Source organism: Pollachius pollachius, assembly GCF_949987615.1.
Source record: "Pollachius pollachius genome assembly, chromosome: 2".
NCBI classification, from domain to species: domain Eukaryota; kingdom Metazoa; phylum Chordata; class Actinopteri; order Gadiformes; family Gadidae; genus Pollachius; species Pollachius pollachius.
Window position 1 is genome coordinate 44,202,578 of NC_136935.1, and position 72,089 is coordinate 44,274,666.

Here is a 72,089-nt window from a genome sequence, read left to right on the forward strand (position 1 = left end):
AGCAGCATTCAGCAGAGAGTCTCCAGCTCTACAGAAATCCAGCTCCACAGAAGCATGTCTATGAATCCTATGATAGAGGACCCAGTTCTCTGGGGGTGGACAAAAATAGACACCCTGCCCCTGCTTGCTGATCTCTCTCACTGATACCTTAGTCTTCAAGCATCTTCCACCCTGTTACAGGGTGACCAAGATACATTTATCAGCAGATTTGGACAACCCAACATAAAGACCCTGACGACAGGGTTTGCGGGGAAGAGCAATGTTTTAACTGGTTTAAACAGTGATCTTACGGTTTCACGCAAGTGAAACAGGTTACAGCAAAAACCCTGTCAGCAGAAAAAGCCAAGGTGGTTACCAATTGACATTAAAGGAAAAATTGAAAGGAAAAACCTCACGCTTACTGGCTGGGTGGTTTAATACGGCTTACCTTACTCCAGTGCCCGATGCACAAGGAGCGGACAAATTAAACAGTGAGACTTCCGGGAAGTCCTGAGATGACCCAGACTGAAGAGCAATGTAAGGCAATATCATCCCACTGCAGACACAAATTGGCGTTCTCAGGTGGTGGGGGTTCTCGTTTACGCAGACTGGAACACCCCCTTCTTCTTCTTCATCGCCTTTCTTGCTGAACTGTATTAAAATGACAAAGTATAGTACTTAAACTCCTTAATCCGTACTCCGACTCCGTAACTACGGAGACCCCTCGAGCATTCAAAGTTCTCCATTGGGATGTCGGGTACGCAAGGCAATTCGCCGCCCGATCAATCTTATATGTTGACTACAACTTATATGTTTCATTGGTCTTTAAAAAGTAAACAATGTACAAAGTAAATAAGGTGCAAAGTCAAACCGGAGAAGTGATTCCGGAAAGGATTTTGTTAGAGGACCAATCAAAGCGTTTGCCGTCTCCGTTGTTTCGATGGATAGTTAAAAAATATTGGACGCGCAGATAAGCTAACGAGAGGGTCTCCGTCAGGCTTTCTGTCAAGGTAATAACTTGTAATAACATGCTTTGTAATTATGGTTATTAAGTACATAACACTCAACTATTCCTTTTTAATAATGTTGAAAACTAGTTGGACCACTGTGTTGTAATGGCACTAGTTTATGTGCAGCGCGGAGCGCGCAGGAATACATTTATGTTATATGTATGTGTGTGGGGAATGGGGGGGTAGTGCAGAAAGTAACGGCGAGTGGAATGTGCACTCGCTTGATGCTCTCACATGTTAATAATAACAAGTTAATAAACCTTTGGAATTAACATCTGATTCAAGCTCGGTCATTTTACATGGTGTCAGAAGTCAAACTGGAAGATGGCGAAGTTTCCACCTCCCGAAAACTTTGAATTCTCTCGACCTCAACAGTGGCCGGAATGGCGGCAACGTTTCCAACGCTACAGGATTGCAACGAAACTTCATAAAGAAGCGGGAGAGGTGCAGGTCTGTACACTGCTCTATTCGTTGGGAAAGGAAGCTGAACAAGTTTTCAAGACATTCCAATTTGATCAGAGGGACGACGAGAACAAATATGAGACGGTGCTGGACAAGCTGGACACTTATTTTGTGCCTAGAGTGAATGTCATTCACCAGCGAGCCCGCTTTCATCAGCGAGTATAGAAACATGGCGAGAGCGCGGAGGAGTACATTAGAAGCCTGCATGAGATGGCAGACACATGCTCCTTTGCCGATGTTAAGAATGAAAATGTCCGCGACAGGTTAGTGGTGGGCATTCTTGATAAAGCACTTTCTGAAAAGTTACAGTTAACACCTGACTTAACTCTTGACAAAGCGGTCGAGTTAGTAAGAGAGTCGGAGCAAGTGAAAGGACACGTTAGTGAGCAAGGCGCGTGTGCTAGCGGAAGCACGCAGCTCAGTGAAGTTGCAAAAAGAGGGCAACGTAGCACTACAGCTAAACCGGAGCGCCGCCATGTTCAGCGCAAGGGGAACAATGCGAAACCAGCGCCGGATAGGCGCGGAAATGGATGTTACAGATGCGGGAAACATCATGCTAAAGGCGACAGCAGCCCAGCAAGGAACGCGGAATGCCACACCTGCAAGAAGATGGGACACTATGCTTCCGTGTGCCGTTCGTTCATTGTCAACGAGGTCAGTGCACGTGCATACAGCAACGGTCAGAGCCATACACCATTCCTTGGCGCAATCTCGCAGGTAACTGACACGAATGATGCATGGATTGTAAAGTTGCCAATTCACGGAATACTGGTGAATTTTAAGATTGATACTGGGGCAGATACAAGTGTTATATCTGAAAAGACTTTTAGCTTAATGAAAAACAAGCCAAAGCTCAAGAAAATTGATACTGCACTTGATAGCCCAGGGGGCAGACTGAACTGTCTAGGCTATTTCATAGCCAACACGATGAGAAAGCAGAAACCGTTCAGGTTCAAGGTGCATGTGATAAGAGGGGATGGCAGTCACCTTCTAGGGAGAAATGTAGCGGTGGCGATGGGCCTAGTTAAACGCATTGCTGAATTGAAAGAGCAAAATACCCCTTATCCGTCTTCTGATGTAGGACTTCTGAAGGTAAAGCCGGTAAAGATAACATTGAAAGAAGATGCAGTGCCTTACAGTGTTTCAACGGCAAGACGTGTGTCTGTGCCTATGCTCTCTAAAGTTAAGGAGGAACTAGATCGCATGGTAGCCAGTGGTGTCATCACCGAAATTAAAGAACCAACAGAGTGGTGTGCACCTATAGTGGCCGTGCCAAAGAAAAACAAAGAACAGATCCGGATATGCGTGGATTTAAAGAACTTGAACAGAGCAGTGAAGAGGGAGAAATATATACTGCCCACAATTGATGACATTTTGCCTAAGCTGGCTCATGCTAAAGTCTTCTTACTGTTGGATGCTGCTAGTGGTTTCTGGCAGATACCACTGGATCCCGAGAGTGCAGAGTTAACTACGTTTATTACCCCATTTGGAAGGTTTTTCTTTAATAGACTTCCTTTCGGAATAACAAGCGCACCCGAGATCTATCAGCGAGAAATGGCTGAGATTTTGAAGGACCTAGAGGGTGTGGCTACATACATAGATGACATCCTAATCTATGCAGAGACCACCGAGCTTCATGAGGAGAGGCTCCAGAACACCCTCGACACGTTGAAAAGAGCCGGATTAAAGCTGAACAACGACAAGTGCCTGCTCCGTCAGCGACGGCTCAACTACCTGGGCCACTGCATCGATGAAGATGGAATCCGACCGGACGAGACCAAAGTCCGAGCCATCACCCAGCTGCAACCACCCAACAACGTGCCCGAGCTCCGGAGAATCTTGGGCATGATTCACTACCTTGGCAGGTACCTCCCAAACCTGTCAGAAGTGACCAAGCCACTAACAGACTTGTTAAAGAAGGAGGTAATGTGGGGTTGGGGTGCTGCACAACAGGAAGCCTTTAAAAGGGTGAAACAGTTAGTCACTGAGGCTCCTGTTTTAGCATTCTTTGATTTAAAGAAAGACACAGTAGTCAGTGCTGATGCAAGCAGTTATGGGCTGGGTGGGGTCTTACTACAGTTACATGATGAACAACTGAAGCCAGTAGCTTACTGCTCAAGGACAATGACTGATGCTGAAAAGCGCTATGCGCAGATTGAAAAAGAATGTCTTGCTGCAGTCTGGTCATGTGAAAAATTCTCTAGGTACTTGTATGGCCTGGACACATTCACATTACAGAGTGACCACAAACCACTCATTCCACTCATTAACAGCAAAGATCTAGACTCAGTCACAATGAGATGTCAGAGACTGCTGCTGCGCATGATGCGCTATAACCCGAAAGCTGAGTTTGTTCCAGGGAAGCAGTTGGTCATTGCAGACACCCTGTCTAGACATCCTCAGCCGGAACTGACGCAGGACATTGCAGAGTTGACCAGTGACCTGGAGGCGTACGAGGAGGCTGTTCGTGAGGCATGGCCTATCTCTCCCAGCAAGCTTGACATGGTCAAACAGCACACGCTACAGGATGATGAGCTACAGTTGGTGCAACGCTACGTACTGGGTGGGTGGCCACAGTATTCAGCCAACGTGCCACTGAAGGTAAAAGCTTACTATACACATCGTGACCATCTGACTCTGTCACAAGGGCTAGTGTTGTACAACAACAGAATTGTGATACCCCAGAACATGAGAACTGAAATACTGGAACGCATACACGATGGCCACCAAGGGATTGTTAAGTGCCGTGAGCGAGCTAAATGTAGTGTGTGGTGGCCTGGTATAAGCAAACATGTACAAGAGACTGTCAGCACTTGCAGCATATGCCAAGACATCAAGCCTACTCAGAGGAAGGAACCTCTGATCTGTACACCACTCCCAGGCCGCCCATGGGAGAAAGTGGCAGCAGACATTTGCCAGTGGAAAAAGGACAACTTTCTAGTAGTGGTTGATTATTTTTCAAGGTACATTGAAATTGCCCACCTAACTAACATGTCAACCACTACAACCATAGCCAGCCTGAAGAACATCTTTGCCAGGTGGGGCTGTCCAAAGGAACTCATAACTGATAATGGGCCCCAATTCTCAGGGACTGTTTTTGCCCAGTTTGCCAAAATGTTTGATTTTAGACACACAACTACAAGCCCTCACTATGCACAGGCGAACGGGGAGGCAGAAAGAGCTGTGCGGACAGCCAAACAGCTCCTCAGGCAAGCTGACCCTGCTTTAGCTTTGTTATCCTACAGAGCGACGCCAATGCAAGCAACAGGAGCTAGCCCTGCACAGCTTATGCTGGGCAGACAGATCCGCTCCACACTGCCTACCTTGGAGGGGAACCTGCAACCTGCATGGCCGGACCTGCAGAAAGTGCGGCAGACTGACAGCCGCGCCAAGCTGTGCTACAGTCAAACCTATAATGCCAGGTACAAGACCAGACCATTACCTGAACTTCAGCCCGGAACCCGTGTTTCAGTAAAGCTGGACAATGAGAGGGGATGGACTAAATGTGCTACAGTGGTGAGGAAGTGTCACACTCCACGGTCGTACATTGTACAGACCGAGCAGGGAGAGCTGCGGAGAAACAGACACCACCTCAGACCCATCTGTGGGGACCCACAGACTACTCAACGAGAACAGGTTCCGTTGGGTCACAATACACACACAAACAAGGACTGCAACACATTGGTGACTTACCTAAGACCTGACATACTTACCCGAGGTGATCAAGGTCCAGTCACTCCCATTCCCACTGTGCTTGTGTTTCCAGAGACTCAGAGAAGCAGTGGAAGAGCAGTGAAACCACCAGACAGATATAGGGAATATGTTTAGATTAACTTCCAATTGTTCACGTTGAATGTACCTGTTGAAGTACTAGAAGGTGAAAGAAAAAAAAAAAAGATAAATGAAAAGAATGTTCTTTTGAAATGAATGCAGAATGTGTTATTGAATAAGTAATGTTAAATTGTAATGTTTACTTTAACTGTTTAAGAATCGTTAATGTTCTGCATGTCTTAACAGACTCAAAGAAAGGGAGATGTGTTGTAATGGCACTAGTTTATGTGCAGCGCGGAGCGCGCAGGAATACATTTATGTTATATGTATGTGTGTGGGGAATGGGGGGGTAGTGCAGAAAGTAACGGCGAGTGGAATGTGCTCTCGCTTGATGCTCTCACATGTTAATAATAACGAGTTAATAAACCTTTGGAATTAACATCTGATTCAAGCTCGGTAATTTTACAGACCACCTAATTCCCCTAACTCAATGTAGTGTGTGGCTTGAACATAAATCCCAAGAAGATTGATACAAACAGTTATAATTGTATTTGTTGGGCGAAAGTTTGTTTTAAGTGTGTACTCTGTAGCCCCCTTATGTGTGTTCACACACACACACAGACACACACACAGACACAGACACACACACACAGTTCCCGGCAAGTTATGTAATTATTGGTTCTGGTGAAAAAGAAATACCCTCTGGATCGAAAGGTGAAAGGCAGTGTAATGTTTGTCATTGAGCAATGGAAACCGTGAAAGAAAGTCTAAAAGAGCATTGACATGTCATTTGTTACATTTTCTCTAAAAGTTTAACCGTAGCCAAGATGATCAACTTCAGTCGCAAGGGTTCTGGTTTGTTGAGTGTTTTTCTTTTTTTTTTTTACATTTTGCATCACAGTTGCATCACAGTCGACGTTGTTCGACTTAATAAGACCAAAGTCAGAAGAAGAAGGAATAGGCGGGTAACCCAAATCAAAACCTAGCCTGGTCCTACCAGACTCTCGCACTTCATTTCATTTGCAGAGAGTCTGGACCCACTCAATTGACTAACGTTAAATCATTTGAAGGCGCGTGTCTGTTTGGATGTTCTAACTATTGGATCTGCCCAGTGCCACTCTGGATCTGCCACAACCAATCGCTAACGTTTGATTAGCGATTGGTTATGGCAGATCCAGAGTGGCACAGGCTGTAAACAAACCAAACAACATGCGTGAAGATGTCCGTCAACGAGAGCTGACTTTGACATCATTAATCTCAACCACTCCCTCTGTTCGCTGATTGGACGAACAAAATGTGGACAAGGAAAACCCGCTAATATACCGCAAACCCAGACGTAGTAGTGAAGGGAAATGAAAATTGAGCGGAAGTTTTGAGGCAGGCGGAGCAAGGCTAACCCAAACCCCTAACCCTAAGTCCGGCGAAAATTGAACCCAGGGTCTTTTTCTGCATTCGTTGACCAACCAGTATTGCTGCCCGGAGCAACGCTAGCAGTGCATTGGCGGTGCAGGGGCGGTGCGCCGAACGCTTCCAAATCTGTATTTTTTAGCCACGAACCCGGAGCTTATTAAAAAACTGTTTCTAAAGACTTTCCAGCTGTCCCCCTACCAGCTCCTCTCATAGGAAAGTCTGTACAAGTCGATAATCGAATGTAATGCAAAAGGAAGGCAAAAAACACGTATACTTTCTTGCCTGTGGCAATTTTGTAAAATATCAGTTAATAATAGTTTGGAAAAAGGTTGGAAAAATTCCCAGACAGCATCACTGAAATGTCACGTGAGATCTCACACAGAGCATGATGTCTATTGCCGGAAGGGACTACAGGTAGTGTCTTCACTCACATGTGCAGTGCTTCTCACGACAACGTGTCACAAGAGATAGCCACATTTCCAAGATTTTCTTTTCTTCTCTGTTTATTACATATGCATCTCCTTTCATTACACTCGCTTGATATTGTTTATAAATATAAATTAGTGAGAATGTAGGGAGAATTATCATAGCCTATATATTGGACTCGCATCCCATCGTATCCTACAATGCATCTTGAAAGGAGAGTACAACTGACGGAAGATATCCAAGCATGTTTCATCATGCATTGCACTGACAGAAGAAGGGCAGACTTAAGAGAAGAGAGAGCACATCATTAAAATTCTGAAATGACTGATGCCCGAAGGAAGTTCAGCAGTTTGTGGTTCATCGCTGTTATATATATGACGATATATATACAGTGGGGCAAAAAAGTATTTAGCCAGCCACCAATTGTGCAAGTTCTCCCACTTAAAAAGATGAGAGAGGCCTGTAATTTAAATCATAGGTATACCTCAGCTATGAGAGACAAAATGAAAAAAAAAAATCTAGAAAATCACATTGTCTGATTTTTAAAGAATTTATTTGCAAATTATGGTGGAAAATAAGTATTTGGTCAATAACAAAAGGTCATCTCAATACTTTGTTACATGCCCTTTGTTGGCAATGACAGAGGTCAAATGTTTTCTGTAAGTCTTTACAAGGTTTTCACACACTGCTGCTGGTATTTTGGCCCATTCCTCCATGCAGATCTCCTCTAGAGCAGTGATGTTTTTGGGCCTTCGCTGGGCAACACGGACTTTCAACTCCCTCCAAAGATTTTCTACGGGGTTAAGATCTGGAGACTGGCTAGGCCACTCCAGGACCTTGAAATGCTTCTTACGAAGCCACTCCTTCGTTGCCCGGGCGGTGTGTTTGGGGTCATTGTCATGCTGAAAGACCCAGCCACGTTTCATCTTCAGTGCCCTTGCTGATGGAAGGAGGTTTTTACTCAAAATCTCACGATACATGGCCCCATTCATTCTTTCCGTCACACGGATCAGACGTCCTGGTCCTTTGGCAGAAAAACAGCCCCAAAGCATGATGTTTCAACCCCCATGCTTCACTGTAGGTATGGTGTTCTTTGGATGCAGCTCAGCATTCTTTCTCCTCCAAACACGACGAGTTGAGTTTTTACCAAAAAGTTCTATTTTGGTTTCATCTGACCATATGACATTCTCCCAATCCTGTTCTGGATCATCCAAATGCTCTCTAGCAAACTTCAAACGGGCCCGGACATGCACTGGCTTTAGCAGGGGGACACGTCTGGCACTGCAGGATTTGAGTCCCTGGCGGCGTAGTGTGTTAGTGATGGTAGCCTTTGTTACTTTGGTCCCAGCTTTCTGGAGGTCATTCACTAGGTCCCCCCGTGTGGTTCTGGGATTTTTGTTCACCGTTCTTGTGATCATTTTGACCCCACAGGGTGAGATCTTGCGTGGAGCCCCAGATCGAGGAAGATTATCAGTGGTCTTGTATGTATTCCATTTCCTAATAATTGCTCCCACAGTTGATTTCTTCACACCAAGCTGCTTACCTATTGCAGATTCAGACTTCCCAGCCTGGTGCAGGTCTACAATTGTGTTTCTGGTGTACTTTGACAGCTCTTTGGTCTTGGCCATAGTGGAGTTTGGAGTGTGACTGTTTGAGGTTGTGGACAGGTGTCTTTTATACTGATAAGGAGTTCAAACATGTGCCATTAATACAGGTAAACAGCCTCTTAAAGAAGAAGAAGTTACAGGTCTGTTACAGCCAGAAATCTTGCTGGTTTGTAGGTGACCAAATACTTATTTTCCACCATAATTTGCAAATAAATTCTTAAAAAATCAGACAATGTGATTTTCTGGATTTCTTTTTTTCATTTTGTCTCTCATAGCTGAGGTTTACCTATGATGAAAATTGCAGGCCTCTCTTGTCTTTTTAAGTGGGAGAACTTGCACAATTGGTGGCTGACTAAATACTTTTTTGCCCCACTGTGTATATATATATATATATATATATATATATATATATATATATATATATAAATGAAATTCATATTGACGGTATGGCACTCAACCACGCGTGACACCTCCGCCCAGGCCAGAGCCTTTTTGTTGCGATCTCTGAAATGAAAAAGGCTCGGGTCGTACAACACCGGGTGCCCAGTTACAGCTACGATTATTTTTTCAGTCGACATTTTGCACAGTCAGTAGGAACCAAAAAAGTAGGTAGGAACCAGAGTGCCGGTGATCGGTGTTCCCTGGGATCCACGCAAGCGAAGAGCATCTACATTCCGATTGGCTGTCAGTGTTTTGCCGCTGAAACGCGTCATAGTAATTTGCATAAGGTTCAGCCGTCTTCAACTTTTTTTGGTCGCTCTGGTCGCTTACCTTTTGCCGCTGGTAGCGTTTTGACGCTTGTGTCGCTTTGGTCGCTCTTGCCCATAGAAAGTGAATGACTTCCGGTGATATGGCAGCTCAATTCGCTTCTGATGTGAACGCACAGTAAGAAGAGAGACCCGCAGTGAATTCAACCCAGTCCACTTGACATCGGGTAGGTGCGTGACAGTGGTAGGCCCAGTGCTTGAATTGGGCCGGTACTCACCAGTACGCAGTACCGGGACTTCTGATTTTTACCCATCTGCCTACCGTTACTTCTTACTGCGTACCGCCACCTCATGACGCATCTAGGTACGCATATTGTAGTTATTTTATCATGTTGTCGATACCTATAAAGAGAGCTAGTGCAATTCAAGCTAATTATATTATATCATAATGTAGCGACCCTGGGACATTTAAAGAGTTTGTGTATTATGTGTTGCATTGTATTTTGTTATGCCAGTTGTTCTATGTGCATGCATGGAATGTTCTTTTTGTCAATCAGTGTGGGGGACGAATCATCAGGTCAGCTGGGGGAGGGCCTTGGGAGAACAGGAGGGTGGGGGCTTGCACGTTGAAGGGACCGGGTTGGGGGTCACCCGGGTAACCGGTTTGTAACATTAAAGTTCCTTAAAGTACTCATGACTGGACATCGTTATCTCACCGGCGAGGTCATTACAATATAAAGACTTCTCTACCCAGAATGCAACATATTACCGCATGAATTGACGTGCATAGAGCGCTCCAAATGTGCTTTTGTCACTGAAAACAGAAAGGTAGCTAGCTAGCTACCATAACGTTACCATTTCGAAAATGTTAGTGTGGATTAATAGTGCGAAAAGAAAGCGTTTGTCGCCGGACAAGGAGCCGAAAGAAACTCCAGTTAATACTGATGCAACTGCAAATACAGAAAATGCTGTGTTAGAAATTTTATCTGATGGGGAGCCTTCTCTGGTCGATCCTCCTGTTCTAAGTTCAGTAGCTCCCACAGAGCCTTCTCTCCCGCCAACGTTAGCTGCTGCTGGCGCAACTGTCACCACCAACACCGGGCAAAGCGATGCACCTGACTGCTGGACAAGGGACCAGGTGGAATATTTTTGCAAGACCAATGAATGGCTCGTTGTTAAAGACAAAAAGCTGGGATGTCGGATATGTAAAGAGGTAAAATCTTTTGGAATACACACTGGACAAGGACTGAAACTCTCGATTGAATGGGGTGAGTGTGCAGTGTCTCATTTCGGTAGTGACAAGTGCAAACAACAAACTAGCCTGAGAAAAAAAATCAAAGAACACAAAGTGTATCTACCCTGGTTAAAAATGATGTATGCCTCTTACTGATGTCCACAACCACTTTATTCTCTCTCCAAAGTTCAAATATTTTTTGATAAACTCTAAAAACTGCAGCAAAATAAAACACATTTCACATACATTATTTTCACAGATTGGTTTCTAATACATGGGTACATAAGTCTCAATATTGAGAATAATTACCGTATACGCCTGCTTAGCCAGTAGTAAACAGTCCTCTCTCGTCTCCCTCTCTCTCTCCCTCTCCCTCTTTCACTGACTATTTCCAGTTCATGTCTAACTTTGATTTGAATTACAGCAACTGTACTGTAATTTGTAACTTACAGCAACTGAACGGGCTGAACGTGGGAAGGGTTTTGCACTCTAATAAAACCTGCGGCGAAATAGTCAACCACATAGCAGATGAGCTGAAGAAAAAAATGGCAAAAGACATTATAGAAAACAAAAGAAAACTGCGTTTTGGTTGATGAATCTACCAATATTAGTGGTAAATCTGTGCTTGTTGTGTGTCTACGCTCAGCATTAGCTGATGCTGAGCCTGAAACGTTTTTTGGAGCTGATCGAGTTGGATGGAACAACTGCTGATGACATCACAAAGGCTTTAATCGAGTGTCTTGGAAGACATTTTAACAAGGACTTTTTAGGTCAGTGTTTAGTTTCTTTTGCATGTGATGGGGCTTCAGTAATGCTAGGGAAGAGAACAGGCGTTGCTACCCAATTGTGTAGTAAATTCCCAGGCCTGTTTGTGTGGCACTGCTCGAATCATCGACTAGAGCTGGCAGTTGGGGATGTGGTCAAGGAGGTCTCAGGGCTCAATCACTTTCAAATATTTTTTGATAAACTCTATTCATTGTTTCATGCCTCCCCCAAAAATCAGAGGCAGTTAGCGCAGTGTGCACGAGAAGTCGGACAGTGTCTCCTGGTGATCGGGCGTGTTTTGTCCACCCGCTGGGTAGCTTCAAGTGAAAGGAGCGTCAGAGCAGTCAGGGAAAACTACTGAGTGCTTCATGATCACTTTTCAAATGCTGCAAACGACCCGAGCAGGGATTCCAGAGACAGAGCAAAGTACAAGGGCCTTGATGATGTGCTCACATCTGCACCGTTTGTCAGCAATCTGGGACTGATGTATGATGCACTCACAGAGCTCAGCGACCTCTCTCGGCAACTCCAAAAAAGAGAGATGACACTGCCTGAAGCAGATAGGCTGCTAACTCGAGAAATACGAGTTTTTGAATCCATGGTCTCCATGCCTGGCCCACAAATGACTACAGTTCATAGAGCTCTAGCTGAGAAATCTTTCAAGGGTGTTGCCCTGCGTGAGAATGGTAGGCTTGTACCGATTCATGCAGGTCGGTTTTTCCGCAGTATGGTAGAGAATATGAGACACAGAATGACTTCCACAACCTCCTCTCATGTCAGCACAAGAGAAAGCTCATTACATGACCAGGACAATCAGCTAATACATGACATGAAAGTTCTCCATCCTGGTAGTTGGCCTGAAGAGGAGTTAGGCATACAGCATGGGGACGCAGAGGTTTTACACTTGTGCGAAGTGCTGAAAGTGGACAGAAGAGAGACTGTTCAGGGCTTTCGTGAATACAAGGAAATCAGGGCATCCTGTAGAGGCACACCTGCTGCCATGGAGCCTCTACTAAAAGCAGTCTGAACCATCGCTGTCTCCACTAGTGAGGGTGAGCGGGCATTCAGCAGCATGAATGACATCCTTACTGCAAAAAGGAATGCTCTCTCTGTCAGCCGACTGTCCAGTCTGGTTTTTATCAAATGTAATGGACCACCACTAGGACAGTTCAATCCAGAAAATTATGTGAGGTCGTGGCTGGCAAAGGGAAGGAGAAGTGGAGATTATAGAGCCTGTCCAGCTCCAGCCCCTGATACTGCTGTTCCCAAGGCCTTCTGGAGCCTCTTTTAACAATGTGAGTGTAAGGTTGTTAATTAGACAGGCCACCATGTGGCACTGTTTACCGCGATTTTAATATTGTGTCCCTTGTGCGCCACCGTAGTTCACGTGTGTGCGCCAACGTAGTTCGTGTGGGTGCCATCTTGTTTCGTGTTTGACCCTAATGGATACAAGGTGAGCAAGTTATCTTGCACAATCTATATTTTTAATTTAAGTTTAAACCACCTATCCGTTCAGTTTGTTTGGTCAATATGTTGCATATATTACAATATGTTCGTTTACCTGTTGAGTGTTATATGTGATGTGTGTGTTTGCGTCTTATATGATCTCGTACGATGTGATTTTGTCTACTGTTTAATTTAATGTTTTTGTCTTTTATTTGAAAGAGAATGTTTCTTAAATTATATAGTTTATAGTTATATGTATTTATTTTTACATTTTGTTGGGTCAAAGAGTTTTTTCAAATTCTTGTTTCGTGTTTGACCCTCATGGATACAAGATACAAGGCCATATTGAAGACTTTCCACTGTTGGGGAATAAATTGCCAAGCGTCTCCCACAATCCCGAACAACTGTGTCCCGTGGTCCTTCTCTACCCATCACACCAAACAATCAAACACAACGCAGAGTCCAGGGTCATAGAGAGACAGCGGGACATTTGGGTTACATGAGTACAAAACAATACATCATAATATTGAAAAAGTAGATACATACACATTGTGATGGGGCGCATAGCTACCGTCACGGTAGCAATACGCTACACACAACAGACTGAGTGCGAATATTGCCTGTGTGTTTGTCTTGGTTGTTTATGTATTCCGTTATCTTCATACTGTTTTAAAATCATTCATCTACCATGTCATATATCATACGCACTACGACAGTTTAATACAATCTTGCAAGTACCATCATTACAACTTTCTGTTTGATTCCATTTACCATTAACGTCACCTGTTTTGTCGCAATAACCACTCAAACAAGTTTGTCGTAGTCAAATTCCAGGTCTGTTTATTTAGTTCATAAGTTACATGTTAACGCAGCGCAAATGTCCGCCTTAAAGTGTAATTCCAGTGCAAATATAACCCAGGGTCTTTGTTTTGGCATGAAAACCCATCAAATAAGCCCTCCAGATACCTTTTTAATTGAAAATCGAGTATTATAGTTTGCCGGGCGCAATGTTTGGCGTCCATGTTGTTGGTTTGGGGCATTGAGTTTCGCTTCTAAATCGGCATTTTTGAAACAACTAACATTGTTAAAAATAGCACCAAACCTCTGCGGTAGCATGACTAGGGTCCCTACACATAAAACGAAGCACAAACAACTTAGTTTGCAAACCCAGAGTTTATTTAAAAAGACAGTTTAACAAGCATTACCGGTAGGTCCATGTTTACAGGAAGTCCACACAAGTCGATTGCCGAATGCGGCGGAGTTCAGTTCAAGGAGGAAAGTTTTGGAATTTATAATTTATATAATTTATATTTATAAATGGTATTTAGCAAGTGTTGACACGTAAATTAAAGGACTTGCATATGTAAGTTACAAAATATTTGTTCTCTACAATCAAGCATGGCACGTTGTTGACGCAAGTGACTACAGGGAAGCGTTGGCGGCATGGACATATAAAGGTTGGGGGCCAAGCATAGCAGACGGCGTATTCAACAGATAGGAACCGAAATGGCAGAGTCTAACGCGGATTTCAATCAAACCGACATTTTATTTTATTTCGATGGGAGCCCATACCTATGAGCCAGAATACACGGAGGAAGAGCTGCAGGAACAGGATGAAAGGAGTCGGAGAATGGGAGAACAGCCAGTGGAGGAGGCCGAAGAAGACCACTCTCGGTGTGCGGGGATTCTTTGGTGTGCCTGTGTGTACTGTGAGCCCATGGGCACCGAAGCAGAATGTTTATGCTGCCAGGAGTGTGACCTTTTTCGTCGTGCCCTGGACGCAATGAATACAGAAACACGCTGTGTGACTGCTATGGAGGATTTCCCATCCCTCGTCAACCGCGCCGTACTGGAAACTTTTTTCCGTGCCCCGAAAATAAATTGGAAGAGGCGACCGATTCCGGAGGGACCTGACGGACAGCTATCGAACAAGTAAGTTGTTTGAAACTGTTATATGCATGGGTGATCTAGTTTTTCATCCTAGCTCATTTTGTACTGGTAGAGTGGTACTACTGCTAGTGCTCACTTTTTGCATTTTTATCCAAGGATGTTATGATTGCAGACGCATTCTTATGTAAATACAGTGCCATGAACGGTAACGCGTGTTTGTATGCTACGTAGACCAAGCCAATGTGTTAGAGTTGCCTACATGACCACAGTGGCCTATTTCTGACCGTTGCTTTTGTCTCCCTTCCCCTTTCCAACCCACCCCCAGTCAATGCAGACTGGTTGCCTATCGCGTAGTCTTGGAGTGGGCACTTAGGGGAGAGCGCCTTGGCCGCAGGGAAAGGAGAGTGCTGCCCAGCTGTGTGTTGAAAGCCATTAGGAAGAAGTACCCCTCCCTCACTGGAGAGTACCATGGTTTCAAGGAGGCAGAAGACCTTCACAGAATATTCTGACCATTTTGATCTGACAATTATGTAAGTTTCATGTGAATAATGGACATTTTTATCACAGTCTAATGCTCATGCAGATATTTGTATAATACCTATCAATAAAAGTAATTTGTATTTCAAGAACTTGTTTATTGTGTAAATAAGGAATATAAATCACAATCTCAGTGGTGCTGGAAAGGTAAATTAACGATTAGACTTCATCACCGCACACTCAATCTCTTTGGTCTCGTTTAACGCCAATATTTCGGCCTTATCAAACAAACAAGACCACAGAGATTGAGTGTGCGGCAACCAAGTTTTTTAAATAACTAGTTTGTTAACATACTAAATACAAAACGTTGCCGTTATCAAATAAGCAAGACCAGAGATTGAGTGTGCGGCAACTATGTTCCTTTTTTTTTTTTTAAATAATTGTATTATATACAAAAAGAATCTGTACATGCAGTGGCGCAAAAAGTGGTTATGCACTATATGCGCCGCATAGGGGCGCCGCACCAGAGGGGGCGCCAAAGCGATGGAGGTAAAATGATTTTGAGTCTGCATTTTCTGTATTTAACAGCGTTTGTGTAAATTATATGATGATCAATAACAGAGGCACGTCACTGATTAGACCCCCCCCCCCCCCCCCCCGGAGAATGTGCTGGAGGCGGGCGCCAGAGTGTTTTCATTTGAATGGTATTGTCATCTGATGACCAGTACCTAAATATGGAGAGGCAGAGAAGAAAGCTCTCAGGGTCACAAAATAGAAAAAGAAAGATTGGGAAGGAGAAAGAGTGCGCAGGGATGAAAGAAAGCTTTTCAAAGTGGTTGAAAGACAGTAAGTAAGTTATGACAGTGTATTAAGAGGTTAGCTAAATCTACTACTAGTAAAACGACAGGTTACTGTTGTCTTGCAACTGTGTACTGATCAGAATTGAGCCTACAATATAACAGATCATGACAAGAAAAATAAAGGAACTTGTTTGTGGTTATTTTGTTTTGCTTTTGTTCTTTTATGTAAATAGACCCAGTAAAAACGGAGTTATAAAGTTGATACAAAAATATTATTTTCCCGCGATAATAAAAGTATGATGAATCGAATGTGGCGGCCATTAGCCTACATAGGTAAGGGATAAATTAAGGGGGTCACAGCCATAACTGGGGTCACAGTTAAGGGGGTCGTCGACCCTCCGCTCCGCGTCGGGCCGAACAACGCCCCTTAACAGTGGTATTATGAGCATATACCACAGCCTGTCCTGAGTTATTGCTGAAATATAATTTTTAAACTCCGTTTTTACTTTTTTTTTTGGTTTTGGGTCCAACATGTTCTTATAGTATGTATCCACAATAATTACATCAACTAAAATTAAAAAATCATTTTTTTTTATGTGGTTTGGACTGCTGTATTTTTGAAACCTCCTAAACACAAAGTTCATATCATTCAGGTGTGAGGACGGAGAGAAAGCAGAGAAGAAGAGAGAGAAAGAATCAGGACAGACCGGGGAAGGCGACAGGTTGGTCTAATATTAGGTGGAAGTGTAGGAACAGCCACTTGATACCAAGTGATTCATTTCTAAATATTGAAAAATTGCATTAGCAAGATGTATAATTTATTCAAAGCTATTAAATAATGCTTGTTTGACAATATGACTTAGTGGAGAAGAACACAGGCAAGGGGTGAGGGAGACAGACAAGAGGTCGGTGATGGCATCTGCTATAGAGGAGACCAGTGATGACATCAGGTAGGAACAATTAAGCTAGTGAGGCCACAAAAACCTAAATGCCCATGGTTTTAATTTCTGCTGACCAACCTTTTCGCTGTGTCCTTTTCGGAAAATTAGTGCAGGCAGACATGGCGAGTCAATCACCACTGAGGAGAATGTTGAACAGAGAGTTGAAGATGCGGGAGAGGAACAGAGAGGTGAAGATGAGGGAGAGGAACAGAGAGGTCCAGATGATGATGAAGAGGAACAGGAACAGAGAGGTGCAGAGGATAAGGCTGGGGCAAGGGGCAACTCAGAAGATCCATCTGAATGGCCTTCACCACATGAAATGGGGGACTCATTGAGGCAGTACATGGTTAAGAATGGCCCACAGAAATGTCCTGATGGGCCATATCCAAGATCAGATAAAAGTAAAAGGTGTTTTACCAAAGCATACTGTTTTCGTGTACTGTCAAATGGAGAGAAAGTGGAGCGGGATTGGTCACTGTACTCCAAAAGTTCAAACAGAGTCTATTGTTTTGCATGTAAGATTTTTGGTGAAGCTAAAGTTGCTGACACGCGCCTTGTGGTGGGGTATAATAACTGGCAGTGTCTTTCCAAAACACTGAAGCACCATGAAACAAGTGGTTATCACATAAAGGCTTATCTGATGTGGAAAGAATTGGCATCCCGCTTACGCCTAGGTAGAACGATTGATAGTGAATTGCAGAGAGCCATGGCCGCTGAAAACGCACACTGGAGAAGTGTGTTGAATCGAGTGATCGACTGCATACTCTTCCTTGCAAAAAGAAACCTGCCACTGAGGGGGAAAAATTCACAGTTAGGAAATCCTAGAAATGGAAATTTTCTGGGTATCCTTGAGCTCATAGCACGGTATGATGCTACACTGGCAGAGCATCTTAGAAAGGCTGCCTCTAAAAAAAACACTGGATATCTGACCTGGTGCACTCAAAACAAATTTTTAGATTCAATATCAGAGTGTGTTTTAGGTAAAATTTGTGCCCAGATCAAAGCCTCCAAGTACTTTGCAGTGGAATTGGACTGCACACCCGATATTTCAAAGCAAGAGCAGGCCTCAGTTATCATACGGTATGTTCATACAGATGAGAAGAAGCAGGTCTACATTACTCAATCTTTCGTGGGGTTCACTGCTGTGAAGGACACAACTGGGAAAGGCATCACGGATACACTGACAGGGGTGCTGGATAGTCTGGGGTTGGAGTTGGCTAATTGTAGGGGGCAAAGTTACGACAATGGTGCTAATATGAGGGGAATACACAAGGGTGTCCAAGTTTTAATACAACAGAGATGTCCAGAGGCTCTGTTCATCCCCTGCTGTAGCCACAGCCTGAACCTTTTGTTGTGCGATGCAGCCTCATCCAACAGAGAGTGTCTAACCTTCCTTGGCACTCTTCAAAGATTGTACACCATCTTTTCGTCTTCTGTGAAGAGGTGGGATATTCTCACAGAATTTGTTGTCATCACACTGAAGCCTCTGAGTGACACCAGGTGGGAAGCAAAGCTAGACTCTGTCAATTCGTACGTTTCCAGTTGGGGGGGATTCTAGATGCGCTAGAAAAGCTTGAAGAAGTGGCAGGAGACAGCAAAATAGTCTCAAAGGCAAAGTCACTGTCTGCCGAGATTGTAACTATGGAGTTCCTTGTGTGCCTCTTGGTTTGGAATAACTTATTGTCAGAAATCAACTTTGCAAGCAAGGCACTACAAGCAGAAGATGTCTCAATGGACACAGCCTTTAGATTGATCGATTCACTGTAAGAGTTTTTGCTCAAGTATAGAGAGGAAGGCTTTCAGAAGTCACTTGACATTGCACGCAGGATAGCCATTGAAATGGATGCTTCTCCAGAATTTAAAGAGAGACGTTTTAGGAAGCAAAAGAGGTTCCAGGATGACAATTCCAGCACTGGTCATCATGAAAATGAACCCGAGAGGCACTTTAAGTGCATGATTTTCAATGTCATTGTCGACACAGTCCTGCAAGAGTTGTCTGAGAGGTTTTCCAACTTTCATCTTGTGTCTGAGAAATTTGAATTCATCACTAAAATGGAGCACATGACAAAAGCTGAGCTGGAGGAATCAGTTACCAGATATGCCCTGACTACCTATGATGTTTCTAGAGATATCATTCAAGAGATATACCCAGCAAGCCGTCTACTGAAGGGTTACAAGGCTCTTGAGAAGTTAAATTTCCTCATACAGGAGAATCTTGATTTGGTGTTCCCAAATTTGACAGTAGCTCTTAGAGTTTTCCTGACCATGCCTCTGACTGTTGCATCTGCAGAGAGATCCTTCAGTAAGCTGAAGCTTATAAAAACATATCTTCGTTCGAGTATGAGCAATGATCGCTTGTCCCAGTTAGCAGTGATCTCTATTGAAAACAGTGTGGCACGGTCTATTTCATTTGATGCCATTCTTGACAAATGGGCGAGTGCAAAGGCACGACATGTAACAATTTAGTGGTAACATTGTTACATAAAGCACAAACTGTTGTGCAGATGTCCAGTACAGAGAATGTATTGCTGCTGATACATTATTTTTTGTTTTGCTTTTGATTGACCTGATCACCTGCTGTAATATGAATCTTAAAATGGAAGTCATTAATAAAAGTATTGTGTTTTATAAGTCCATGAATCAATTATTTATAATTTATTTTTAAATGTAAAAAATAAATAAAATAATGGTGGTGGGGGGGGGGCGCCTGCTATGTGTCTGCATACCCCCCAGAAAGTAGGCAGTTGCGCCCCTGTGTACATGTAAAACATGTAAATGTAAACAAATAATTGTCAAGCTTCAAGGATCCTTGAACCGGGAAGTAGACTTTGCAATGAGCTCAGACTTATCAGGCCTTGGCAACGGGGCAATGTTTACAAGCAGTCTTTTTTTGCGAGGTGGAGGTCGGGGCCATTGTCCAACATTGTGCTCATCCCTCTTCTGCAAAGCTCTCTCCATCAGGTCTTGCCGGAAATGCTGGGTGGTTGGCTCATAAATGGTCCTGGCAACCCACCGACTGCTTGCCTTCGAATAGGCAAATGAGTACCTGGGTTGTCCTAACACACGCACAAGCTTAATATCATACTTCGTTGGGTATTTCTACACAGTACAATTATGGACTATATGGTGCTAGGATGTTGATGATAATCCACAAAGCTGATAACAACGTTATATTTCAAGTATTAGAAAATGTATTTATGACAGATTTAAAGAAGCAGACTTCTCTTTACCTTCGCTGTTTTAGCCTGTGGCCTGCCCACATTTGCGTTGTGATCCATGACTGCCAGTTGTGTGCGGGCCAGCATGGTGTCATAGCTGAAGTGGAGCCTTTTCGGTGCATACTTCAGCATCCCTGAGTAATATACCTCAAGGGACCCTGTGTAGGTTCAATTTAACCCATCAAAATATATTATGTAAAATTACATAATAACATGTGCTCAGAAATAGTTTAAAAAGTTAGATTTAAAACAACTACTTCTAGAACTACAGTGTCTGGTTATTCGAGAGGCACAGTAGAGTATTGCTACATATAATCATGCATATTTGTAAACTTACTTTAGTTATAGGAATAAAACATTCTCCAAATCTCAAGTTAATTATTTTGAAGGCATACCAGTGTGCTTGAAAAGTGCCATCTGCTGCAAGTCACGCAGAAGATTCTTTCCCAGGATTACGTCTTTCACAGCCCGGAACGCTAGAGAATCAGACTTCATCCACCTCTTTTTTCGTTGTTCCTCCTCCGTCAATGGTGCATGATGACATGTATGTTCAACGCCACCCTCCTCCCATCTATGCACACCACAGATGTGGTGCAGCAGTGACGTCCACCGACGCACACATTCCTTGAAGACGTAATGTAGTAATGAAGGTTTTGGGTTACACAATTTGCACATTTCACTTATTGCTTTAGTGCAGTCTTTGGCACTATGGTGCCCCTGCCCAATGACAATACATAAGTTCCTTCTTACCTTTCCATCACGATGACTTGAGCTACAGGACCAGTACAGGTGATTGCAGATCGATTTTAGCCATGGCAGTAGATCTCTTTTTTCTTTTGTGTTGCCTAGGGTGAGAAGTTTTTTCTTTATGCCTAGAAAAAACAAAAAGGGTAGACTTTACCAACTGCAAAAATAACAAAAGATATGATGTGAAAATATGGGTTGTTGTAGATGTCACTTACCCTTACTGACATGCCATGTGTCAAACTCATGATGGATGTGGCCATAGCTCTCCCTCATAATTTTCCGTATAGAGGGAGCTCGATCAGTGGTTATGACACCAACATCCACAGCCGTTGAAAGAAGATGGTCCAGGCCTCTTTGAAATCCAATTGCCTCCATGGCAACGGAGCTGGGGGCCTCTGTGACCTATGGAATAACATTCTTATTTGTCAGGCAACCAACTGGATACATCTTGTCTTGGTAATTTATTTTTGTTCACAAACTTTTCATGCTGATTTACCTGGACTAACTCAAAATGGAGAATTTTTTTTGTTGCATCATCCTGGAAGGAGTATGTTGAGAATTTGGCGCTAAAACCTGTAAAATAAATACATACACATAATTATTGCTGTACCTTATGGTGTTTAAAATTACACTCAAATTGAATTAATAATTATGCATACCTAGGCTATCACACCTGGCATCTCCTCCCAAGTCTACTTTCTGTCCGGAAGCACTTAGTTCTCTGACATGCTCTATGTTCTTATCTTGATGAGCCTTGTATGCGTCGTTCACAGCTGGAATGAGGTATTTGGATTGGATGGCATAGTATTGTGATTTACTGGGGAGTTTTAGGTTGACAAGTTGTGCCCACTCTTTTATATTGGTGAAGGTTGCTCCTGTAAACAAGATGGCAGCACAGGTCAGTATGTTGTTACGTCCCATCTGCCTCTGGTCCGGGCACGATTTCCATTCTCCGCTGTGTCCTTGCAGGCAAGTCCAATTCATTTTTATTTGGCTTCCATGTTGTGTTGTGGTCTTCTCTTCGATGGCCATTCCGCATTGGTGGCACGTTTTAAAAAGTTCCATCAGTTTAGCCTCATCCACCAACCACCTCCTGTCTGCCGAGCTATTCCCAGAGCCTTTACTGGATGTAGAACCTGAACCCGATCCTGGACTAGATGGGGAGGTGTCACTCAGTGGCTTAAAGCTATCGTCAGCTGGGTCGTCTAGTCCATATTCACCAAAGCTTGTGCTCATTTCATGTAGAGGATCATCTACATCTTCCTGTGGAATTTACAGGGATACATTTTGGATTTTATGAAACAAAGCATGTTTTTAAATCAGAGTTCAACAATGACATCAAAGCATACAGTTAGATAGCAAGCCATGCACTCACGGGTGAAACGTCTTTTGGGGCAGAATGAGGCAGAATCCATGATGCCGATGTAGCACCCAATACCTTGCAATTAAAAATAAATAAATATACAATGCCACAATGTCAAGTCAGTTGGCTTGAAACATCAACGGCAACACTTGTGATGCAATGCTTACCTCTGGAAGTTTCCACGTTGGAGGCCGTGCCAGGTATCTGCCAGATAGTATGGGCTGTGTGCGTGGCCTGACCACGGCTGGTTCTGGACTAGTCAGGGATAATATCAAAGCTGAGGGCAGACTAGATGTGGACTGTTCAGCACTGTTGTCTTTGCTCTTCTTTGGGGTAGACTGAGGGACTCCAGCCAGCTCTGAAAGGTCCATGTGTGTTCCAGAAGACTGAACACCACTAGCCTAAATGTTGAAGGAGAATATTCAACACCAAAATCAGTATCAAATGTAGCATACCCATTTAGATGAAATTAGTGGATTCATATCCTACGAATATTACAGATACTTCTGTGCCATACAGGTTCAATCTTGTATCTGATGATGGAATATCTGAACTGTAAAATGCTGAAAGCTTAGTATGCAGCATTTGTCTTTGAGCAACAAAAACAGATCTTGCTCTGCTGTTACAAATGGGATCAACATGTAGGCTACTTCATTCAACTCTCACAACCATTCAGCCCCCATCCATCTCAGCAAGACGGCCACGACCCCCCTTTTTTGACACCTTGAGGTGCTTCAATTGATATTCAATGGCAATATATTAATTCCTGGCTTTAGCCAATGCAATGGACTTCTCCTTGCAACGTTTGTTTTATTGTTTGTTGTATGTCATTGTACCGTTGTTACACAAATATATGACCGCAATTGTTAAACGTTCTGATGACTTTATTCTACCCGGTTGACACAGAAAACGATTGACGTGGTCCGGAAATTCCCACCTCAAATCCTTATACACAATAAATCGAGGTTAGCCTACCTGGACAACTCACAAGATCATCTTTCACTTTCTCGAATGAAGTTAGGGCTTATAGGACTTATAACTTTGTTTTGTGACGCATCCTCCCCCACACCGATTGTGAACAATCATATATAACACGACAAATAAGCAAACAACTTTACCTCAAGTCTATCCGTAGCCACTTGTCGAGGAATTGCATTCTTCTTCAATGAAACTCTTTTTGGGTTCTTTGGGTCAGCAGCTCTTTTGGGAATGATGAAGTCGTCCTTATCAAAATGAGCACTGCAGACACGGTGATCCTTCCGCATTAGCGTCTTGATTGGCGTCTCAATGTCCATAATCAGAACAATAAGCCACTGGTCTACCAGAGATCGGTCATTGTACCGCAATGGCAGTCTATGGAAAGTTTCTGGAGTGTAACTTTTCATTTTTTTTCCGCAGCCGGGAAAACACAAACACGAACCATCTCTCTCTTGACTTCAAGCTGTAGATGGGTCGTCTTCTCCGGTGCTTGAGCTCTCAATCGCTCTATGCGTCAATCACGTGTGTAGTCACTTGCGTCAAAAATGTGCCATGCTTGATTGTAGCGAACAAATATTTTGTAACTGTAACTTACATATGCAAGTCCTTTAATTTACGTGTCAACACTTGCTATATACTATTTATAAATATAAATTATATAAATTATAAATTCCAAAACTTTCCTCCTTGAACTGAACTCCGCCGCATTCGGCAATCGACTTGTGTGGACTTCCTGTAAACACGGACCTACCGGTAATGCTTGTTAAACTGTCTTTTTAAATAAACTCCGGGTTTGCAAACTAAGTTGTTTGTGCTTCGTTTTATGTGTAGGGACCCTAGTCATGCTACCGCAGAGGTTTGGTGCTATTTTTAACAATGTTAGTTGTTTCAAAAATGCCGATTTAGAAGCGAAACTCAATGCCCCAAACCAACAACATGGACGCCAAACATTGCGCCCGGCAAACTATAATACTCGATTTTCAGTTAAAAAGGTATCTGGAGGGCTTATTTGATGGGTTTTCATGCCAAAACAAAGATCCTGGGTTCAATTTGCGCCGGAATTACACTTTAAGTGGCAAAGGGCAAGTGCGAGCAAACAAGAAACTGGGGCGATGATGAAACCTTTTATCTAGACACTTTTACCGTGCATTCACACCAAAATTAAATTTTGTTGCGTGTTCGCTTGAGTTTGCTCTTGCGAGCAGTCAAGCTTTCCTCGCGGGAGTGATTAGCGCAAGTTTGATCACGCAAATGTACTTGCATGAGTGAGGAGGAGGAGGGGCTTTCCCTTGTGAATGCCAAAGTTTCTTTCCGCCAATTCCTTCTCAACCATGGCCGAGATAACCCCCACTACGAGTCTTTACTTGATGTGGAAGGACCAGAGACGTTGAAGAACCAGACGCAGTCTATAAGATTCATCGTATCATCCAGAGGCACACACAGCTTTTGGCTGTGATATTATATATAAAATTGTCTAGATATCTATATATTTTCTTATGTGATATAGATATAGAGCTCCGGGATTCCAAAAACGGCAACAATCACTTTCTCCTCCGTGCTGCCGTTCACTCTGGACTTCAGGAAGTGAACACTGATTGGCTATTGTGACCAAGCATTGCGGAAGAGTAAAATATGTAAACCCAACATATTATTTCTGTTAGGCCAAAACGGTTTGCCAACAACACAAATAGGCCTACATTTTGATAAAAGACCTCAATAGAATTTTACAAATTTAAAAACAAAGATATCCTTTTCAATTCACAATAGATATTTTTATTTCAATTTAAGTTAGTTAAGTTAATAAATGACACAACACTTCAGCCTTTTGAGCCAGGGGGGATATTTGTGTTGCCAGAACCAATAGTTGCTTAGCTGCTTGCCGGGAAACTATGTGTGTTGAGGACAGGGTTCAGAGAACAAGAGAGGGTGCCAAAGGGGTGAATTGAGAGGCGTATCAAGTGGGACTGAATAAAAAGCAGGTTCATGGAGAGATCCACAGACCGCATTTTCAGCCGACCTGCATTCAGGCGTGAGGATGCATCTGGCAATACTTCCTCTGAGTGTGGCCTGTCTGGTCCTCTTCTTGTCTGCTGTTGCTAACGGAGAATCATTGTGAGTATGCTTTGATTAACATAGGAATAGCATAGCTTTGCTCCTGACCTTTCATAGCATAACAGAGCAATAGCATGAAGTGAAAATAAATTAAACAAAATCTGCAATTCTGAAATTATTTGCTTATCATATATTAGAGATATTTATCAGGAGATTTCGTTTTCGACCTTGCATTATCTTATCCCTTGAAAATGTGATCTCTGCATCGTGAGCATGGCTACAGGAAAAAAAGGTTTATGTAGATGTACATTAAGATATAACCAGTTAATAGTATACATCATATATAATGATGTACTGTTTTATTTAGATTTTTTTTTATTGTGCTTTCTAGTGAAATTAAAAACTGGCTGCATGATTGCTGATTGTCATATAGTTTTGCATTCAAAATGGCGAACAGTATTTTAAGTGGCAAAGGGCAAGTGTGCCGCCCCATCTTTTTTGGTGTGAACAAACCATTTAACCTCACTGCTTAATTTTCTTGTCTGATCAGTCAAACTGCATTAATTCCATCGTCCTAATGATCAACATAATCCTGAGATAAGAGTGTATGTTAAAGATCCCATAACCTGCTTTTTAAGCGTTAATGATTGCATTTGGGGTTACTACTAGAATAGGGTTACATGCTTGTAACCCTATTCCCCTAATACAAGGGGAATTGTATTTAATTCCCCTTGTATTAGGTGGAGAGTCTCTCCCCCGTGGAGAGACTCTTCTGGGGCCTGCTCTGTTTAGATAGGGAGTAGGCGTGGCCTATATGACGTAGTACGTGCTCTGATTGGCTATGGTTTTGAGAGCCCGCCTCCCGTTTTCATAATTTGTTATGGTACTGCCATCTTTTGGCCATGAGAATTTATTACAGCTTATATTTTTGGTCCTGCTCCCCTTGTGGCTATGTGCGGATATTGCAGCTTGTGTGTTTTTTTTGCGTCACAAAAACAAATCAACCCATGCAATCGCAGAGGTTCATTTTTTGCATTTACATGATTAAAAGCAATACGGCACAATTTTCCTCTGAAAACGTTCAAATAACTTCACTTGTGTAAAGCAATGTGTATTGCTTTCTATTCACAATTTTTAAATATCCCGCTCAGCGTGGAAACGCAAAGGATTGTGGGTATTTTAGCATGTTGAGGCTCCATCGACGCATCCTTCAAAAAATCTCGGAATACTCAAAAATAAAGGGCGCGAATTTCCGAGTGTTCTCAACATTGGAGCAGTGCTTGTCGGCGTTCTATGAAGTAGCGTCCTTAAAAGGGCAGCCGTTGAGCATGCTTCCTTAACATTGGTAAACAGCCTTATTGAGGGGCATTCTCGGTGGGCGGGAATACTCCCCCTGGCTAGCTTAGCAGACGTAAAACATACGTCACATAACAGTCTAAAGCGAAGGGAAAAATCGAAAAAGCATGATTTCACCCCTTTAACAAATTGTGAAAATCTTTGCGCTTTCTTTTCTATGTTCCTCTTTTTTTCCATTCCAGGAAGGTTTTGTCTGCTCCTAACTTGTTGCGTATTGGAGCAACAGAGAACATCTTTGTGGAGTGTCACGATTGCTCAGGTGCAGACATTATTGTTCCAATATTTGTGAGGACCTTCCCAACTGGAGCTCTTGAACTGGACTCCCAAACTGTGACCCTAACCGAAAATAATAAATTCCAGGCTTTTGTTGAAATTAAGGTATGGTGGTTACTCTGTTGGTTATATTAATTATATTCTGTAGTTATTCGGTTGGTTTGATAAATTGTTTGCATGACCATTTGGTCTTCCAGAATGCAGTGATCATTGTGCTAAATAATTAATTATTTTGTGATTTTAAAGTACCTAAAAACCATACCTTTTAATATATGTCCCTGTACAATGTGCCTGTTGCATGTTGAGTTAGATCCCGGCAGAGGAATTTAGAGATGACCCTGACTTGAAGCAGCATGTGTCCCTGGAAGCAAGGTTTCCCGATGGAACCAGTCTGAAGAAAGTGGTCTTGGTCTCCTTCCAGTCAGGCTACATCTTCATTCAGACCGACAAACCTCTATACACCCCAAACAGTAGAGGTAAATTTCATTACTGAAAATAGTCAGCATGAAAATGTCTAAAGTTGAAGTTTTAAAATTAGTACTGTTGGAACTTGGACTTGTGATATGTGACAGTAAAGACAACTAAAATTGGTTTGAGTTCTGAAATATGTAGCAAAACAATGATGGTCAATCCGTCATCTGTTGCGTGATATTAAGCCCTGAACGTAAACAGATAGTGGGGGGTTCATTCCAACCACTTTCTACTTTCAGGGGATTGTGCAGCGGTTTCTGTATGTTTTTCTTCTTTTAATTTTACAGTGGACATAGTTTTATTTATATTTCTCTTTCTTCTTCATCCCGCACATCGTGGAATCCCTTTGATGCACAATGCACTACCTTAACTATGGTCTTTTCTAAGGAGGGCCAGATCACTCTGCCTGTCTCTTTGGGAGGGCCGGAATTTGTCAGTAACAGTAAAAAGTAACAGTTATTAGGCATGGTTAATTTTGTTATGGAGATATTCTACGGACGCGAAACTTCTTTGCTTGAGTGTATGAAGTGTATTTCTACCGTGGCCAGTCTACATTGTGAAACAGACACTTTGAGTCTGTACTGGACACAGTTTCAGAGTCTGGACACAGTTTCAGCTGCCTTCCCAATTGCTGTTCACTGTCAGTCAAAAATGGGCTTGCAGATCCGTTTCGAGAAACATGATTGTGCGAAACAAAAATGATTTGAAATAAATTAAAACGTCTGTACAGAGATTTGAGCCATACTCTGCTATCACATTTTAGATTATTATGCCAAAGTCTGATTTGTGGGACTACTACTGGCTCCAATTGAACCAATTTGCTCCATAGCAACTTAATGTCGGGCCACTGAGTCCGATGAGCCGCGAGCACAAGTCCACCCACATAGACTCGAATAAGCTCTGTAAGGCACATTTGTATGATTTGAATATCTGCAGCTTGAACATTGAATCTGAATAAGTAATCATTGAGTACAACGTTCTCAATGATTGAGTAAAACGTACTATTTTCAATTGTGTTTTTGAAATGCCACACTTGAAATGCAATATTTTAATTCTTAATCGTGTTTTTGAAATGGGATAATTGAAAAGAGGTGTTTTTAAAACGAATATTCAGAAGACACTGTTTTTAAAATGTAATGTTTAAATTTTGTGTATTTAAAGGTGTTTACCACAAACAATAGGAAATGCAGATATAAGAAAGACTGGGAAACTACCTAGGAATGGCTGAAGCTGGTACAAGGCGATTCTTCATTTTATTTTCCATGGTCACACTGGGGGGAATACGACATGAGCACAATTGAGTGTTTATTTTTTAAGATAGAAAGACATAACATTTTTAAATACCTCATTATTGATCACAAGTCCCACACAAACATACTCTATGTTTTGAATTTGGTTGAGGCTCTGGTCATCCTAGGATTAGGATGAAAATGACGTACCAACATTGTCTTCCTGCTTGTGTCTCTTTCAGTTCATTATAGAGTGTTTGGTGTAACACCTCGTATGAAACCTATTGGATTAGCAGATAACGAGGACTCCATCGTCAACATTAATATTGTGGTACAGTTTCATTGTGTATTTTTAATACTATTGTTGTTTATAGGGCTGAAACATTTTAATTTCATAAAGGTATTACCTGCATTCCAAAAAAACATGCTGACGCTAGAGTCATTTAGGTTTTCTTTATCATATTTGCATATTAATTTTCTCTCATAAATGTATATGTTTTGTTTCAGATCTTTTGATACTTAACCTTCCTAAAAGTCTGTGTGTGGTACATGTTGTTTTAACAGACTCCTGATGATATTGTTTTATCAGAGGACCCTGTCTCACTGACTTCAGGAATACACTCTGGACTTTACGTTCTTCCTGAAATAGTGAGGTGGGCCAATGCTTTTTTTGCTCATGATTATATAAATAAAATAATTTGAATTAAATAATCGTACTGATTAAATGGGATGCGTGGGTGTGTTTTGTTATATTTGTAGTACCGGGGTGTGGAAAGTGGTAGCCACATTCCAGAACGCCAAACAAAACAACTACTCTGCTGAGTTTGAGGTCAAAGAATATGGTAAGGCGTTTACCATTTTGAAATATTTCAGGTTAATCTGATTGAATATTTTTAACACTGATCATTTTTTCTCAGTTTTACCTAGCTTTGAGGTTACAATTACCCCTGATAAACCATTCTTCTATGTTGATGATGAGAAGTTGACCGTAGACATCAGAGCCACGTGAGTTTAAGTCAATGTTTTAGGGGATATTGTAGGATATAGAAACATATTTATAATTATCTGTGGATAATGAAGTTACTCAAATGAAATATCTGTGCTTTCAGGTATCTGTTTGGGAAAGAGGTGGACGGGAGCGCTTATGTGGTCTTTGGAATGTTTGATAAAACAAAGGAAAAACATAGTTTCCCAGGCTCCATTCAGCGAGTGATGGTCAGCATATATCCCTCTTGAAGTCACAACTTGATCAGGATTTATAGGTAACTACATATTCAATAACTACATTGATTCAGAAATGGTCTTATCTTGTCAGGTAGTAAAGGGTAAAGCACAAGCCACATTAACTAGGACACAAATCCAAGAAACCTATCAAGACATTGAGAAGGAGGAGAAGAGTTCCATATATGTTGCTGTTACTGTGTTGACGGAAACTGGTGAGTGGATTATGTTTGCATCTAAATTTAAATCAAAATATTGAGTCATCATTTGTTCTTAAGAGTATGTGTGTGTGTGTGCGTCTGTGTGTACTTTTTGTCCAACCAGGTAGTGAATTAGTGGAAGCAGAGAAACAAGGCATCAGTATTGTAGCATCTCCTTATACAATCCATTTGAAGAATACACCACAGTATTTCAAACCAACAATGTTCTTTGAAGTTTTGGTAAAGCACTTTATTTTGTAATGTAATAACAACCATATTGACTGTGGGTTGTGTTTTAGGATTTAAGATGTCTTTCTCAAGTTTACCTCATTATCTTATGATGATCTAGAAGTTTATTAATTAATATACATTAATATGAATACACCCAATATAAATCCATCCATAACACAAACACATCCCCACAGAAAACTCCCCCTTATTCAAAGACATGAAAATGCAGATCCAGAGAAATATACCATGTGCAATCAGAATCCCTTTCTGGGCTTGGTTCATGAGAGATTTAATTTGAATGCTGCAGGTGTACCACAGAGGGTCGGAGACAACCCTCTGCGGTACCCTATACAATGGGTCAGTAGGTCTGATGAAAAAACAATTTTGAATTTTTTCTTGCACCGATTAGCCTGTTTCACATACAGACTTGACATATAGTGCACAGGCTTTGATTACCTTAATTACACAAACATAGACCACTTCGTACATAAGCCACACTTGCTTAAAACAAAAAAACTTCTAAAGACCGCAGTAACTACTTGTAGAGTACATCAAATCATATCCAAAGGCCTTCACGTGTTGCTGTAAGTGTCAAAGACTCACAAAGACACTCTTTTCATTGCAAAGACACTCTTTTCTACACGCCACGTATCGTCCCGTAGTAAAAAAGACAACACACTTCGGAAGATTCGATGGTCTTATTCTGTGTTTATTATACTGAGTGGTATTGATGATGTGATACACGGCAAGGTTTTGAGCAGTGTTGAAAGTCATAGAGAGGCTGTATGTCAGCGCTTTTGTGAGGGCTCTTTTTGGAATCACGACACACTTAAGTTCCAGCAAAGTCACACTGCTTTGATCATAAATCTAAAAAGAGGTTGGTTCATTAAGTTAAGTTATCCTTGCGCATACACAGACAGAGGAGTGACCTTGTCAGAGGTCCACACACATGGGGGCACACCGACACACTCGGAGCAGTGGGCAGCAGCACTGAAGCGCCCGGGCAACATTATGCAAAGTTTAAATGAAATTGCACCGCAGCACAAGCGTTATGGAAGAGCAGGCAAATAAATGCACTATTCTGGATTACGGATCAGCAGAAAAAAAAGAAGTATGAGTATTTACCTAAGGTCATTTTGTCAACCTGTTTGTGTCAGTGGGGGATTAACAATTAGCGAAGAGTGATCGTGTCACAAACTTTTCGAAAGGTAATATCACAGAGTGAAATCGCAGAGTGGCAAAAACTGCACAGAGCGATTTTGGTCATACACCTTTGTATATAGGCCACACTTATGTATAGGCACCACAACAGTTATCTGAAAGGCTCTATATTTGTGTAATATATGTACTTCATGCTAAAGGGTTTTTCTTCTATTTAAAGATGCCTTACAACCTAATCAGAGAACCAGGCTTAAGCTACGACTGTGAATCCTTTTCCTGGGGGGATGAGTGTGTCTTGTTTGTCTCTTGCTAGGTACATGTTGAGTACCCTGACGGCTCTCCAGCCGCTGACGTACCACTACGGGTGGACCCAGGTGACATTGAAGTCACAACGTCCAAAAATGGTTTAGCCAGGGCCCATATCAACCCATCAAGTTCCCTTCAATATCTGGATATTACTGTAAGTCACATGAGCGGTTTTAATGTGTATTTATTTTTCTTAAACATGCCCTATGTCCATCAGTGTGTGGTTAAGATGAAGTACCAGATAAATATTCACCAATTATATTCTAGGTGTAAAAGACCACCGTTTTACTGGAAAGTTACTGTTTGATTCTATAAAGAGACGTTATAAATGGATAAAAAAATGTTTTATGTATTTTTATGTTTATATTTATGACAGGCAAGAACCGCTGATCAACTAGTTTTAGACAAAAGACAGGCATCAGCAACTATGAGAGCACATCCTTACAAAAGCGGGATTGGAAGCTACATAAACATTGGTAAAGAACAAATTTACGTAACATCACTGTTACATAAGCGTAACGTCACTTAACGTAACGTCATTTTAATATTTGTGCCTTTCTTCATGTGTCGTCTACTATTTTGCAATAGTTACAGTTATAACGGTTAGAGCTTCTCTCTGTTATTGCCAATGCAGGTGTGGGCTCAGCTGAAGTGAGATTAGGAGATAACCTCCAAATCACCTTGAATCTCAATGCTCCAGCTAAAACTCGTGATATCACTTATCTGGTGAGTAAAGTTGAACGTGTATCTAGCAGAAGACGTAGTTGCCTCTTTCCATGCTTATGCCTTTGTTGGTTTATGTGGTTTAATGATGGCCCTCTGATGTATGAGCCTGTTTATGTATTCAGATCCAGAGCAAGGGCCAGCTGGTGAAACATGGCCGTTTCAAGGTGGCGTTGACGACAATAGCAATGACGTTACCAGTCACCAAAGAAATGCTGCCATCATTCCGCATTATTGCTTACTACCGTGATCGAGTTGAGGTGGTCTCCGACTCTGTCTGGGTGGACGTCATAGACTCCTGTATGGGCTCGGTGAGGAGAAGCTGACACCAGTATAGCCGTGTTTAATTCTGTAAAAACAAAATCTCATCTCAAGCATCGGCTTCAGAGCTTTTTCAATTATAAAATAAAACCCCTTTTATTTTGCCTCAAAACTGTTGTAGTTGAAGTTGGTTCCAGCCTCAGCCCTTCCCTCAGAGCCTCGGCAAACATTCCGCTACACCATCACAGGCGACCCAGGAGCCACCGTCGGCCTGGTAGCAGTGGACAAAGGAGTCTACGCCCTCAACAACAAACACCGCCTCACTCAGAGAAAGGCAATTTCTCCATGTTTTCTTTAATTTCTTTTTACTTTTTAACATCGCAGTAAACATGTATCACTAAAGGCTCATGTATATATCTTATATATTTATCATTCAAAACACCGACCCAAACAGTTAAACTGAAGGACGTTTAGGTATATGGTCATACAATGGAATAAAATATCAGACTGAAGTTATTGTTTTTCTGCACCCCCTCCAGGTGTGGGATGTAGTGGAGAAGGAAGATACAGGATGCACACCTGGTGGAGGGAAGGACAGCATGAACGTGTTCTATGATGCAGGACTGTTGTTTCAGAGCGACCTTATCGGGACTGCGGACAGAGAAGGTACTCCAAACACTCCAGTAATTGTCACTTTCTCTCCCTTCATAGGTTTCTTCCTGTCGTTATTTGGCCATTTGAAAGATGCCACAGTGAATAGCACTGCTGCCTCACAGCAAGATTGTCATTGGTTCCAGCCCCAAGGGGGGCTGAATCTAAAACATCCCTGCTTACACTGTATTAATGCAACCTGTTGGATAAAATGGTTGAAAACAATGCTTGTTTAGGTATTATAAATGTTACTAAACCACTATTTTTGGAATTTACTCGTACGGCATCAGTGTTACCAGATATTTATATTAGTGCTGTCAAGCGATTAGCATATTTTCTATTCTAAATATCCCTTGATTTCATACTGCTAGCCTTTTAGTGAGATCAGAGAGTATTGAGAAGGACAGTAATAAAATATATTTGGTAAGATGGATATAAGAAGAGAGACCGGCGGTGAATTCAACTCGGTCCACTTGACATCGGGTAGGTGCATGACAGTGGTAGGCCTACCGTAAATCTTCAATAGCCCAGGCTTTTATTTGTTTCAATCACTGAACTTCAAACAAAACTCTTGCTCAGCAAAGATGGGAAATACTATATAACATTTATTATTTAAACCACTATGAATATTCCTACCGTACGTAGGCCTATACACATTTCCAGGCTATCGAATAACGCCTACACACACACACATACACAGTGGCGGAGTAGTAATAGGGAGAGTCGGGAGAATTCCTGGTGGGGCGTTAACGTTTCGGGGCTGTCGGGCTGATTACTGCGGGTTAACAATATTGCGTTTATAAAAGTTCCTTGCAGCGCCGTCCGGCAGCCTGAGCTGTGTGCCCGCAACCTCTCACTCACTCAACAGCCGCAACAATCACAAACTGTCAACGTCGCAACCAAGTCGATTTTGTCTAGGGAGGAGTAACTGAGCGGCCCCTCCCGAAGTGGTACAGCCCAGGTGGGCCTTGAACTGCGATTGGTCAGAAAGACGTAACAGCTAATGACTTGAACTCTCGTGCACGCTCGAACAGAGTGACACACAAACACCCACACACTTTAAAGGAGTTTTTCACCCGCTCCATATCCTTGCTTGCCCCAACAAGTTTGTGCGGCGTGCTTGTTGTTTTGTTTCCGGTGTAGCTAGATCCGGTATGGTGTTATAGTTTTTCTAACGTGACTAGTTGTTGCTAGACAACAGGTGAAAAAACGACAACGTTTGCCAAGCCAAAAGAGCGTTTATCGCGCGATACAAAAATTAACGCCGTTAAAATTGGTTTGCGTTAACACCGTTAATAAACTAAATTATATCGTTCTGGATTAAAAATTGCGGACACAAATGTGTCCTTAAATAGTTTTTAGCACTTCGCCCAAGCACGTAGCACATGATGGTAAAGGCAGGTGAAAGAAGCTTAATGGGTGGGGCAGAGGGATTCAATGAGACAACAGAACAATACAGCAGCTCTAATGTACGCTTTTATCCAGAGTCATTTACAATGAATACAGAAACTGATTATTAGGCAGTAGGTTAGGCAAGATTATCCAAACACAGAATCTTGGTGTTATATTCTTTTCAATAGTGGCGTTGGTAGAAGTAGTTAATTGTTGAGGGGGGTTTTTCATGCAAAAAAATCAAATGATGACGCTATTATATATATTGTTTTTGTTGTTACTTTTGATGTCATTATTACGTTATGTTTAATATAATACATTGTTCTGTTCCAGTATTGAAATGCGAAGTTTTAACCAGGATGAAGCGTACCACCGTAACCCCCACACTTGATGTTAGAACTACCCTCTGTGAGTAAAACGCAGCCACCACACAAGTTGTTGTGTATGTAGGGTACACAGCATAGTTCTCTCTCATTAATACCAAGTTCCCTATAGTAACATGATCAGCATTGATGTAAATTGATATAAATGTATTCAGATGTGAAAAGTCACTGTCCTACTAATTTATACTTTTCAATAGTTCACATCACTTTCCCTTTCAACACCTTAACATTCACATCTGCTCTGTTTCCCTCTCAGTGAGTGATTACAAAGACAGCTTGCTGCGCCAGTGTTGTTTGGATGGGATGTCGGAAACGCCGCTATCGTACAGCTGTGAGCGGCGCAGTGAGTACATCTCAGATGGGAAAGCCTGTGCTGATGCCTTCCTCAAGTGCTGCCAAGAGATAACCAAACTACGAACTGAAAGAAGAACTGAAGCCCTCATCGCGGCTCGCAGTAAGTATTGGGGATGAGGTGAATGGACTTGGATGGCATTGGGTAATCTTTGATATCATTGACACTAGAATAAAAGGCCCTGAGGTCTTATCTAGACTGCCTTGACAAACTACATCATAGCGGAAAGAAAAGATGAAGACTGAGGAAAAACCCTTTGGAAGAAGATTTCTAAAGAATATGCAAAGAAAAAAGATTTGGAATGCAGAAATTATATAAATTACTATATATTACCTTTTTCATCCAACCCTTTAGGCGAGGAGACGGATATTATCTTCAAGGAAAGTGGGCAAATTGGTACTCGTACAGAATTTCCTGAGAGTTGGCTATGGGTAGATTACAAACTCCCTCTTTGCCCTCAAGACAATCCTAAATGGTGAGCTAACTAAATAAATTACATATAGATCTCTTTAACCAGGACGTTGATCTTAGTTGTTCATTTTTTGTGCTTTGTGATTTATAATTTATTATTGAAACATTTAAGATTAAATATCCAAATTTGACAACATATAAACAGACGTTTTTCCCATAAATCAGTAAGACAACATCATTGGAGAAAAGGACTGCGTTGAAAGACTCAATCACCACCTGGCATCTTACTGGAATCAGCCTGTCTCCGACCCATGGTGCCCATTCCTCTCTTTAGCCTGTGCATGGGCCTCGTATCCAACACATCTCATTTCCGTGTAGTCTCAATAGCTTTTGTCCTTATTACCTTCTTATCTGATACATGCTGACATTTTTCCTCTGGTTTCATTGTGGTCACATTACTCATTCCTGTCTCCTCCGTTCCTCTTAAAGGTATCTGTATAGATGACACATTGAAGATAGTTGTCCTGAAGAAATTCTTCATTGATCTTAGACTACCTTATTCAGCTGTCCGTGGAGAACAAATTGAAATAAAAGCAATCCTTCATAACTATTTGGAGGACGAAATCCAAGTGAGTCTGAATATTATCTGTCTTATTTGTTAACCAAGTTTCCAAAACAACTTTGGGGGTGAAAGGGAATTCAGTAATGCATCTTCATTTCTTTCCACATCCCTTTATACTCATAATGCTCTTTTGATTGTTATGTTTTCACTCTCAACCAAAGGTCCGGGTATATCTGAAAGAGGTAACGGATGTGTGCAGTTTAGCGTCAAAACGAAAGGAGTACACCCAGACAGTCAGAGTGGCTTCCCAGAGTACACGCTCTGTGTCTTTCATCATAATCCCTATGAAGCATGGCAAGTTTCCTATTGAGGTGAAGGCTTCTGTTGCGCGTCCACAATTTGACGATGGCATAAGAAAGGAGCTGCTAGTAGTGGTGAGTAATATATATTTTAAAAACATACTCCTATTGCATTCCAAGCAAGTTTGATGATTGCAATTCATCCAGACATTTTTTCTTTCTACAATTTGATCAATGTCATTGAATAATGTGTCAATAAAATCAAGTGTACTTTTTTGATAGCCTAATGGAATAAAGAAAAAGGTCACAGTGAATAGAAACATAAGAGTTGAAAACAGCAGTAAGTTTACTTACCACATTCATATGGTACAAAACATAAATGAACTCCCAAATATTTGTGATCATGAGTAATCATGGTGATGAACCATTTCCAAAACTTTTTTCAACTTCCAGGACAGTTGGAGATTATTACAAATCCAATTGACACTAAATATATGGTTCCAAACACACCTCAGGCTTCACAAATATTTATTACAGGTAAGATGCATTATTAATCAATTCATTCATAATCTGTCAAATAAATATATAATTGTAATTAGATTTGACTAAGATTGTTTACACTATCCTATTGGATAAGCACGATGTTGTGATCTACCTACTTCTCTGCAACCTCAATTATTGTTAATGGGAATCTGTTCTCATCCTTAATGTCTGTAATTGTTCTGTGTGTGGGGCTTTATATTCATGTGTAGGAGGATCGCAGATGAACGTGCTTGTGGAGAAGGTCCTGAGTGGCTCCTCTTTGGGCAATCTAATCCATCAGCCCGGAGGCTGCGGAGAGCAGAACATGATGGGCATGACTCTACCTGTTATTGCTACAACGTATTTGGACAAAACCAAACAGTGGGATGCAGTAGGATATTCGAAACGTGATAATGCCCTTGAACATATTAAGACAGGTACAGCTATATACACATCTTTCTTTTGTTGAATGTGCACTGAGGGTTTATTGAAATGCATTTCCTTACATTCTTGCTCATTGGTAATTAAGGTTTATGTGTCACTGAACAGGGTTCAGAAATGAGCTTGCCTATCGGAAGCCTGATGGAGGTTTTAGTACTTTTCAAACAAGTACTGCGCTCTCATGGTAAGGCATTGACACACTGGAAAACATGATATTTTATTTTATGTACTTGTATGTCCAGTCCATTTATTTTATGCTCAGTGAATGCTCATTCAACTTCCCTCTGTTTACATCCCTTCTCCTACCAAAGGCTGACATCTTATGTTGCAAAGGTGTTTAGCATGGCCTTTTATCTGGTAGATATCGACATAAATATTATCTGCGGTGCCATCAATTGGGTGATTCTAAACTCACAGAAAAATGATGGCAGGTTCATGGAGATTGGACGTGTAATACATGGAGAGATGATGGTGTGTACATGAAGTTACAACACAATTTAGTTGTGGATGAAACACTTATAACTATCACATTGGCCGTTGGTTATCAAGCCATTGATGATCAGGATTTTGGCTGCAAGCTCACTCTTGTGTACACGTAGGGGGATGTGCGTGGCTCGGACTCTGATGCCTCCATGACGGCTTTTTCACTCATTGCCATCCAGGAGGCAAGGCCAATTTGTGCTGACAATGTTAATGTGAGTAGCACATTCTTTACATTTATTACCCCCATATCTGTTTGTCCTTGTTTTAACCTCCTACTTATATGCATCTCACATTATCAAAGACGAAAAATATGAAATCTATTGTAAATAGTGAGTTATTCTCTACGTCTATCAAGCTTGTTATCAAATCACCCGAGCAGTGGCGTATTTAGAAAACTGTCTCAGATAAAAAATCTTGTGATTGGTTTGCTCACTTCAAGTGAAAAGTCTTATGTCAGACGTAAAGAAACCCTTTACGTGCCTCTCCAGGTGATGTTACTGCTTTCATTCACAATACACGCATTACCAGCAGTGAACCATAAATGTTACTAGGTCTTGAGCAGGGGCGTTTCTAGGTTTCTGAAACATCTGGAGCTTAGCCCAGAGGGAAAAGGAAAAACAAATTTAATGCTTTTGTATGCTGCTGTGTAGTAATGCGCGATATAAACGATATACGATATAAACGATAAAAAAATGGCCTACGGTAGAGATTTTAATTCTATCGCTCTATCGCGATAATGCATGTTGATGACGCAAAATACAATGTTTAATTTTTGGTTTGGTGCGGTTCCTTTTCACATTGCAATTTTCGCAACAGTGCCAGAAGTCGTCAACAAAACTGCATGTGTGCAAAGAACGTTAAATCATTGGACAAAAAGGTCTGGGGCGGGGTAAAGCGTTAAAGAAAAAGGGGGGGGGGGGGCGGGGGGGGAAGCACCGGTGAAAGTAAACAATCATGGATATCCAGCGTGATATACATTGATCTGCGGACTGGTCCAACTCCTTCTCCCTCATCCTGACTCGGAATGTGTTAAATGTATCGGCATTTTTAAGTTATGTTTTCCACCATACTTTTTACTTGCTTTTGTCGGACCGTCGGGTGGTGGCTCAACATGGAGCAAAGACGAGACGGAATGTCTTTTGGATATCGGACCCAAATATCCAAAAGACGTTCCGTCTCCTCTTTGCTCCATGTTGAGCAACGTCTCCGAGACCACCTCTCCGGCTGGGTCAACCTCATTTTGATCGATAAAAAATGTCACGCAATCGACAAAAATCGTAACAATCAATGATCGATCATCAATTAATCATGCCCATCCCTAATTGTCAGTACAGTGTCTGTTCCTTATCTAGAAAGACACCCGTTTTTCCTGTTCTCTGCATCTTGGGTGGCATTTAAGAACCAAGGACTTAAACTAAGTGTAGTGCCTTTTAGAATGGTTTGCACTAAAGGAAAGAAACCCAATACTTATTTTATTTATCTGCAACATTATGTTGTATGATTACAGTGTTTCACAATAAATGTTCTCGAAATGACATACTATATTTCTCTTTTTGTTTTAAATACATTTAGCAGTTTGGCTTTCCTTAGGGTCTATGTAACCTGTTCTGAATTTGTTCCGATTTTATATCGTGATATATATCGTTATCGCAAGAGGCTGCAATGTATATCGCAATATGGATTTTAGGCCATATCGCCCATCTCTACTGCTGTGCATGCAAATATTTTCCTAAGGCTTTACCTAAATAAACAAAATACACAGTTTATTATAGCTTTAAAAGATCTACCTGACTACTGTGCTGCTTTTCCCCAAACATCTAAAGTCCCATTCAAGTTATTTCAGAGTAAAATGAATACAAGTCAGACAGACTTTATATATATATATATATATATATATATATATATATATATATATATATATATATGGATCTGACTGGGGATAGGATAGGTTTATTCACTTGAGGTGGGAAACAGTCTGTTTATGTTTTTAAACTGTTTATTTTCCTGCCAGGACTATCTAAAACAGGGGTGTCCAAACTACGCAGCCCACTTTTGATTGGCCCGCAGCACATTTTAAAAATATGTTTTTCTTTAATAATTTTTTTTTTTTTTTTTTTTTTGCTTGACTTTATTGCATTTCTTAGTAAACTCACTAGGTGAAGCTATTGTTCGAACAAGTCAGGTGACTCCCCATTACAAGAGCAATCAAAGAAAAAATTTCCCGCCCTTAAGAAAAGATGGCAGAACCAAATAAACGGAAGATCGAAAGTGAGTGCAGAAAATTTCAGCCACGGTGGGAAAATGAATACTTCTTCACAGAAGTCAAGGGGAAGTGTGTCTGTATAATTTGTAAGGAAAGTGTTGCCGTGATGAAGGATTACAATGTAAGAAGACACTATGAAACTAAGCATCAGTGCAGCTACATGTCCTATACTGGTGCTGAGAGACAAATTAAAGTGAAACAGATGGCAGCAAGCCTGCAAACTCAACAACAGTTTTTTAGCCGGGCCAAGAAAACACAAGAAAGTGCCACAATGGCTAGCTATGAGGTAGCAAAACTGATTGCACAACATGGGAAACCTTTCTCCGATGGTGAATTTGTAAAGCAGTGTCTCACAAAAGTTGCTGAAATAATGTGCCCTGAGAAAATGCAGGAATTTAACAATGTTAGCATGTCGAGGAACACAGTTGTGCGGAGAATTGAAGACCTACCAGCAAACGTAAGACACCAAGTGTTGGAAAAAGCCTGTGCTTTGGATTTTTATTCAACTGCATGTGACGAGAGCACAGATGCCACCGACACCGCTCAGCTATTGATATTTTTGAGGGGAGTTGACGACAACTTTTGCACTACGGAGGAGCTGCTTGATCTGAGGAGTTTAAAGGGCACAACAAAAGGAACTGACATGTTTAAAGCTGTGTCAAATGCAATTGAGAAGGCCGGACTTAAATGGGACAAGATGTGTGGAGTAACAATTGATGGGGCTCCGGCTATGACAGGCAAGCATAAAGGAATGGCCTCTTTGGTGTGTGCAAAGGTCCGAGAGTGTGGAGGCACCGCTGTTAAAATGCACTGTATCGTCCACCAGGAAGCCCTCTGTGCCAAGACAGTCCAGCTTGGCGATGTGATGAACACGGTTGTGAAAACCATCAACATTATTAGGGCACGAAAGGCTCTACCACAGAGAATTCCAAGCTTCCTGTCTGATGTAGATGCTGAATACGGGGACCTACTCTACCATTAGGAAGTGCGCTGGCTTAGTCGTGGTGCCGTGCTGAAGCAGTTTTATTCACTGAGGTCGGAAATCGACCAGTTTTTGAAAGAGAAGGACCGACCTCTTCCTGAGCTGAATGACCCTCTTTGGTTGGCAGACCTGGCTTTTTTAGTCGATGTTACAGCCCATCTCAACACACTGAACAAGAGCCTATAAGGAAAAGACCAACTTGTGCCACAACTGTATGCGCACATGAAATCATTCTGTGTCAAGCTCCGTCTCTTTGAGACACAACTACGTAACTTCAATGTTGCGCATTTCCCCACGCTGTCAGAAATCAATGCTGCTTTTCCATAGGCAAATATTTATGCTAAAAAGGATAAATACGTGTCTGTGATTGCAACTCTCATGACAGAGTTCAGTCGGCGTTTCGAAGATTTTTCAAACATTGAAAAAGAAATAAAGCTGTTCTCGACTCCCTTCCTGATGGCCGCAGAAAACGTGCAAGAGACTCTGCAGATGGAACTGATCGAAATGCAGTGTGATGACCATCTGAAGAATCAGCACCAGCTTCTCTCCCTACCTGACTTCTAGCGGAGCTTGGAAAAGGCCAAGTTTCCTATGATGACGCGCCACGCAAAAAGATTGATGAGCCTGTTCGGCTCAAGATATATATGTGAGCAAACATTTTCTCTTTTAACCCTGAACAAAAGCAGATTGAGAAGCAAAATGACAGACAGCCATATCTGTGATGTCCTTCGCATCTCAACCACCAAACTTAAGCCGGACCTGCCAGCCATCCTTCAGTCCAAAGCGCAGCATCACTGCTCCCACTGAGTGTAACGTGTTCCCACTATAGGCGAGTTAAAAATATATTACACAGCATTCATATGTTAATACAGTATGAGACAAAAACACATGAATGGTACATGTCTACATGTAATATTTATTCTATTTCTTTGCACTTAATTTGAGTTTGTATAGTAATACTTACATGTTACATTTGCTTTTACTTAACAAGTATAGAAAACAATAAGACTGTTGAGTTCACTCTTTGAATGTGAAGAAGTTGTATATTTTCTGCCTTTAATACTTTCTTTTCGAAAACAATGTACCTATGTAAATACTGTTGAAAGAGAATTATTTACTTCTTCTCTTTTCAGGGTGTTACAGAGACAGACAGAAAAGCCCTGATTTAACTGGTTAAAAATAATAAATACGTCATCTATAAACAAAGATATAAATGCATCAAGTTATTGTGGTTTCATATAGTTAAAAATGTGTTATTTTTGCCAAGTGGCCCGGCCCTTCGTAGATTTTTCTGTATGTGGCCCTCAGTGAAAAAGTTTGGACACCCCTGATCTAGAAGGACTAGGCTACTTTATTTTGAGATGCCCCATGTTTCCTTCTAAATAACTAACTACCATTAGTAACTAGAATCATTTCATCACTTCTAGACTGAAGTGAACTAATGCATTCCATAGTTTCCAGTAAATATATCAATAAATATTATTTTCTTAGCAAAAATTAGATTCGGGGCTAATTAAACATATCCGAATAAAACAGCCTAGTGACGCCACTGGTCTTGAGAAGGCAATTTCCCATCACATGCGACCCCTGTGCAGGAAATGTCCCACAACATTTCTGGGATAGACTTCACGTGTGAATGGGGCTTAATATATTTCATTGATAAAACAACACAGTTGAAAACCTTGCCATTGGCTACCTCATTAAATATACAAATTCAAGGTGAAGAATAATAAAAGTATTTTATTAATAATAATAAATTATATTATTCATAAAGTCATTGGTGGAGGTTTCATGATTGATCACATTCATGAAACCTGATTTGATACATTGTTTCTTAACATGGGGAGCTCAACATACAAATCCCCCTCTCTTTCATGGGTGTTGGCTTGACAACCAAGTCATTTCATCATGTGCGTAAATGTTTACAATGATTTTCTATGTGAGACAAAAGCTAAACTTGTATTCATGTTGATTATTTAGTTATTTTCTTTGAAATCATGCATCAAACCACTTCATCTTAAATAATTGTCATACCCTTTTGTCCAGAATATCCCAGGGAGCGTAAACAAAGCTGTGGATTTCCTGGAGAAGCGACTACCACAACTTACGAACCCATATGCTGTTGCCATGGTATCCTATGCACTGGCCAACGAAAATAAGTTAAACAAGGAGATCCTCTACAGAAAAGTATCCCAAGGTTTTTACAACTCCTTTTCAAATACAAATTTAACGATGGACAAATGATGCAGTAAATCTAACAGTACGATTTATTTTTGTCCTGTCTACTCTTGTGTTTCTTAGACTCTGACCATTGGCCAGTTGCGTCGGGTCACGTCTTCACACTAGAGGCCACAGCCTATGCTCTTCTAGCTCTGGTCAGAGTCAAGGTGAGCATCTCCTTTTAAGGACACTTAGTTGTTATTCGTGTTGCACAACCAATACAAAACAAAATCGGTTATCAATGCTCACAATGTCAATGCTTTGAATTCATAATGTCATTACGTATATATGTATATATGCACAAATACACACACACACACAAATATTCATATAAATGTAAAAAAAATAAAAATGTTACCCGTTTAAAGGACTTTGAGGCTGCTGCGCCAATTGTCAGATGGCTTAACGTTCAGAGATCCTCGAACGGAGGCTTTCATTCTACTCAGGTAAAATGCATTCATTTCAATCTTACATTTAATTGCTAAATGACTATTCTCATGCCTTTTGTTTTCTACCAAGCTGTGCTTTCATGGTCCTCTGTACATATCTATCTGTTTGTGTTTCATTTTATGGGTGTCTTTCTTTATTTGTTCCCCTTTTGTTTAATGTCTAGTCAACCATCATGGTGTATCAGGCACTTTCAGAGTATTGGGTTAATGTTAAAGAGCAACAATATGCAATGGATATTGAGATTCAAGTGGAAGGCCGCTCAGGGTCGTTGTCCCCCTTCAGAATGAGCACTGAAACCGCCTATCAGTCTAGAACATCTAAGGTAGGTATACATTGGCATATTATGAATTGTTTTTATTGCTGGTGGCAAAGAATGGTGAAGGTCTGTAGAAGATCTTAACTCGATGGATAATGTTAGGGATGCTACCTCCATCTTTTCTATCATCTGTCTATCATTGTGGTCCGACATACACTAGAGATGGATACTTTATTCATCCATGATGACAAATTTGGTTGTTACAGCACCAGAACAATAAAAGTAAATATCAATATAAAATGATGAGTAAACGTACAATATCATTCAATAAAATGTTAGTATATTTATACAGTGTTGCATGTGTAGCATTAAGCAATCTTTTTCTCGGTGAGGACATTTGACAATTGTGTGTGTGTGTCTGTGTGTATGTCTGAATTTCAACAGTACAATGGCCTTAACAAGCAAGTGAACGTCACTGCCGAGGGTACCGGAGAAGCTACTGTGTCAGTGCGTATTTTTATATTCATGTTGACACATTCACTATTTGCATAATTATATTTCCATTACGAGGTACGTATAATGTGTGAATATTTGTTTAATGTATCCCACATGGATTAAAGGGATAGGGTTATACAGTAAATCATTGGAATTACTGTTTCAGCATTGACATGTAGTTGTTGGATGTTTAAAAAAATGTGTCCTGTACCCTGTTTTTCTGTCTGTCTGTTCAACAGGTAGTGTCACTGTATTATGCAACGGCTGCGAAAGATCAAGCAAATGACTGTGCTAAATTTGAACTGAATGTGACACTTTCCCAAGGTAAACTTGTCAATGTCTGGCATTCAGTTTTGTTACCTAGCTTTGTCGGTGCTGAGCAACCTCCGGTTCTTCTTTTAAGGCTAGCCCTGGTTTATTCCATACATCAGGAAGGATCAAAACCGATCTGACGTTGTCGATCACTCAGCACCCACTCCTAGCCTAGACTAGTTTGAAACGAAGGCCGAGCATACACTTCAATATTTCAGAGCAGAATTGTGGTGTAGACTAGTTTTAGCGATCGGGAGGAACTCGCAAGGTCGCAAACTCTGATTTGTTAATATCGTGTCACAGGGTCAAAAATTCCCGACAATTGCATCGCTGTCGCCCCAATCCAGTCTACGACCTCCAATTATTTTCAAACATGTTTGATAATTTCATTGTACGTGTTGTGCTGTGGGTGGAACACTGAGGTGATTTATTACACTGGCAATGAGAAGTCTGCATCAATAACGTTCTGAAGCTTCCAGCTTCTTATTAAACACAATGGACCCAAATCAGTCAGAACCTGACAAGACCATCGGTCTCAGGCCATAGGGAATGCTTTTAGATTAGGGCAGGGCCACAGAAATATATATATATATTTATAGTTACAAAAAATAACTGAATGTGGCATAGGTTATTTTGAACAGTTCATCTCTTGCATCCCGAACTGGCAACTGTTTTCAAATCAGCCATATAAGTATGCAATAATTTCTTGTGGGCTGATTATAAAACAGCTCACGTGGCGTCCGTCTTGATGACATATCATGTTCCTTTTAAGATGCTGTAAATGTGTTACATATAGCGCCTTAAAGGGACGATAGCGACATTCACCCCACTGGAGTCATCAGGTGGGCAGCCTTCTCACAGAAGTGTCATTTGTAGGTCCTCAATAACTGGGGACTCAATGGTAACCCCTTATGTCCCAGGTGCGCCCCCTCTGCCTTTACCAATTCTGCTGGTTCATGGTGTTTTGCAGCTCCATTGGTATCCCCCTCGCTAGCTGATCCAGTAGCTACTGCAGCATCCCGGGTTGGGGGTTACATTATACATGTACTTCTTTTCTTTTTTTCATTCTAGCATTTTAATGTTCTGTTCATGCTCTTGTCTTCCAGGAGCAGAAGTGGATGACCTAAACACATATTTGCTTAAAATAGAGGTCTTGTAAGTAGACAACATGAAATATAACACATGTGAAATATAACTGTGTTTTTTATTACTTTTCACATTTCAAGTACAAAAACATCTGAAAATTCTGATGTATACTTTTATGTGGTCGACAATTGAATGTATTGTCAGTAATTCCCTCACATCCAGGGCCCTATTTTTCTTGGTCTGAAACGCAAGTGAGAAGCGCAAAACGGAAGTAGCTTTGTGGGCGGGGCTCTGCCGCTGTTGCTATTATAACGGCGGATAAATGACTCTTGCGCTCAACGCAAATCTAAAAAGGGTTGCCCTGAAGTAGCCTAATGATCCGTAGGTGTGGTTTGGGCGTAACATGCAATAAACCAATGAGAGTGCCATCTCCCATCCCCTTTAAGAGCCATGAGCGCATTCGAAACTGACGAGTTGATATTTTGACAGCGCGTTTACAGTCTCCGGTGAGACAGATGCATGACCACATGAATTTCAAACTTCAAATGGCTCAGTTTGTGCCCAATAATATGCCCTAATTCACACATGGAATAGCGTTTTTTTCTACAACTTCCGAAACAGGTATTAATCAGATGTGCTATGGCCCTATAGTATCATAGGGCTACCAAGAGGTCATGCACTAGGTGGTTCAATCTTAAGTATAACATTTCTTTAAGTCAGAAATCAAATCCTCCACTTATGCTGTATTCTAGTTTTATTCACTCTTACCAAGTAGTATCCACATTGATACTTCCACTGTTCTAATTATTATGCTACATATTATAGCCCTTGCACTTGTTGAGATATACTGTATATATATGTATATATATATTTTTATAATTGTACATATAATTTGGGGAATAAAATAGCAATGAAAATAAAGAGACAATAACAGTATCCGAGTTCCGATATAAATAGGCGATAGCAATGAAAATAACTTTAAATAAGCAGGAAATCATCAAATATAGGCTGCATTTCGACAATGATTTGTTATATTTTGGGCATTAATAAACTTGTATCCTATTAAGGGTTGGGAAGTTAGAGGTGGGTTTAAATGTAATGAACAAATAAGCCTATTAGCTTATTCACATATTAGTTCTGCTTCTTGCCAGTGGGGCTTTGAAAAAATGTCTCCAAAATTTTGATCAATAAACTATTTCATTTATGACCATGTGCGGTTGTCAAGAAAGGCAAGAAATGTATTATAAAATGCTCTAGGGCTGGTCTCTCAATATTTGGTCTTGCATAATTAATAAGCATAGCCATGGGTCTCCCAGCATTTCATGTCAAGTTAAATGTGTTTTCCTTTTTAATGAGCAGTGTGTGCTCTTTAGGAGAGGGCCAATGCCCATATTAGTTAGGTCTCTTGACATGGATTCTGGAATTAATATATATTATAACACTTCTTGCAGGTATAAGGATATGGACAAAGATGCAGGCATGACCATCTTGGATATTGGTTTGCTTACTGGTTACACAGCTGATATAGACCATCTCAACCAAGTGAGTACAGTTTTGTATTTGTTAAACAATGACAAGACCTGTGAATAATTTTCATTAAACTGTTTGTGTGCCTGTAGTTGTCAAAAAACAAGGACAGAGCAATCAGAAAGTATGAAATGAACAAAGTGCTGTCAGAGAAAGGTTCCCTTATCCTTTACCTGGACAAGGTAGGCCACTTTACTTTCCCCATTCTGCAACAGAACACCCAGATTTCTCCCATCTACATAACTACCTAGTTACAACCTTTCTGTTTGCCCTCTTCAGGTGTCTCACAGACAGCCAGAGGAAGTGGCTTTCAATATCAGACAGACAATTAAAGTTGGTGTCTTACAACCAGCAACTGTATCTGTCTATGAGTACTATAATGGTGAGCACCGAAAATTCTGCACCTTGATGAACATGTGCAAATCAAGTTGGGATCCCTAAAAAAACTTCCACTACGTCAAAACTAGCTGAGACGGTTAAGAGTGTGCCATGCCTTTAGCAACAGATGGAATTTTTTATCAAGATACAATCTTGTTTAAACAACGGTTGTAGAATCAACATATTTCTCTTGTGTAAACAGGTTATGTATTTGTATGCCAGATTCTTTTTTCATAGATGTTAACGGAGCCATGTTTAAATTCAGTGGCATCTAACAGAACGGACATGAAAAATTGAATATAATATTCAGCAGTATCTTTAATCAGTGTATATCCAATTACAATGTTACCTGTGAATGGGCCCTTTATATCCATGGGTTCTCCATGTGGCACTGCTATTATTCTACAGTAGCACAGAAATTACAAAAGGCTCCAGAGCGGATCCTTTTATTTATTTTTCATAAATCGATGGCTTATAGTTCTACAGACTAAATAACTAACTACAATTTATAAATCAGAAACAATATAGGAGGTACCCACTGGTACCTCACAGGCCAAAACAGGCCTCCGTAGCTCCTCCTACACATTGGAGAGGAGCAGTGGGAGGGGGATATTCAATTTGTATCAATCTGCAACTTCACAGCTCGATACCACTAAAACCGAACTTCACCCCTTAAAACATGTTTTCCCAATAACAAAAACTGCCTTTTGTTTTTTTCCTTGCAGAGAAACCTTGTGTGAAATTCTATCATCCAGCTAGGGAAGATGGAAAACTACTTAAACTCTGTCGAGGGGATCTATGCAAATGTGCTGAAGGTAAAAAAAAGCTCTTATTTACCCCCAATAACCTGCTGCTTCACAGGATCAATTACAAGTACATGGCTTGATTTAGTGAGTAACTTCGCCATCCATCCAGCAGAACCTTTCAAACAACTAGCTATATCAGGTTACCTAATGGACACACACATGTCATTTCACATAAAGCTGAATATCTTTGTACTGAATTTGTTTTTCCAGAGGAATGCAGTATGCAGAAGAAGGGTGAAATCGACAATATTGAACGAAATGAGAAGGCCTGTGATGCTGAAGCAAAAATCGATTATGGTAATTTGGTAGTTTATGTTAATGTATGTTTGAATAATATAAACATATACATGTGCTTGGGGGGGGGGGGCGATCAGAATATCAGACTAACAGTTTGCTACCCCTCTGTTCTCAGTGTACAAGGTTAAGATGGACGGCTATGATGATCACCAAACCACCGATTTTTACAAGATGCGGATAGAGAAGGTCATCAAGGAAGGTAAGTCTTTATCTCCTTTGTACTACAAGCTAGGTAAAAGTGACCTAGACAACATTTTTAAATGCAATATTTGAATTGTGGAGCTCGATGCCGCTTGCCCTATGGCCATAGAAAAACAACACAATCACAAACACGCTCCCTGTGCCTTTCCAAATTACATGCAAAAATAAATGTCGTAGGGGCACGTCAGTCATGGGCAATGAGATAATTGTCGACAGCGATTTGGAGTGAGTCAAAGTCATTTGCCAATGCGGCACAGGACTTTCCGTTTACATGTGATTTTGAGCATAGCACTTATCATAGTCAAATTGACACTGTGGCAATTAAGCTATTGACCCAAAGCCATGCACACTTTTTAAGGGGGATGGCCTCCATGAGCCTACTCAGTATCCGGGTCCTGGCTTATTGGAAAGTTGGATTGTGAATAAACAAATATTCCATTTCCGGATTTAATCACAAATGTCCTTAGAGCATGTTGACCAAATATTGTGTAATTTGCCCAGCACTCCATTTTAAGTTGTTTTTTTTAGATTTTTTTATATGTTCTCTGTACTATAGCAGAAAACACAGAGCTGATTTGTAGATGTTCTATTTAGTTTGGTCAACAAACAAGTTGGCCGGAATATCTCACTAGGCTGCTGTTTAGCTGGCAGTGAGGGTTTATGGAACTCTCGTGTGGACGTGTGGAACTCTTATGGACGTGTTGGGCCCTTGAGGTCCACAAATGCCCTAGGAACTGCCCCATGTGGCAGCTCCTAAAATAAAGAATAACCTTGAAAGCAATGTGTTTATTGCTCACTTGCTGTTTTGTTTTGCTAATTTATTCGCAGGATCTTCTGATAAATCTCCATTGGGTAAACACCGCATCTTCCTTGGTTACTCCCATTGCAGAGAGTCTATAGGTCTGAGCCCTGGCAAGAGCTATCTCATCATGGGCACATTGGATAATACAGAGAAAATTGACGATGAGTATGTTTCATGTTTTTATTTGTTTTAGACATTAATTTGAATGGTTAACCTGGTTGAAATGTATTGAGCGTCAGCCGAGGTGCCAAGTGTTTTCAACAATGTGTTCAATAACATGTGCAGCTACGAGTTAACTAAAAGAGGAAGGTGGTCCCCACATATATATTATTAAGTGAAACTATTCTGTTTAGCTTTTTTCCAGTAGTAGCTAGACCCGTTACAATAACTGCTTTTGTTAGACCATATATTGTCCCGTAAATATTTATTTACTATATTATAATTTCAATTTCAATTTTGTGCCACTGATATAACTGAAGCATAAGACAAGAGCACTCCGTTCAAATAATTCCTAAACAAATGAAGGTTAACACTGTGGAGAGTGGCTCATCATTTTAAATGTACTCAATTCAGACCCTCCAGGATTTCGCGATGTTGCTATTTGCAACTTCAACGCAACATCAACCAATCACCGCGAATTCAGGGCGGTGTCGCAATTTTAACCAACCACCGCAACTTTCCCGCAAATTTGACCAATCAGTGGCGTCGTCTTGAACTGACGTCGACAAACTACCTTCCGCCTTACTTCCGTGTTTACTACGTTCAAGCGATTCAATCATTCATGCAGCATGTGCGCGTCCAACTTTTCACACTTACCGACCAAAATAACTGCGAAAGATCGCGAAAAGCAGTATCCTGGTATTCTACATGAAAGCGGCTGGGAATTATTTTACACTGCATGCAACATTGTGGTGGAACATAAGCACAAATCTTCCATTGATAAGCATTTTGCCAGCGCGAAACATAATTGCAGAACTGCAGAACTGCAGGACGTCAGATGACGAGGCAGATCACTATGACACAGGCTGTTGCATCCAAGTCAATTGCAAGCGTGGAAAGGATCAAGAATCAATTAATCATAGAACCATTTCTCAGTGTTTTTGTTCTTTTAATTAATGTTTTTTTCAGTAATAACTTAATATTTAACAAATTACTCGGGAAAATTGTAGTAATAACTTAATATTTAACATCAGGAAAATCGCAACTTTTATCGCAACTTTCACTTCCTCTCGGACTGTAATCGCAACAAAAACCTAAAAAAAAACACCGCAACTTTCATCGCAACTTTTTGGAAAAGCTCACGCAACAGGCATTTTAGGCCGCAACAATCTCAAAAAAGGTCCGCGAAATCCTGGAGCGACTGTCAATAAAAAGATTGCAGACTCATGGCACCATTGCAGCATTAATGCCCATTACCTAACATATGCAGTAGACAGAAATATTAAAGAATATGCTTTCCACTTTCCTTTTTTTTAGGTATCGGTATGTGCTAGGGGAGAAGACATGGATAGAGTACTGGCCAACAGAACCAGAGTGTGCTGAAGATTTTCAAAATACCTGTGAAGGCCTGGAAGAGCTAGTTTTTACATTTGAATATGAAGGATGTAGGGATTAGTGTGAACAAAGACCAGGCAACAGAATCTGTGATTTGCTTTTCAATCCGAATATGAATTTGACCAAATGATTAGTGTTTCAAAGCTTTCAATTTCTTCTGTGGTATAAATGAAATAGTATCCGGTTAATTTCGTCAAATTGGGTAAACTTAGTTGACTTGGTGATGTTAATAACAAAAGTTACATACCAAACCTACCTGGATCTTCTTTTGTTGGAACATAATTCATAGACTCAATAAGGTATTATTGACTACTGCTATGGCTTCATTTTTTGGTATAACTGATTTTCAGGATTATGAAATGGACTAAAAAATTGTAACATTAAAAAATCTGGATTGTAACTGTGTATTTTCATTTAATCTATTTGAATAAAGTCAAATCATGATGAAACCAATTGGATTCTATTATTCGGCCTATGTTACACTAAGCAACATGCTGTAAAGTTGTTGCTTCCCTGTTCAATAACTAAAATAGGCCCATTCACAGGTAACAAAATCATAAACATTCTTATTGTAATGGGATTAAGCACTGATTAAAGATACTGCTTAATATTAGATTCAATTTCAGACAAGTCTGTTCTGTTAGATGCCACTGAACTGTAACATGGCTACGTTAACATATATAAAAAGAATCACCCTTTTCTTCGAAAATTGGTAACAAAAACGAAACTGCACACCTTCATGTTATTACAAGCAACCTATATTCACTTAGCGCATTGCAAGTAAATATTGCCATGTAGCGCCAACTGCTATTGACATGAATGATCAATACATTTAACGGATAGTGATAATTATATTATTATATAATTATCAATTCCTTGAATTAACAATTATAATATAATTATATTATTATATTATAATTGTAGTTTACCACTTTGGATGCATTCAGAACACTGTTGAGAAACATCAATAGGCTGTTACCTCCAAAACGGCCTACAACTTGAACAGCGTTCATCCTTTTGGGTTTGGTGAAACAATTCCCGCTGGTAAGCGCCATAAACAATCAACCTTGGTGTGAATACAATTTGTTGTCTTTTTCGTGAAAGGAAATGCATTGTGTGTGCAGTCCATTTCATCTTAATGATTTGTAATTTAATTGTTTGAAAAAAATCAAAACTAACAATCACGTTCAATGCAAAAGGACCCTACCATGCGAGTCGTGAGTCAGTGCTCTCTATCACAGCTAATTATATTAACGCCGTCGAGAGGCGATGTTCATATAATATCCTTTTGTGCCTATTATTTACTTGGCAAGAAAGAAATGTTTAAGAATACCCTCTAATTGAACGTGAAGGTGGAATTGAGGATGGAGGTCTGTAGCTAGACCCTTCTGAACCTTTTGGGGGTAAAATAATGTCCCTGGAACTTTATTTAGACCCTGGTTCCTGCCGTGGAAACGCATCGAGTTCATCCAAAGGTTCCTAGTTCCTTAGGAAATGCACCCCGATGGAAGGGCCCTTTTGTGGTCCAAAGGAGAATGGGTAGAGACGGACAACCAGGGGTCACCTATGAGATCACAGATCCAAGGAGTGAATGCTCACGTTCATGGGTTGTTCACCATAATAGACTAAAATCCTACAAAGGGACTCTTCCAACTACCCCAGTTCATAGTCAGTCGCCCTCAAGGCCGGCTGAGACGGGCACCTCAGAGACATCAGTCCCTCCCCTCACTGCTTTGTCAGGGGCCTTGCCTTTTCACCCTCCTACCCCTCCTCATGTGCCTTCAAGAGCTGGGAGGAAGCTCTTACCTGCTACTGACAGTACTGCCGCACGGCGCAGTGCTCCCCCTTCCCCTCATTCCCACAGTCGTCCGCCCCTTTCCCCCTCCGCACCTGATGGACATTCCATGTCTCCTCAGGAGCCTCTGCCTGTCACGTCCCGTTGTGGACGCACGGTTAGGCAACCGCCAAAGTACAGGGACTTTGTTACTCACGCCTCGTGCCCACTGCACCGTCCGTCAACGGACGTCAGAAGGCGTGGCTGACGGACGGGGGAGCTTTCCAGGGTCGTCACAGCCCGAGTAGTGTCACAGTGCTTAAATTTGCATACGTGATCTGATTGGATGACGGATCCGTCGCTGCCGAAAAAGTTAAACATTTTTCAACTTTTTGACGGCGCCGACGGATCCATAGGAACGGACGGATCCACAATGCATTGCGCGTCCGTCCCCATTCAAAGTCAATGGGGATTGTCCACGGACGGTGCAGTGGGCACGAGGCGTTAGGGGTAGGGGTAGAGCAGTGTAGGGGTTTGTTGGACCCTTTATAGGTTGTGTTTATTGTGGGGGTACTGTGAATTTCTCTTACATTGTTTATGTGTACCTACCTTGGGTCGGAATGTTTCGTATTTCAAATCCACTTGAGTGATTTCTACTATGTTCGGGTTCCTGTATTGCCACTGTACTGACTTTCAGATGTGATATGGTTACGTTGCTGTGTTTCAACAGGTTCCTTGAAATGGGGACATTTCTATTTGTAGTAGGGGAAGACTGTAACCTTGTAGTTGGCATTATTTGCGTTGTTTTAATTTTAATTTGCATGGTACTGTTGGGATTGATTCTTTTGTTGTTTGGTACATATGTGTTGCGATGACATGATATTGGTTCCGGCCCATCTTTTGTTTTGGGGGGGGCAGTTGAGTGGGGTGAGCAATTGAAGAGATTCACCGAGCACATGATGTACTGTGTTGCCATATTGGTCTTAATTAAAGAAGAGAATAACACAGACAACTATATTCATTATTTAGTGTAACCCCCCATGTCCCCAAGATCCCGCAGTGACCGGAGGGCGCTACCTGAGCAGAAATAAGGGTTACACATAAACCGCAAGCACGCACATACACACCGCATACACACATCGCACACACACATGCGCACCAACATACACGGAAACGCACCCACACGCGCGCACAAACACACGCACGCGCACACACCGCACGTCAAGAAAAAGGCAGCGACACATACACGGAAGCGCACACACACACACAAACACACCAACACACGCCATCGCCACACGCGCAGTTAAGAACACACACCGCAGCGCACACACCGCAGCGACACTCACCCAGGTAAAACGTTATGTTTTTAAATATAACGGCTCCGCCATCGACACGCGCGCAGGTAAGAACACACACGCACGCGCACACACCACAGCGACACTCGCCTAAGACGTTAAGAAAATGATTGAGTTGTAGTGTTCCTGCCCCAAAGTGTGTTTGCACAGGGCCAGCTCTACATTGCCTTTAGCAGAGGCAAGAGTGCCAGAGGTGTTAGGGTGTTTGTTGGAGACCACAAGGACGGCCTGACAGACAACATTGTGTTTTGAGAACTGCACTAAGTGCACTGTGGCCGATGATAAATATTACCCTATGAAATTTTTTGCAATGCAATGTTACCAGTTCACTTCACCTTGTGGTTGGGTCTACTTGTTTATTTTGCGCTTTTATCTCGCACTTCATTTTTTGGTACACTAGATTACATTGTACATATGTGCGATGACAATCAATGGATTCTGAATCAAACTTATGACCCAGTAGAGGTTGAGCGCCACGCACGCATGGAAACTGTAGTATTTATACTTACACAAATATAGGTGAGACCAAGAACAAAGGCTTTCTTGTGTTCTATTATATATCCTAATTTATCTTTCTTTAAATTGTCATCTTCTGTTGGACTTCTGTGCTAGTCATGGATTGTCTATAACAGGGGTCAGCAACCTTTTCAACTTGCAGTGCCAGTTTTACATTTTTTTCGTTAATGAGTGTGCCTTAAAGCTAGGGTGGGTAATTTTGGAGAAAACAGCCGTTGAGATTCCGTTGTGTTCTCTCTGGTCCCTCCCTGCCACGCGCTACCTGCTGTAGCTCCTCCCTCCGAACGTCAGTTATGCGCGTTCATGTGAATTCAGTTACATTGATAGGAAGACGAAACACCATGTCAGATTCCGAGGTAATTAAACATTAGTGCAAGGCTGCTGCTAGCTTGCAACAACGTTATAACAATACATGGAATATCATATGCTACACTTCCCTCGCTGTGCTTATCTTGGCAGTTGTGTCAAAGTAGCTTTTACACAAACGTGACTCGGACATTATCCACAGTTGCGTTGAGGCCTAGGCGACGTGTGAGCACAATCTCTGTGTTATTCCGACAGGTTAGTGTGACCATAACTAACACATAAAACGGACCGGAAAAGAACCATGGGCCGATGCAAGACATCCTACGGAACCATATTGAAACGGTTACATTACAGAACCGTAATGTAACAGTTATCGTGGCTCTGCCTAGTAAAAAACCATACCAGCCGACACTTTACATATTCTTCACAATATACCATGGAGAGATATCACTATTCCTTACCTGTCTATAAGAAATGTAGCCATCTCAGCGTCCGATTTTACGTTTCTCAGGTCACGTAACACTCCATCGCTCATAAGCCACGCCAATGTTTACTTCGAGCTCTCTCCGCCTCCCTTTTAGCAGCTGTCCTTTCAACAAGTGTTTTTCCTCTTTTTTTCGCTGTCTTAGCGGTGTTAGTTGTTGGTATCCGGGGAATGGGAAATTTAGGGGCCGTTGATGAAGACATTGCTATTCATTTGTTGTCGCCGTAGTAGTGCAAAACTGTCAGACTGCTAGGCTCGTGAATGCTCACGCAGGGACGCACCAACGTCGTTGCCAAGGTGAACGGACAGTCCCACAGCCAATAAGAACGGAGAATCAGAGCCTCGCTCTGATTGGTCAAAGTGTACATGAGCGGTGGCAATTTTTGGGGGCGGTGTCACACCAAATTTGTACCGGGTGCCAAATTTGTACCGGGTACGTAATCCATACGTAATCCATTCCAAACCTGCCTGGCAACAGATGATCGCGGACGATCGGTTAAACACTCTGTTTACTACACATTAAACACAGAGGTTACTAGCTAAATTCGATTAAACAATTAAATGCAATACAAATATAAAGTTAGGAACGCTAATAAATGTAATTTGTAAAGTTAGGGCTATCTGTCTTGTCGCGCTCAATGAACGACTTCGCGAATGTTCTTGAACTCAATGAACGACTTCGCGAATGTTCTTGGCCTTGTGAGAGTCACGCTGCCTCCTAATTTAACTAGAATCGAGCCCACACCTGCAGTGCAACAGCAAAGAGAAACTCTTAACACAATGAAGAAGAAATAATTAGTTCATGGAAATATAAATATGATATTGGATTATGGAATATAGATATCAAATACTGAATATGATCATTTAATATCTCATGAATATCGATTTAGCCCAATAAATGGGGTGTGGTTGCATCCCTACAAAACTTGGTCTTTACCTATGTGTAGATAATTCTTGGTAGTGCTGCTATACGCATAGGCTACCATCGTTTTCGATGTCTGTCTGCCTCCTTGAAGATTTTCCTCATCGGTCGTTGCCTGTAATAAATATGAACAATTAAATAATCATCTCAGAGTTGCAATTTAGGCCAACGACAAATCAAAAAAGGGATCCATTCATAAATCGTCTCGTAGTATTAATAAAAGTCTTAAAGGTGACATATTATACCACCAGGTGTGAGTGTGATTAGCCATTACAAGACGTTTTGAAAATCTGCCTCTTCTGACATCATAAGTGAGCTTGTCCACCTAGATGTATGACTGTTAGATGAGCAATGTCTACTAAGGTCCACCGGGAAGGCCGATAGACTGAGCTATCTGGCAGGACACGCACACTTGTGATGTCAGATGAGGCCAATTTTCAAACGGATCATCATGCCTCATTAAACCAAATACTTTTTGGTCAACCTAGTCTGTTAAAAATGTTCAATCAGGTCAGATGATTCACCTCAATCTCAGATGAGAAGTTGTGCCCTTTGCTGTTCTCGAACACGGCTACCACTTTCCAAACCCCAGAACTACAGGTATCAACACACACACACACACACACACACACACACACACACACACACACACACACGCACACACACACACACACACAAAATCTGTATGGTCATGTATGCTGTTTTGACGAATCGTTACAATATTAACCCAAAATATGCCCACCTCACTATGTCAGGGGGAAAGTAAGATCCAGAGTAAATTCCTGACATCACAGTGACAGGGTCTGACCCTAAAACATTATGAGGAGTCTGTAAAAACATTGAGATTACGATGTAACTTTCAAATTAAATCAGAGATTAAATAATTAATAATAATAATTCTGAATACATGGTTGAACAAATTAAATAGTTTGGTTTACAAAACTTAAATGATTCTGCTGTTACTTAAGCTGTCACCCCACTTTCACTCTGTCTGAGTCTCTAAAAAAAGGCGATTCCAAAGAAAATGCATATTTCTTTCTAAAGAATGTTGTGCAAGTTGATGCATGATACTGTACCACAATATTAACGGTGATGGTAGCTGCATCAGGATCTTTATCATTAACAGGTTTCATGTCAGGTGTTACAGCAAACACCCGATAGTTAACTGAAAGAGACACAAACATATCAAAACTCTTCTTTCACTTTAATACGACATACATAGTGACATAATGTATTGATATTGTTACAGCAAACACCCGATAGTTAACTGAAAGAGACACAAACATATCAAAACTCTTCTTTCACTTTAATACGACATACATAGTGACATAATGTGTTGATATTTTGTAGCTGACGGTTACAGGCTCATTCATCCATCCATACCCGATTTAAAATTACATTATATGTGTTCAATGCGTCTTTGCACTTTTTTATTTACTGCTTTTACCTTTGGGCCAATCCAACTGATGAAAATGATAGTTTGTGCATCTTCGTAAAAACATGCAGCACATAGTGGACAGAAAATTTTTTCGAGGCCTAAGCAGATCTGAACAAGTTCCTTGTATTTGCCAAGATAAAACATTTTCAGGCCTCACTACTAATGGCGCGTTTCCACCAAGCGGTGCGCTGCGGTACGATTAAGTGCGGTACGGTTCACGTTTCTACCGCCAAGAGTGGGCGGGGTCCCAAAATAACCGCACTGAGCCGCGATTAGAGCCCCTATTTTCCGGTACTCCTCTGTCTGGGTACCAAGCGTTCTGAAAGGGTGCTGAAAAGTTGGTGCTGCGCATGCCGTCCGTTGATTGGTCGACAGAATTGTCACTTCCGTGCCACAGGGGGATAAAACGAACCAAACACCGTACTCGCAAGGTATTTCTGCACAGGGGCGAAAGCTTCGTTTATTGAAGAAAAGGTTGCGCAAAAGTTTTCCGTCCTTCTTGGACGTCCTACATTGTTGCTTTTCATTTAATGTGTCGCGTTCTTCTTTTTCATTGAATTTATTAGCAGGCTACACTGTGTCGGGCTGCAATGATGTCACAATGCTTACGTAGCTGCCTCAGCTATCGCCATCCTGCTTAAACCCCGGCCTAGAATAAGGGTACTGTCGGCTGTGGAAACGCAAGCTTCACCTAAACGCATTTAACCATAATGCACATAGCCGTAACGCACCCAGAGGTGTCAAGTAATGAAGTACGAATACTTTGTTACCTTCCTTAAAGGGTAATTCCGGTGTAAAATGGATTTGGGATATGTTTTGTATGATAACGAGTTGAAACGTTCGTTTTATGAGCACAAAAACCGCATATAGACGCTTTCTTCAGATGGCTGTTTTTAGCCGATTCTATCAAAACGCTATAAACTTGGAACGATGGGGGCACTGGTTATGGTAAAAACGAAATCGCTATTCTAAACCACTTACAAGGCTAAAAGTAGCCCGACACTTCTTTGATAGTATAATAAGGGTCTTAACATATAAAACGAGGCATTGAGAACTTTGTAAGTGTAAAGATTGTTTATTAAAAATGACATTTTATACACACAATACCATCAGTAGATCACCCGTCGACGCCATTTTGGTTTTGAGACTCGATAAGTAGATTGGCGAACACAGAGCTTGTGTGTTGCTGACGGATGACACAATCTCTGTGTTTGTCAATTTACCTATTATCTATTATCTATCTATTACGTATTCAATAAATCACATAACGATACTTCTGAATCACGAGTTTATTCGTGCTTTCACACCAAGAGCATTTAGTGCGCACTAAACGAGTTTGGTCCCTTGGTTCGGTACATTTGCGTTGGTGTGAATGCAACCACCGCACTTTGATGCGAACCAAATCAGCCGGCCGAGACCTCCCTGAAGAGCTGAGGTGCGTTCGCAGCGAGCAGAGCGTTGACTTTAAGCAATACAATTTGAACGATTTTTAGACAACGTTCTAAACGTTCGTTTTAAACTGCAAACAAACTGTAAACAAACAAATGGCGACAAGAAAGGCCATAGTATTAGCTGCAGCCTCCATGATAATTGACGAGTTTACAGAAGAAGCCCTAGAAGTCGATCTCGTAGAAAGTATAGGCCTACTGCAGACAAGCACTTCGGACGATTCAAGAATAGAGGACTACGTCACCGAAGTTGTGCCCACTTACTGCGATGTCACGGTCGTTCATCACATTTTAGGATGCACAAGACATCAGTTGAAGTAAGGGTGTAGATAGGCTATATGAAACGATTTATCTTTTGCTTTATGTGTAGGAAAGGAATTAATGTTAATCTCCATCTGGGAGCACATCTTTTGCAGTCCGTGATCCATGTCTACTTGCGGAGAACTACCTGTTATGACAGTTTGCCTATGTTCGTGAACTTTTGAAGACATCGGCACGCTTAACAGAACATGTTTGAAATCGTTCGCGAGCGTTCGCCTATGTTTGCGACTTTGAACGCACCTATGGTCTCGGTTCGCTTCCAAACGAACCCTGGTACGGTTCGCTTGAGATGTGAAAGCGAACGCACCTCGGTCCGTCACTTCCGGTCTCGGAGCATTCATAGCGTTCCCGTTAGTCTTTGTGATTGTGGAATGAAATTGGCTAGTTTTTGTTTATTGTAAACTACATTAGCCTCTTTAGCTAACCAGCCAGAAATCAAACAACACATTACACTGCGTGCATTACATTGTAATGCACGCAGTGTAATGCGTGCATTACATAGTAATGCACGCAGAGGAAGACCATGCAATGTATAAATTGGTGACCGGAATAAAGTAGCAATGTAATCAAGTGTGTAAGAGCATTTAAAATCGACATTAAAATGACCTACGTGGTACAAATACAAAAAATAATAATCTCTTCACGGGCGCAGCCATTTTGTTCAGAGCGTCATCACTGCTCTCGGTCTACTCAGATTTTCGAAAGATGAAGACAAAAAGGGGGCGTGCCTTCAAGAAATGCCGCAAGAAAGCTGGGAGATCTTCGGCTTTCGACTCGGAAGTCTGGCGTTCAAGGATTCAGGAACACAGCATTATTGTTTGATTAGGGGTAACTCCAAGACTTGCAGCACATTGTCGGACAGTCTGGTCAAAATTAGTCGTGGCTCAACATGGAGTCAAGAGGAGACGGAATGTCTATTGGATATTGTAATGAGACTGCGACTGGCTCCATTGATTGCTAGACCGTAATGCTTTAATGAAACGAATACATCTTCCAGCTACTAGTGTGATCATTCATTATACAACAGCGCCCCCTTGTGTCCCAGGGGCCTTATGATATCATTACAGATATTTGGACAGACACTGACATAAAACGTATGTGGAAAAAACACATAAAAATGCCGATGCATTTAACACATTCAGCACCAGGATGGGGAAGAAGGAGTTCGACCGGTCCACTACTGTATGAAACAAATCAATATCACAACGGGTGATAAGCGAGTGACCCGCTGGATATCGATAATTATTTACTTTCACAGACACTTTTCCCCCCCCTTCTCTCTCTCTCTCTCTCTCTCTCTCTCTCTCTCTCTCTCTCTCTCTCTCTCTCTCTCTCTCTCTCTCTCTCGCTCTTTTCATTTTAAGGCGATTTTATAGGCAACACCGCTATGCAATTAGCTCAGTGTTTGTTTGTTTTTAGATGTAATAGCAAATATCTTTCGCATAAACATACCCTTATAGTCTTGGTTCCTCTACAGCAAATTTAATAATATAGTGCATTTTCAGGGAGACTTGGGCCTAACACATTCAGCCAGTTTGAACAGAAGAACACAGCAGAATAGGCCTGTGTAGTAAGCAGGATTTCATGCCGCATTCCTACACTCAGTGGCGATTTTAGCCTGAAATTTCTGGTGGGGCAAATTTATATGACGTCATATTACGTCACAAAAATAGAGGTAGCTGATTATTATAACAGTAGGCCTACGTATATAGACCAGTCAGGTATACTATGGGCTGCATTTTGAGTGCCAGCAGGGAGCAGACATCCTATTTCAAATACATTTCACATGCTTTAGCGCTCAGTACGACACAAAGATGTTGCCTATAATAATAATAATAATATTGCATTATATTTTAAACGCACTATTCGTTCCAAATAATCTCAGAGCGCCAACATGGTACCCACTATAATATAGCATTAAAGTAAAACAATTAGACAGACACATAGCTTCAATAACTTCCATAATTTATTAAACAAAAAAGACGATCTCCTTCAGCTCAAAAAAAAAAAAAAAGGTTTTGACTCACCAATGCCGATCACTTAAAAAGGAAGTTGGCTCGACGGTTCTTTGCTTGAGCAAACCTCTCGATTACTTTGTCGTTAAAATCCAGCAGTCCATTAATGAAGGTGTTTTCAATAGAAAGCATGGAGAGGGCGTTCAGTCTCTTCTGTCCCATCGTGTTCCTAGTAAAAGTCTTTATCCTTTTCAGCGTTGAAAAGTTCCTCTCAGACTCCGCAGACGTCATGGGGGTTGTGATGATGATGCTGAGTAGAGTGCAGGTTTCAGACAAGGCCTCTTGCAGGTTGTTGTCGTCGTGAATGGCCTTGAACAGCAACAGTGCAGATTTCCCTGTGTGCAGCTCAGTGTGTCCGTAAAAAAGAGTCAGCTCAGTTTGCAGCTTCCCCTCGTTCATCAGAGCTGTGGGCCAGAGCTTGATAGCACAGGCGAGTTGGGCCTCCGGGAATGACTTAACAAACTTTGGGAACAGTGTGCAGTCCACCAGTTGTGCGGCAATAAGATGGTCACTCTGTGAGAACCTCTGTGAGTCCACCACTTGCGCAATCATCGTATCACAGGCCTCTTCATCACGGCAGGCGTATTTGTTTTCCTGCGCTTTGATGTGCCCGGCTCCTCACTGGCTTGGTTACCAATCTCATCTGCTTTCTCTCTGATTTCTTTCACGTGCACTTTGAAATTCTCCACTGCACGATTCACCCCAGATGCGTCAATCTCTCTTTTCTGTAGTATGCCATACAAAACATCCACTTCTGGCATAACTCTGGCAAATAACTCCAGCAGCTGGAGAAACGTACGGTCCCGCAGGTGAATGGAGAGGCCGAATGCCTCGCTGATGGACACCTTGTCCCATCCTGGTTTAGTGCGAATGTTATCCAGACACTCCAGTATATCTTCGCGAGTTTCCCATACCACATTCACGGTCCTGCTTTTAAAATTCCATCGGGTGCCGGGTGGCCGCGGGATCCGCCTGTCCGATGTCTCTGCCAGAGCAGCCGTTCTTTTCGGTGAGGTGGAGAAGAACGTGGCAAATCCAGACAGATCAGCAAAGAACACCTTCAGCTCACTGATCCTGGATGCACATACTTGCTGCAGAGTTAGGTTCAGCTGGTGTGCGTAGCAATGTACAAATATTGCGTTTTTGTAGCTTTACTAGTACTTGCACGCCGCCTACACTGCCACGCATAACCGCTGCCCCGTCATAGGTTTGGGCTATGAGCTTGTCAGTCAGTCCCAGTGGGTCGAGGACATGTTTCATAGCAGTAGAAAGGCCAATGGCAGTTTTGTCCTTCACTTCAATGAACTCAAGAAACCGCTCTGTGACGCTGCTGTCCACCATGTATCTCAGGACTATGACCATTTGCGATTTGCATGAGGCATCAGTGGTCTCATCCGCCTGGACAGCTACAAACTGGGTGTCCCGCAATTGCTTGGCCACCTCACACCTGTAGACCTCAAACATGCAATCCAGGAGTTCGTTCTGAATGGTGCTTGATGTCCCCTTGAACGTAGGCTCCGAATCGTAGTGACGTCTCAGCCTGGTGTCGCCCTCGCACATCGTTTCAAAAATGCACCTAAAAATGCCTGGGTTTACAGAGTCGGCTGACTCATCGTGACCACGCAGACCCAGTTCACACTTCCCACACAGCTTTAGGCACGATATCAGTCTCCCCAGTACATATCGGTTTTCCTCCGCCTGCTTGTTGTGCTCTAAAATGCTCCGCTGATAAGCACTGTCCAGCTGTGCCATGATGTTGACCCGTCCCAATAGTCCCAATTTCATGGCGCAATTGATATGAGCTTTGCTACTTTCATGCTTTACCGTTCTTTCCGCCAGATGCTTCAGGTCTTTAAAGCCATCAGTGGTCCAAACTGAGTCTGCGTTAGTGGTATTTCCAAAAAGAAGGCATGGAAAGCAAAACAGTGCTCTTTTTGTTGCGCTCGCAGTTAGCCATGTCTTTCTTTCAAACCACTCCATCTTGAAATTTCGGTTCGTTTTCTCACCTGGCTGGTTCAGAATGAAGTCGTCTGGTCTGTGTGGTCCCAAACGTTTTATTTCTAATTTTTCTTCCTGCGGCAATGTGCTGAATTGCACCCTCAGCAAATAATCTACGTTATTCATTGTTATTCATTAATTAAAAAACTCTTTCAAAATTGTGTAAAATCTACCGATAGCGAACTCTTCTGTAAATCTCCTGTAACTCCTGATCTCACTCTCACTGTATGTTTTTTTTTGCTTAGTCTCGGGGTAGAGTTCTCGCGGGTTTCGCATTATCCCAGTCTACATTACGTAGATTACGCAGTTAACGTCTAGGGGCAAATTTGAAATTGCCCCTAGCCTCAATGTTAACTTTGGCCGGTGTGGTTCGCGCTCATTGGTGTTTCTATGGTAACGGTGGGGCAGCGTGGGTCTTTGCCCCTCCGGAAACAGGAAACGGAAATATAGACATAACGTTCATTCAAGCAAGCACACAGGCAGTAGAACACACGAATCAAATTACTCCAAAACAAGGCAATAATGCTTGTGAGTCAAGTTTATTCACACAAATATGTACGCTACTTTGCATATAAAAAATATATATATAGTTTGCCACGAAGTAGGAATGGATTGAGCCTTCTGCTCAACAGCGCCATCTCGTGGGTCTGGTGGGGCACTGCCCCACCTGCCCCTAATGTAGAAACGCCACTGCCTACACTTATAAAATGCAATTCAATATGGAAGTAGGCCTAATCCAAGTATTCAGAATACAATACTCTTAGATTAAGTGATGTAACGGAATACATTTTTGGGCATGTATTCTGTATTCTGTAACTGGTTACATTTTAAAAGTATCCTTCCCAACACTGCCAACAGACCTAAAGCCTATGTAGACCAACAGACAAGGTCGGCCAGCAGTGATTTGCCCTTCCCATTAACAGGTGGCTGTTCTTACAGTTAACGTTTTCTTTGTTTGTATGGTACAAAAGATAAGAGAAACCACTACAGTATTTGGTAGGTTACCTCAAACGCAAGCTATTGGGACATGAGCAATAGTTAAGTGGAGTGAATCGAGGGCATACAAACAAGACGGATTGCTCCACATAAAAAGCATTTGGCTATATTGCGGCCATGTCTCAAATGAACCAGATACGTGTTCGTATAGCACAGCTCGGGAGAAACAAACTGCTTAATATTTAATATAAATATAACCTACATTCTATTCCTAAAAATGGTGCTGTTCCCATGGACCTATTCCCTGAGGGGGCGTGGCGCTTGTGGGAGCGGTGTTCATTGAGTTAAAACCTGGTCATGCGCATTGCTGATTGTTGCAGCCCCTTGCACTGCAGGTGTTGGCTGTACCTTTGAATGAGAACAGGTAGGTTTTAAGAGAGCGTCGGAAATATATAAATACGCTCTAACATCAGTTTTGCGACACGGCAAATTGTTTTAAGACACATTGCATAGACCAAGATAGTTCCTCTTCTTTACATACCAACTAAAATACTGTGTGTGTGTGCGCGTGTGTGTGTGTGTGTGTGTGTGTGTGTGTGTCCTACTCGTTCAAAAAACATGACAACGCGATTCTAATTGAGTGTAGTAAAGTTTGTTTATATATTTTTATACCTGACAAAACTTGAACCTACCTATGGCACTGCCTTGCTGCTTGAAGTGTAAGCCCAAACGCAGTCAATTTTTTGCTGCACAGGTCCGCCTATGGCATTTTGCAGCGTTCTAGTCTCACAGGTTTAACCGGATCGGTGGCATTCTCCACGGCAGGCCTATACATCCGTCTGTGTTACAAGTTTTGGTGTTCGAGTACAACATGAATCTATCCAACTTTCTGTCAACCTGAACTCTAAAACCCGAGTAAAGACCTGTGTGAGTTAAACCAGCGGAACCTAAGACCGATTTCTCAACCCATTCCGTGAGTGGAACTTGTGTTATAGCCTATAATCGATAACGAGTGTGAGCAGTGAAATGGCGTCATCCTTCCACACCGAAAAAAAACAAACATGATTAATTGTTGTTACATTCTGTGTAGCTTATATAGACAGGCAAATTATTTATTTCGCAACTCGGATCCAGCTATATTAAAGTTATCAAAATATATTTATCTCTTTTTTTTAATTCAGCTCACATATCAGGCTTTTATATGTTTCATTAGTTGAGATCAGTAAGAGTGTGTTAAAGTTGTTTTGCTCGATTTCCAAACATGCTTATTGATCTACTCTCGCAGGATCCATTCCGTGAACTGTTCCAGATGTAAAGATACTCAGGATTAATTTGGCTTCTTTCCACTGGAGGTGAGTCTAGTCATTCATCCTTCTAGTAGGATATATATGTAATGCTTGACATTGATCTGTAACCATGTCGACCTGCTCGTTGACAGTTGTCTTGACGTCCACAGGGAGGATGTTCCCCCTAACCTCATCCATGTGGTTGCCCACGGCGACGGCAACTGCGGTGTCACTGCTTAGCCTAGCACTAGTAATAGTTATGTGTGTGCTGAGGAAGAAACGGCGGCTGGAAGGAACATACAGGCCAAGCGCCGAGGAGAGGAAGCAAGTCGGCGCACCAAGATCAGAGAGGCCGGGCCTGCCCCTTCCTATTCCCAAAGAAGAGCGCCTGATATGACTCGTTGGGACAAATCCGGGGGGCTCCATCTAGGGTGTTGCTGAAGCGTTTCACTTACCACTATATTACTTTCTAATGTTGCCTCCTTCCGCGCTTGTGTCCCGTCTCCAACTGTAGACCTTGATCTATGTTGCTCCAGGTTGAAGACACAATAGGTCGGTCCAGATACTCTGTTCCACTGAGCATTTTCAAAAAGTCACTTCAAAGTCATTTAAAGACATTTAAGTATTTTCTTTTTAATTTGTACAATGGAAGTACCGTTATTTATGTAAAACATAGTGTGATCTTTATATTTATAAAAACATTTATGAAGAGATTCTAAAGAAAGAGGCACTGAAGTTTACCATGATGCACTTTGATGTTGAGCTCATAACAATGATTTAATACAAAATAAATATAAATCTATTTTGTTGGATGTACAATGTATTTTGTAACTATCTCAGGGAGACAACAGTGTCCTATATGGTCTTCAAGTGTTGAGGATATGGAAGTTTTTCTTAAGTCATTTTTAGCATTTGTGAGCCAAGTCCCTGTTCCGAAGACATTCTGCATTGGGTCCAGTGAATTATGCAAAAAGTATTTGTTTTATGTTCTTGAGCCAGTCTGTTCCCTGTCAATCATGCCTCAAATCTTTTCTTCAGCTCAGAGACTTTCACTGCTTTCAGCTCCCTCTCTGTGCATTCAATTTGATTGTCCTGCACACAGGGTGGGTTATTTGAGTTAAGCGATCTCCAAAGTTTGGTCTGGCTTTGTTTCTGCAACATGACACTTTGATCGGCTGAGGATTGTTGTTTTTCTGTCGCGAGGGAGGTTGTTCTGGTAGATTGAAAGTCTGGGCTCATCAGGTCATTCTGCTCCCCAACATAAATGCTGATCTCTGGGTTAGTCATTTCTTGATCCTGGTTCTCAACAAGTTCCGGGCTAACATCGGACTCTGTACAGAGTCCTAGTCTTGTTCTCTGTAAAGGTCCTATCTCTGTACCCTCATTGTTCAGATTGACCTCCTGAAGCATTTCCTCTAATCCAACTGTCTGCGTTTCAACAGAGTCCCCTGTTTGCTTCCTTGACCCTCTCTCTGTAACGTCTTCACCCTGACCCGTCTCTACGTCTGTGTTGTTCCCTGCATCTATCTCTCTCTGTTTCTCCACAATTTCATTCCCTCTCTGCCCTTGAATATCTTCCTCTTCCTGTTTATTTGGATTAGCTATAATCCTTCCTTGATCTTCCAGTGTACACATGAAGGGCTTCATCTCTTTGTCTGCCTTCCATTCAGGATTTGGGCAAAGCAATTCCAAATCCATTGGTGATACTGATTCCTCTTCTGCGGTCTGTAATGTCTCTTCAAGAGTCCAGCTGTGCAAGCTTTCACTGCCACTGATGGACAGAGAAAGACTTTCCTGGCTCGGCGTGGCAAGGCGGTCCTGAAATGCAAGAAGAAACAAATAAGCAGTGAGCTGATTAAAGCAAAAAAGTGCACTTTTGTGCCCTCACCCGACTGCTTTACCTTCATGAAGAAGTCATGGCTGTCGGGTCCAAATAAATCCAGGCTGCGTGTTCCATACAGCAGGCCGTGCTCACGAGAGCTCCGGGAGCTGAGAGTGTCAAAGATCTCCCCCAGAAGGTCCATCTCCTCTGGGTCACAGAGCAGTGAATCATCCCCTCCTATTTCATCTCTCTCAAGATCAGGGTACGGCTCAGCGGCTAACCTAGCCAACGGCAGGAAACCACATCAATGCCGCGTTACTTTATGTCCAGTGGGATGACCAGTTATAACCCCTCATCGGGGCGTGCATGCACTCATGCACGCATACACACGCGCGCGCGCACACACACACACACACACACACAATGTGCTCACCCTTGCCAGTTGACTTGTGTGTCCGCTGCCTTTTCACTACTTCTGGGAGTCCTGTGCTTCTGCGCAGGCCGACGGGGGCGGGGCTAAGGGAGGAAGTAACGTTACAAAGTAGTAGCAGGGTTCCAAACGTTCGACAAAAACACGTGGGCCAGTGATCTGGAACTATATCGATGTCTTATTTCCAAAGCAATATATTAAGGAATATTTTGGCATGGTTGGTTATATTTTGGCTTGGTTACGCTTCGATTGCAGCTCTCACCGTTCCAAAGTGTTGTGTGATTGGCAAACGCCATTGCAGAAATTCAGACTTGTTGCGGCGCTGTGAGACAGATCCCCCTCTCTGTAGGGGGCATTCCGTACCTTGCTCCTCCTGCAATATGTGCACAAACACACACACACACATATGCAAATGTGAAACGGTTGACAGGTTTAAACACCCCAAGTCGTATGTTAAGCTCTGCATAAAATATGCATGACTGTGCACCCACCGTGTGAAGTATGTTCTTAAATCTGGGCTTGGTTAAGCTTTTGGCCTGCACAAGATACAAAGTGTTACCAGAACCCCTGCACAAATCCAATCCAGACAGATTGAAGCATGTCCCCCTGTACTCTTCTCTTACCGTTATGTTGGCCTTGGACCTCATAGTGATGATGAGTGCACCTCCTCCTTTCTGACACATGAACAAACCAAACTGACTACATCACAACTAACATCAAACTGTGGTTCCTTTTTGATAGCAACGCACTGATAATGTGAGGCTTACCTTCAGACTACCAACAAACTCTTGATAGGATTTCTTTGTCCCTATGGACCCGCACAATAAGAATGATGTTAACATGTAACCCTCCTTTTGAATTAATTTACTAAAATTAGTGTTGGGGAAACATTGATGGTCTGTGACACAGGAACTCAGACAGCCAGACAGACAGACAGACAGCCAGCCAGCCAGCCAGACAGACAGAAAGACTCACACCTGTTACTGTTTCACAGTGTATTTGCTCTTCAAAGAGGTCATCTGGTTCTCGACCTTCATTCAGTTGCTCCAGACGAGAATCGATAAACTGAAAAAAACATTCTGTTGAATTCTACTTATTTTCAGAACATTATTAATTTTGTATATACTCCGTTAAAAATAATTTCTTCATGTGACATATCGTAGTATTCTCCTATGTAAATTGTATAAATCTACTAAATCAAATTAATCATATAAACATTAAAGGATATGCTTCGGCAAACTTTAACGTGACAGTAAGCAGTACCAATGCGTACACAATGTATTAACAGTACCGTTCCAGCAGGGGGCAGTGTGCAGAACGCCAAAGGGGTAGAAGTACCTGTTTGAAGAATTGTAAATGAACTGCACTCTGCAGGAACTGCTTCATGCTAGAGCAGCTGTGGTCTAAGAACAGCTCCTCGCAAAACCGCACTGTGCCTTCCTGTGATCAGAAACCAACAGGGGATGTGGTGCACTTTGAATATCTTCATATATAGAGCTTAGTGTCCAGTACACAGCCTTTGAGTCGTATAATTGATGCAAAGCAAAGTCACAATTCAGATCATGCACTGTTCAGTTGGACCTCACTCTTTGGTCCTTTTGTATGCATATAATGAGATATGGTTTGACCTGGTTTCGCTGCAGTGCGTTCTTGTAGCCCCCAAACAGCAGAGCCTGAGCTCTGAGGAAAGCTCTGGCTACACCACAGCCGGGAGAAGCTGCATAACGTTTCAAACACACTTTCAGCTCTGACATCTGGGGACAGAGAGAACAATGAACTGTGGGCTTTATTCAGCAAGTGGCCATCTTGGTTCCACATTCAGGTCCACCCCCCACCTAGCGTTTAGAACTAAGATGGTCACTGGATGAATAAGGTCTGTTGTCTTATAAGGTCTGTTATACACACACACACACACACACACACACACACACACACACACACACACACACACACACACACACACATCCTACCACGTCGGAAGGTATCTTCTTCAGGTCATCAAACGGGCTTTCCAAAGTGTTTGTATCTACATTGAGAATGACAACTTCCTCCAATCCACGACATCTCACTCTCTGTGATGAAGGCAATGGGTTTCAGGGTATCAGCATGTTGGATGAGGAAATGATTGGATTTAAAGGTTTTAACATTGAGTGTTTTTACCTCCATGAGACTGGCGTGGACCCCTATCAGGTACGGCATTGGTGCGCTGAAAGAAGCATGCCATGGACAGATGAAGTGAACCCACTGCCTCAGTCAGTGACAGACAGACAGACAATCAAAAATAGACAGATAGACGTATAGATGATGATGATAGATGTATAGACACACAGACAGACAGCTTTACAGATGTACAGGCCAACAGACGTAAAGTCATCAAGACACACCGACAGATACTTGGGAAAACAGACTGAATGACATATAGGCAGGTCGAGCAATTGAAGAACACACACTCATGAGACCTGTGTCATTAGGGGGTGCTTCTGTGCAATGACAATGCGGCAACGGTCAACTCCATTGCAGAAGAGGCACATACTACCTATGAAGTGGTGATACAAAGCGTGGAGGCGTGGTTACCAGCAGTAGTCCAGCAGGTGAGGGGGCAGCACAGGGATGAAGATGTGTTGCCAGTGCATTGGGTAGAGAATCCCCGTCAGGGCATGGACACAGGCCGTCAACTGCAAACAACAACAGAGCGAAGATGCTTTGAAGTGTGTGTGTGTTTGTGTGTGTGTGTGTGTGTGTGTGTGTGTGTGTGTGTGTGTGTGTGTGTGTGTGTGTGTGTGTGTGTGTGTGTGTGTGTGTGTTTGTGTGCGTGTGCGCTTTTGTGTACATTTCAATGCATCTTACAGTGCCCAGTTTGCTTGCAAATATGAGGATCCGTCTCTCAAACAGAATGCTGGCGTAGAGCTGGAGCAGATTCCGCACATCCACTGCTACCATAAGCTCTGTCAGATTTCTCTGCACACATAGGGCATTGAGAGGGAAACATGTTTGGTGAAATAAGGAAAAGAAAAAAAACAAAGGAAGTAAAAGCTCCTTATCGTGTGGGGAGAAAGCGTGGGGTAGAAATGTGAGTGAAGTGTCCTGACGTACACTCTCAGGAATGGAAGGAAGGCTTCTGGGGTCTGGAGCAATGAAGTAAGGTACCTGAAGCACAACAGTAGAACACCTTAGATGCTTTCCTCTTCACACAAGATC

The 72,089-nt window shown here is 41.8% G+C and overlaps 2 protein-coding genes and 1 long non-coding RNA gene across 9 annotated transcripts in view; 2 read left to right on the forward strand and 1 right to left on the reverse strand.

The window, feature by feature from the left end:
* Nucleotides 1-25,266: 25,266 nt before the first annotated feature.
* Nucleotides 25,267-51,901, forward strand: LOC307070356 (complement C3-like; the record flags this gene model as incomplete). The annotated part of the gene is made up of 43 exons (XM_079728786.1): nucleotides 25,267-25,343; nucleotides 26,822-27,017; nucleotides 27,223-27,388; nucleotides 28,855-28,943; nucleotides 29,177-29,265; nucleotides 29,372-29,454; nucleotides 29,530-29,617; nucleotides 29,722-29,827; nucleotides 29,928-30,052; nucleotides 30,162-30,273; nucleotides 31,739-31,885; nucleotides 32,108-32,207; nucleotides 32,366-32,457; nucleotides 32,580-32,765; nucleotides 32,897-33,049; nucleotides 33,255-33,381; nucleotides 35,092-35,166; nucleotides 35,398-35,595; nucleotides 35,848-35,968; nucleotides 36,130-36,218; nucleotides 36,394-36,533; nucleotides 36,688-36,900; nucleotides 37,048-37,105; nucleotides 37,219-37,302; nucleotides 37,518-37,724; nucleotides 37,837-37,912; nucleotides 38,040-38,199; nucleotides 38,328-38,423; nucleotides 43,503-43,653; nucleotides 43,758-43,843; nucleotides 44,045-44,122; nucleotides 44,290-44,448; nucleotides 44,827-44,889; nucleotides 45,117-45,201; nucleotides 46,296-46,344; nucleotides 47,727-47,817; nucleotides 47,895-47,984; nucleotides 48,082-48,184; nucleotides 48,906-48,995; nucleotides 49,197-49,283; nucleotides 49,399-49,482; nucleotides 50,313-50,451; nucleotides 51,763-51,901. The coding sequence occupies 43 exons, from the start codon at nucleotides 25,267-25,269 to the stop codon at nucleotides 51,899-51,901; spliced, it is 4,947 nt and encodes a 1,648-aa protein (XP_079584912.1).
* A 13,906-nt stretch (nucleotides 51,902-65,807) lies between these two features.
* On the forward strand, nucleotides 65,808-67,033 carry LOC307070955. Its single transcript, XR_013811599.1, has 3 exons — nucleotides 65,808-66,326; nucleotides 66,639-66,705; nucleotides 66,810-67,033. It is a non-coding gene; the product is annotated as an uncharacterized lncRNA (long non-coding RNA).
* A 219-nt stretch (nucleotides 67,034-67,252) lies between these two features.
* dennd1c (DENN domain containing 1C) overlaps nucleotides 67,253-72,089 on the reverse strand; it is a 7,047-nt gene continuing 2,210 nt past the window's right edge. For 4 of the 7 annotated variants that reach the window (XM_079729753.1, XM_079729751.1, XM_079729750.1 and 1 more), the window contains 14 exons: nucleotides 71,739-72,038; nucleotides 71,466-71,566; nucleotides 71,052-71,097; nucleotides 70,862-70,963; nucleotides 70,520-70,645; nucleotides 70,230-70,331; nucleotides 69,869-69,956; nucleotides 69,659-69,699; nucleotides 69,515-69,565; nucleotides 69,383-69,427; nucleotides 69,154-69,264; nucleotides 68,895-68,977; nucleotides 68,541-68,742; nucleotides 67,253-68,457 (listed from right to left, as the gene is read on the reverse strand). In XM_079729753.1, the coding sequence (XP_079585879.1) occupies nucleotides 67,654-68,457; nucleotides 68,541-68,742; nucleotides 68,895-68,977; nucleotides 69,154-69,264; nucleotides 69,383-69,427; nucleotides 69,515-69,565; nucleotides 69,659-69,699; nucleotides 69,869-69,956; nucleotides 70,230-70,331; nucleotides 70,520-70,645; nucleotides 70,862-70,963; nucleotides 71,052-71,097; nucleotides 71,466-71,566; nucleotides 71,739-72,038 (2,202 nt within the window). In that variant the 3' untranslated portion in view covers nucleotides 67,253-67,653. The remainder of the gene's footprint in view (nucleotides 68,458-68,540; nucleotides 68,743-68,894; nucleotides 68,978-69,153; nucleotides 69,265-69,382; nucleotides 69,428-69,514; nucleotides 69,566-69,658; nucleotides 69,700-69,868; nucleotides 69,957-70,229; nucleotides 70,332-70,519; nucleotides 70,646-70,861; nucleotides 70,964-71,051; nucleotides 71,098-71,465; nucleotides 71,567-71,738; nucleotides 72,039-72,089) is intronic. The other 3 variants (XM_079729756.1, XM_079729754.1, XM_079729752.1) reach the window with 1 other exon arrangement.